Source organism: Balaenoptera acutorostrata, chromosome 4 (genome assembly GCF_949987535.1).
Source record: "Balaenoptera acutorostrata chromosome 4, mBalAcu1.1, whole genome shotgun sequence".
Classification (NCBI taxonomy): domain Eukaryota; kingdom Metazoa; phylum Chordata; class Mammalia; order Artiodactyla; family Balaenopteridae; genus Balaenoptera; species Balaenoptera acutorostrata.
The window spans coordinates 73994879-74065072 of NC_080067.1; the positions used below are offsets into that span (position 1 = coordinate 73994879).

The following is a 70194-nucleotide window of genomic DNA, read 5'->3' on the forward strand; positions in this document are numbered from 1 at the left end:
TCTCTCATGCCGCAGCTAAAGATCCCTCACACCACAATGAAGATCCCACATGCCGCAACTAAGACCCAGTGCAGCCAGATAAATAAATAAATATTTTTTTAAAAAATCAATGCAAACCAGAGTAACATGAGGAGTTCTATAGAGTCTAGAGGTAGAAATCAGTCTTCTGACCTGGTAGATTAGAATATGGAAATGTAGCCTTTTGGAGTTCACTTCAGGATAAATACAAGGGAAATATGAGGAGGCTTGTGAATGCAGTTCTTACACCTCTGAATTTCATCATTAAAGGGATGATTTATACAGATGAAAAATGCAGTGGAAAAGGTAGGACATAGCTAAGAGACAGGCTTTGCAAATTATTTCTATATATGAGTGCTTTAAAAGCTGTTTTCATGTCTAAAAAATTGGGATGATAAATAGAATATTGTCCAAAAATATGTAAAGGAATTATTGAAATATTGTTATACAGCAAAACAAGCATAACACTATAAGGAAGAAGACTTGTGTTTCCTTTTAGTATATAGGAAGCCACAAGACAACGTCACTTTCACAAAATCATGCAAAACTTTTAGCTTTTTTTGAGACCATCGGGGATTTGAGGTCAATAGATAACAAGGGTTAATAAATTTTAAATACTTGCAGTTCCTCTGAGGGGAGAGAGGGCATACAAATAGTTTCACCCTTGGTAGAACATTTGAAGTAAAGGAAGCCAACATAAAAGTGGTGAAGAACAAAAGAATCATTGAAATTTTAACAAATTTTTAAAGTAAATGTGTCACTGGCATGAGAGTTTAGAGTTCCCAGAGGCCCAAGATGTAAGTGAAATCCTCATTCATTTGCTAGGCTTATAATATACTAAAATTAAACACATACACACACACACACACACACACACACACACATACACTACCAGAGATTAGAATAAGAATAAGAAACAGTAAATGAATTTAAAGCTAGGTCAATAGAAACTATTTCAACTGAATTATAGGGAGAAAAGATATAAAAAAATCAAACCTTCCAAGAGGTGTAGGACAATATCAAATGATCTAACATACATGTAATTAGAATAACAGAAGAAAAAATAAAGAATGAAACAAAAAATATCTGAAGAGATAATGGCCATTTTTTTTCCAAAATTAATGAAAGAAAACAACCAAGAAACTCAGCAACCCTCAGGATAAATATAAAGAAAAATACAACTAAGCACATCATAAAGCACATCACAGGTGAAGAGGCTTCCAATCAGACTACACAATACTAAAGAAGAAAAGCCATCACCTCAGAATTCTACCGTGAGCTATAATAAAATTTTAAAATGAAGATAAGTTAAACACTGTCTTGGACAAAAATACTATGAGAAATGTTAAGGAAAGTTCTTCAAGCAAAAGGAAAGTAGTACTACTTGGAAATGTGAATCTAAACACACACACATACACACACACAAACACACAAAAAGAAGCATCAGCAATGGTAAATATAAGTTTAAAAAATTTTTTTAAATCACTAAAAATTATTAACTGTGTAAAACAAATATAGAAAAAAGAATTGGGTTTATAAAACGGAAAATTAAAATGTGTACGATAATACCATAAAGGATGAGAGGGATAACATGGAAGTATACTATTGAAAGATTGTTACACAATATGTGAAGTGGAAAAATATGATTTGAAGGAAGGCTGTGGCAATATAAGGATGCATACTATAAATCTATAGCAACAACTTAAAAATAAAACACAGGTATAAACTATAATCCAAAATAAAGTAGAATGAGAGGAAATAGATGAGACAAAAAATCCCAGTTTTTAAGATGGTAGTTTTAAAAATAAGTATATCAATAATTGCAGTAAATGCAAATGATCAAAACACACCAATTGCAATTTAGAGATTGTCAGACTGGGAAAAAAAATAGCAGAAACCAATTCTGTTCTGTCTATAGGAACACATTTTAAATGTAACGGTATTGATTGACTGAAAGGAAAATGATGTGGGGAAAGATATACCATGCCAAAAATAATCAAAAGAAAGCTATATAAACATATTAATATCAGACAAGGTAAACTTCAAAACAAAGAATTTTATTAGAGTTAAAAAGATAAATTACATAATGATAAAGAGATATGCACCTAATAAAGAGCTTAAGCATTCATAAAGCAAAAGCTGATAGAACTGAAAACAGAAATAGAGAAATTTCTCAATGTACTTGAAGACGTCAGCAAGTCTTCCTCAGTAATTGAAAGAACAAGTAGACAAAAATCATTAAAAATATAGATTTAAACATTATCAGCCAACTTAGCTGAGATTTATAGAACACTCCATTCAATAATAATAGAACGCACATTCTTTTCAAGCTCACATGAAACGTCACCAAAGTAAACAGCTATATTGTCAGCCATAAAATAAATCTTGACAAATTTAAAATAATTGAAATAATACAAAGTGTGTTCCCTGAGTACAAAAAAATTAAACTAGAAATCAATAACAGAAAAATATATGGAAATCACCAAATGTTTGGAAATTAAATGACAAATATCTAAATAACCAATAGTCACAATTTTAAAGAAAATTAGAAAAAAATTCCAAATCAAATAAAACCTGAAAACAGAGCATATCAAAATGTATAAAATTTAGCTAGAGCAGTGCTTAGAGGACAATTCATAGCACTAAATGCCTATATTAGAAGAAAAGAAATATCTATAATCAATAATCTAAGCATCCATGTTAAGAAAATTGAAAAAGATGAGCAAAGTAAACCCCCATCAGAAAAAAAGGAAGGAAACAAAACATAGCCAAAATTAGTGAAATAAAAGGATGAAAATCAAGAAGATCAATGAAAACAAATGCTGATTCTTTAAAAAGACAAATAAAATTGATAAAATTCTAGAATGACTGATCAAGAAAAAAAGACTGAAGAAAAAGAATACCAGAATTAAGAATAAAATAGAGGATATCACCACAGATTGTACAAATAACAAAAGCAAAAAATAGAATAATATAAATCATTTTAATTTAATAATTTAATGAAATGGACATATGATTTGAATAATGCAAACTATAAGAGTACACTCAGGAGTGTAAATGATAAAATGATTAGCCCTACACCTATTAAAGAATTTGAAATTTTAGTTAAAAACCTTCCCACAAAGACAACTAATATCACAGATGACTTCATTGGCAAATTCTACCAAACATTTCAGGAGAAAATAACACAAATTCCATACAAACTCCTCCAGGAAATAGATGAAGGTTGTTATGGACTGAATATTAGTTTTCCCCCCCCACCAAATTTATATGTTGGTATCTTAACCCCCAATGGAATAGTATTAGGAGGTGGGGGTATTTGAGAGGTGATTATAGGTCATGATAGTGGAACCCTCATGAATGGAATTAGTGCTCTTATAAAAGACACCCCAGAGACCTCTCTCATACTTTCTGTCATGTGAGGACACATTGAGAAGTTCATCATCTATGAACCAAGAAGTAGGCCCCCAGTAGACTCCAGATGGTCAGACACCTTATTCTTGGACTTCCCAGCTTCCAGAACATGAGAAATAGATGCTTGTTGTTTAAGCCTTCCAGTCTATGGTATTTTTGTTAAAACAACATGAAGGGACTAAGACAAGGGTATAATTCTTCCCAATCATTTTATGAGACCACCATAACTTTCATACCAACACCTAAAAAAATATATTTTAAGGAAGTGAAAAGCCTATATCTCCCTCATGAATAAACATCCTTAAAAAGTTTTAGCACTCCAAATCCAGCAATGTAGAAAAAGGATAATATTTTGTGATCAAATGGAGTTTATCTCAGAAAAGCAAGGTTACAATTCACTTTCAGAAAACTAATAACAGAAGGGAACTTCTGCAGCCTGATAAAGGGCAGCTATAAAAACCCTACATTATCATATTCAATGGTGAAAAATGAATGCCTTCTTCACCCCAGATCAGGAACAAGGCGGGGATGTTCGCCCTCCACTTCTATTCAATATTGCACTGGCAGAGCTGGCTGAGGCAATAAAAAATTACAAAGATATAAGAGACATATAGGTTGAAACAGAAGATACAAAACAGGTTTTCTTCCCAAACAAGAGAATTTTATATACATAGAAAATCCTGTTTAATCTATAAGAACCTACTAGAACTGATAAATACGTTTACCAAGATCACAGAATAAAAGATCAATATACAATAATCAGTTGTATTTTTGTAAACTAGGAATGTCCACTTGGAAATTGAAATTTTAGAAACTACATTTATAATAGCATCGAAAAACATCAAATAATTAGTGATACGTTTAACAAAATACATACAAGATTTGTACAGTTTTGAAATTTAAAAACATTGTAAAGAGAAATCAAAGATCTAAATGAAAGAGAAACATACTATGTTCACACATCAGAATACTTTTAAGATGTCATTTTCCCTCCAATTGATCTATAGATTCAATGAAATCCCAATAAAATCCCAGCTAGTTCTTTTGTGTACATTGATAAGCTGATCTTAAAATCTATACGGAAATGTAAAGGACCTAGAATAGCCAAAAGAATTTTGAAAACTTCTAGAAGGAAACACACAAAAAAAATCACTACAAACCTGAGTGAGGGAATGATTTCTTAGGGTACATAAAGCATGCTCCATTTTTAAAAGATGGCTAATTGTACTTCATCAAAATTATAAATGCCTGCTCTGTGAAACGAAACTGCTATGAGAATGAAATGACAAGCTACAGAATGAGGAAAAAAATTACAAAACACAAATCATAAAAATTCTTGTATCTAGAATATATAGCAGACTCTCACAACTGAATATTAAGCAAAAGTTTTAAACAGACGCTACACCAAAGAAGATATACAAAGGGGAAGTAAATATGTGAAAAGATTCTCAACATCATTAGTTTTTATGCAAATACAAATTAAACACAATAAGATACCAGTATACATTTATTAGACTGGCTAAAGTTTTGAAAATGGCAATGACTGTCCAATGCTAGCAAGGATGCTGAGTGATTGGAACTCTCATACATTTCTGGTGGAAATGCAAAACGGTAGAGCCACTTTGGAAATCAGTTTGGCTATACCCTATCAAGTTAAACATACACTTGCCACATGATCTAGGAATCCCATTTCTATGTATTTGCCCAGGTGAAATGAAAACATATATCCACTCAAAGACCGCTATATTAATGTTTATGGCAGCTTTATTCATAATCACCCAAAGCTGGAAGTAACTCAAATTTTCACCAACTGGTAAATGAATAAGCAAATTTTGGCAAACCCATCCAATAGAACACTCTCATTATTAAAAAGAAACCAAGTGCTGATACATTTAACAATATGGATAAATCTCAGTCAGAAGCATTATTCTAAGTGAAAGAAGTGAGACACCAAAGACTATATACTGTATAATTTCCCACAGCCTTCTGGAAAAGGTAAAATTATAGGGACAGAAATCAGATTGGTGGTTACCAGGACCTGGGGGTGGGGTAGAAGATTGACCATAAAGGGCAGGAGGGAAATGTGGGGTTGGGGGGTTATAGTCATGGTCTTTATCTTGATTGTAGTAGAGGCTACATACTGTCTACATTTGTCAAAACTCATCAGACTGTGCACTTTAAAAGGGTGAATTTTGTGTATGTAAATTATCCCTCAATAAACCTGACTTGAAAGAAAGCATTAGGAAGTATGGCATAATAGTGTGGGTAATAGTGGCATTTGCAGTCATGTTGATCTTTACAAAGGAACCCATTTGTATGTCTCTTAGCGCACTTTTGAGGTTAAACAATGTGCTGGGTCCTTTATCTCTCAGGGTTTGACCAGAGGTAAACACAACAGATTGTATCCAGGAAGCAAAGTGAAATCTCAGTGTTTGTTTCCTAGGTTCCCTCCCCTGTAGATCACTCTTGACTACCTGTGTCCCTTGATGAAATGTTACACTTCTGCCAGGCAACTTTCTCCACTAAGATCCCTCTGTTCTGGGTCCCTGTAATCTCACTTTTAATCCTTCAGGTTTAGGAATACCTGGCTATTAATGGGGGTTCAGTATACTGCATGATACTTTCTGGTTCCTCCACACCTGTCCACATTAAATTCTTCTCCAATTTCTCAATTTGAACATGCCACTTCTTTCTTGCCAGAATCCTGACTGATAAAGAAAACGAGATTCAGCTCCTGTTCTCATCATCAATTTTAAGCTGTGAGCACTTGGGCTATCTCTTTCACATATTTGAGCTTTAGTTTTCTCATCTGTTATATATGAATAATAATACCTCATTAGCAAGGTTATTATGAGAATTAAATAATGATATAAGTTTTCAGTAATTTTTTCTCTCTTTTTCATCTTAATCTCTTCATCTATTACTGGGTGTTTATTCTCTTTCTATTTCTTCATGTGCTTCTATTTTAGTCTATTTTAAGTAACAGAATTTCTTTATCATGTATAAATGCATAAGTCATTTACATAGGGCTTTATAATGTGCAGAAGCCCATATAAGTGGCTTAAATGTACCATGGTTATGTTCCTGGAATAAACTGTTGCTACAGAACAGTTAAGTCAAACTTTTGAATTAGGTCAACAAAATCCACAAATAGGGTGGAATCTTTGGACTGTCTAAGCAGGGACAGATCTGGAATAAATCAGCCACAGATATCACTTGTCAGCATGCTAAGGGAGGCATTTCAAATAAGGGTAGAAGGTACGTCAAGAATATTGGCTTCTAGTAGCATTATGATGAATCTGTTAAATCTATATTGAGAGTTTTCCAGCATGTGGATTCAAGTTAACATAATTGTTTTATGGCAGTAATGTCTAAACAAGGACATGATTAGGCTGTATTTTTATCTTGACTTGTGAACTATCACTGCCAACTACTCAAATTTCAAGCTTGTTGAGACATATGTTATCCCTGGAAGCCCTTCACAAAAATGAAGCATTTTACTGTCCCACCAATTCAGTGTGCTCTGGTCAGTTCTCCAGCTAGATCTAAATTAACCATGTACTAGTTCCTACACAAGCAAGTAGTATTTTAAATGCCTTTTAAAGCAAAACCAAAAAGAACAAATCTATTTCTATTTGTGCAAAAACATAATCTGATTTGGATTCTCTTTTCCAGCTTTTTAAATAGTGAGACAGAATGAAGTCGTGGGAAGAAAACTGGATATGGAATTACGATCTGTGTTAGAAATCTGGCTCTGCTGCTACTTCCTAGCTGTGTGATCTCATTAACTCACTAGACTCAATCTCTTTATCTGTCAAATGGGGATCTACTGGTGAATTAAATGAGCTAATAATCATCTGACAACATATTACCTTTAGGACTTAATAACTTATAATAACTTATTTTTTACAATTTGTGTATGTAAAGTTACAAATGTGATTAGTAGGAAATGGGAATGAAGGAAAATTTCAGACACAAGCAGGAATGTTTTGCTTAAAAGGAAATTAAAATACTGGAGAACAAGAGCAAGATAAAAATGATTACAACGACTGCATTTATAGCCCACATGTCTCAGTTCAGTATTTATAGGTTTGTTAGTGACAGCCTTCCTTCCCAGTATAGCAATGTTAATTGCAAAGTAACTGTCAGTTTCACTGACAGGGCTGCCGCACCTGACTGAGGCTGAAACTACTCACCATTTCCATACATGATCATTTAACTTAAGGGTCCAAAATATACATCAATAAATCAGTTTGCATTTCTGATTTTGTTTCCCTAAATCTTACTTTGAAATATCCTAGTGACTTTCTTTTTAATAAATCTTAGTGCATTTTATTTCCCAAATGTGATTTGTAATTATCAGAGCTGGACTAAAGCCTCAGGAAGAAGTGATGGGTCTAAGGCTGAACACAATACTAAACGGATACTTAAATTTTCCGGAGCCCATGCTCCTGTTGCTACTTAAATTCCATGGTCAAAGCAGTAGATAGAATAAATATGGAGAAGAAGAACAGGAGAGGGAAACAGAGAAAGAGAGATAGAGACTGGGAAAGACAGAGAAAAAAGGATGAGAGAGAGAGAGAGATTGAGGAGAAGCTTGGGAAAATGTTCAGTGGAAAATCTGTAGAAATGATGTAAGAGAAAGCAAAGGCAGGGATTGGAGTAAGGGGTGTATAACTGAGACTATAAAAACTCAGAGTGAAAACTCACCATCAGAGCTGAGTTTGGGAGAAACTGCACAGACAGGACTCTAAAGTGAGAATCTCCTGATTTTTCACAAGGTAAGTTAAATGTAAAAGCTGATAAAGAGTTAGGCTTTTTCCTTTTAACTTTTTAAAAAATGTTCACATACTTTTTAAATGTTTTGATTATATCTTGATTTAGCCAAAGTCAGAAATGTTTTTGGAAATATTTTCCTCTCTAAAAATGAGTAAAAAATCTAAGATATTTTTGTAATGCAAACTTAGGGTGGAGATAATTGTTTGCTCAGGCATTTTATATTTATTACATTATTTTTGCTTTTATATTCCATTTTAAAACAAAGAGAAAGGGAATTCAAGATAGTAATCCTATAAGTGTGTTAGATGTGTTAATTTTGCTTTCATCAAATATATCCAGTGTTAGGAAATTTTTAAATGTACAAAGTGGCCTAATTTTAAAAACCTAGCTAGAAAAGAAAGTTTTTCTCTTACCTGTGTTTCTATTACAATTGGAACTTAGGAAACATCCCTAAACTAATAAAATTCTGTATTCTATATTCTTCAAGCCCATATTATTGTCTGATTTTATTCTTACAAAACTCAAATAGGCAAGTATAATATGAATAACATAGCTTAGAGTAGACAGATCAATGTCTATTCTTCAGTATTTGAAGTGCTCTTGCTATTAAGCTGTTGAATTAAGAGTTAATCTGAAGCATACATTTGAGTTCTGTTAAAGAAGAAATTAAAAATTTTGTTTCAGGTTTTGATCTGTGGAAATAGTATACACTCAATAAATTCAGTTCTAGCAAAACAAAATATAGCTCCTTTGAATTACAATTATAGATATTATAGGCTTAGGAATGAGATTATTATTTATTTCTGAGTTATCTTTCTAGAAATTAGATCATTTAAACAATGATTTATGATGATTTTAGTGCTCATGTAAGCTATAGAATTGATAGCACTATATTTAATGGTCTCCCACAAACATCAGCATGTTTTGTGTCTTCTCTTTGCTTTGGTACTACTCTTCATCACTCTAAATAGAACTTTTCTAAGAAGAGCTTCCTGCAGATATGCATTCATCTCCTCTTTATAAGTGGATTGTACTGTGGCTTCATTCAATAAGTTATTTAAGGTAGTTAAGGTTATTTGCTTTCATCCTTTATTTCTCAGGATTTTAAACTGATTCCGATACAACAAATCATGGGCAGTAAAGAAGCAGATATGTTTAGTAGACTAGGTATGGGGACCTCAGGGCTATAATTTTAACTTCTTATTCAAATACTTTCAGTGATTTGAACATTAATTAATAAAATTAGATTGGTTGAGCTTGTCTCAAAATATTACCCCAACTGTGTCACTATGTAGTTGTGCAACTTCATGCAAGCTTAAGCACAGAGTAGGGCTCGACAACATTTTGTTATTATTGAAAGAGATGAAAGAACTAAAAGTGCCAGTGATACTGAATGTGAGAATGACCTGGGGAAGCTCCCATATCAGTCACTTTTCCCTATATTAGACAATGAGGACTCAGTATCACAGAATCTTGGGGCTAATCCTTAGACATCATCTAACTTAACCTCCTTGCCAATATTTCATCCACTGTGATCTCTACACACCAGACAATGTTTGCTTAGGTTCAATGGTGTTATCAGAGGAACACAAGCTTTGGAGTCAGGAAACCAGCTTTCTAATCCCAGTCCTGTCTTCAACAGCTTTTACTCAGCTTCCTAGGGGCATTTTTCTCTCCTCAGTTAAGCTAGAGTCTGTGTGAGTACAAATGATGAGTCACAAGTTCCCTCGTAGCCCTAGGCACCTCTCTACACAGGCCAACTCCCATGTGCCTAAAGATCTCTCTGACTAGAGATATTTTTAGCTGAGTCCTCCTCCTTTCTGCAAATAATTTTCAGGGTACCTCTCTGGAGCAGCGGTTAGCATCACCGGCCAGTAACTGCTGGTGCCTTGGCTGGCTTGAACTGGCTGTTGCTCAGCCTTGCCTCTTCTCCCTTACCAATGCCTCATCAGCTCTGGTCTCAGAACAGAGCACCCGCTCCCTCCAGAAACAATTCCTCTGCCATGCCTCCTCCTGCCCCCTCCTCCTCTTAATCCATTTTACATCTCCCCTTCATTTCCTCTCCCTCAGACAAGTGAATTACCTCTGAGTCTGGCTCTCTCCATCTATTGAGGATGGTAAATTCCACAGTTTCTAATGAGAGCCTCCTTCCTTTCTAAAACCCTATGTTCCTATGACACATAAGACTCTAAACATGTGAAAAATGCACCTTTAAAATATCACCTGGGCCACCACTGAGAACATGGCTGTTGACCCACTAAGTAATAGCTGTGGCTTTCCATGGACCTCTCCATGGATCTTTTCATGGACCTCTCCGTGGCTTCCCTGTGGTCCCACTTTGGTGGTTGCATTTCCTTGCAAACTCTGACTTGTCCATCCATGCTGGGGCACTGAGAGGTTTAGAAAGTGACCATTAAAATTTAGTTTTGTTAATATAATTAGAGTTTGAAGAATAATTATGTTTTAAGTATAACAGATTTCTTCCCTTTGTTTTCTTCTCATTATAATATTCTTTATAGTTGTATGCTAATATTTTCATAGAAATATTGTGGCTGAAATTAATGATAATGCATAATATACTGTAACATTAAATGTTAAGAGTGATTGCCATTTATAACTCTCTTCAGTAAAATTTCCTTCCCCCAATCAATATTACTTTCTTTATTATATTTTATTTTCTATCACCCTGCTATAATTCTATTTTATTAAATAGTATACATAAGTACAAAGCGGGGTAAAGGGTGAAGGAGGTGGTAGTATTCCACATTATCCTGATGCTAATATATGCCATGTTTAACTGCAGTTATCCAACTTTACCCTTTGAAAGCCTTTTTATACCACATAAAAATGACCTACGTATCAAATGGCTAAACAGAATGTTTATGTGCAACTCTACCAGCTTTTCCCTATCTCTAGTTTTGAAGATTCTTATTTTTCCCATTATTCATTATTCGAATTAAAGAACAAATTCCCTTACCAGAATTGTACACAATCATACACAAAGTTCTCTTGTCTTTCTAGATAACATAGTTTTATACGAAGAAACTTATAATAATTCAGGGATCTGAGCACAAATTAGTGTTTGATAAGGAGAAATCTTAAACTTTACTGGTATAATGATTAGGGAATAATGATGCATGTCTCTTTCATTAGAATGAGAATCTGTGATGTGAAACATTAATGGACATACCGGGATTTTGGCATGAATTTCATCATAGATTACTGTAGGTGTAAAACTTGGGCAAATCTCTTCCCATCTCTAAGCCTTAGTTTCCATATCAATAAAACTGTGAAGTTAGTATCTGTCCTGCATTTCTGTTTACCTACCACATAGGGCTGCTTCATTCATTCATTCATTCAACACATAATGTTGACTCTCTGCCAGGCATTATGTTGGGTGCTGAGATACAATATTGAACATGTCATAGTTCCTACCCTCAAGGAGTTTACAGTAACATTTAAATAGTTTGTTAAACATAAATACCTGGGCGTTTTAATAGTGGGATCTTACTAGTGTTATTGTAGGTTTCTGCCTTCTTAACTTTGTGCAAGAAAGATACTAGTAGTATGACTGAAAATTCCAAATAGAAAAAAAAATTGAGATATTTAACAACAAAATTTTATGATTTTGGAAGGCAGTAGTGTCTGAAAAAGAACAAAAATAGTGCCAGAGAGAATAAAATCAGTTAACTCATGTATACCAGTAAATAATCATTCTTCCTGATTTTTAGCATTCAGGGAAATTCATTTCAAAGAATTTTTTTTTTTTTTTTTTTTTTTGGCTGTGTTGGGTCTTCCTTGCTGCACGCAGTCTTTCTCTAGTTGCGGAAAGCGGGGACTACTCTTTGTTGCGGTGCGCGGGCTTCTCATCATGGTGGCTTCTCTCATTTGGAGCACGGGCTCTAGGTGCACGGGCTTCAGTAGTTGTGGCACTTGGGCTCAGTAGTCGTGGCTCGCAGGCTTAGTTGCTCCGCGGCATGTGGGATCTCCTCGGACCAGGGCTCGAACCTGTGTCCCCTGCATTGGCAGGCGGATTTTTAACCACTGCACCACTAGGGAAGCCCCCTAGGGAAAGTCTTTTTTAAATGCAGTGGTCTGCCACATTAAGAACACCTCATCCATAAACATTTGACTTTATAAGCAATTTGTTTTGGAGATGGGAAAATGTTTATACTTCTACAAATAAGTTATACTTGAAGGAGCATGAAACTGAGAGTCTGAAAGCATTACATTGTTGTTCTGGCTCTTCTTCTAACTGGCTATGTGGCTTCGGAAAATTGACTACTGCCAATGGAAGCGCAATGAGAAATGAGAAAGAATACATTCCTGACATTTTCATTTCTTAAAAAAAAAAGGAAATGTTAAATTTTTCAGTCTCAATTTACACCTTCCTTTCAAAATCATACTCAAAATATAAAGCAAATACCCATCACACAATCTACTGAAAATAGCAAATTTCATAAAGAGAATTTTAAACAAACAGCTAAACACCATGAGTATTTCTCAGATGTATTTCTGTGAGGATGATATAGATGATATGTATGCTAGTGACAGAAACTACCAGTTGTAATTCAGTTGCTCTTGGGTGAAAATCCTCAACGATTTTAAATCTAGTATCTGAGTTTATGAGGATCCAAAACTAATCCCCACTTCTGAAGTTCTAAGTGCCAAAGCCACACTTAGTTCTCTTGTTTGTGGAGCCGATTGCACCATAGGCAGTGGAATTGCAGCACCAATAAAGAAGAGACTCCAGCGTCCAAGTCTCTGCTTTCTAGCAGGAAAGTGTCTCAAGCATCTGGTTGCTTCTCTCATCAATGAAAACTAGACACAAACTTAACACCCTGTTCAAATGTCACTCATTGAAATATCAAGATTATCTGTATCATGTCAAACTGTTATGTATCCTCCTGATTGTTTAACATAAGCTTTGCTGATTGTCTCTATGAATGGCCCCAGATTCCATAGGTGGTTGTTGAGTATAAGCTTTACTTTCCTTGGAAGGACTTGTCGTCAAACACTTGCCTTCAGCTCAGAAATAATCATTTTTATACCATGCAGTTAATCTTTCCATATTATCTTATAGTTTTCAAAATGTTTTCATGCAAAATTTAGCGTCTCCATTGAAAAGTTCACCTATGATAAAATAAGAGTAAAAATGATGCAGTGTTTTTTCACAGATAAATGTATATCTTTATATGTTTTAGTAAATAATATTAAATATGAAAGTAAATGTTTTTATTGCTCTTATTTGGCAAACAAGGCAAATCCATAATGATTTGTGCTATTTGTAAATTAATTAATTTGAAATTAAACAAAATTAATTAATTAAAATGTGAGTTCATAAAATGAGTTTTATTAGACAATTTTGACCGTTTAAGCATCTTGCTCAAGGTTACCAAGCACAGCAAGGACACTTATCCCTATCCTTCAAGTCTAATTCTGAGTTTTTCCTCACCATCATAGAAATATTTTTCTGATGATGAATGTCTATTTATTGACTGAAATTTTTTATTTCTAAAATACTCATTAGTTTATCTAAAGATTTTTAGAAAAACATTATGTGAAAGATATATGTACATATGTGAAAAAATATGTGTATATGTGAAACTGGTGGTGTTTCAGATATCTGAAAATTTCTATTTTCCAAAATTCCTATTTTGTAACCAAAATAGGAACTTTTGATAATTGTGATTTTGTATCCACTAATACTAAGACTTGTGAGTACTCTGAAAATATTCAAATGTTTATTTTCCTTTGATAGACTGTTAACTACAAATGCAGAGGAATAAGGAATCAATCAAATCTTTAAATTTTTTAACATTATGTGATTTTTAAAATTTATAACTGATAATGCGTTAAATATTGTACAATGCTTTCTTTCTCTGACCCCAAAAGAGCAGATATAACTGCTGCATGCTAGGGAATCTGGATCCACCCTCAGCTCTAACAATTCTTGTTTTGAAAGTATGGGGGAATTGAGTATACTATCTTAAGCATGATGAAAAAAAGAAATCCAAGTAAACATTTGAAAGTAAATAGATATAGCGTATTTCATCCATTCTGTGCACATTTAACATCTTTGAAATTGTAATGTCTTACACTTGATAGCATGTCATAATTTAATTGGTAACATTTTTTCTTTCTTAAAATACATTTATAAAATGGGATTGCTTATCATAAATGAAATCTTAAAATCAAAGATTTGAAAGCCCTCTCTTTTCAGCTAGAAATGCTTAAAATTTAAGAGGAGCCTATTTATATGAAAACCTAGATGCAAAATCTTATGCATAGACTCAGCTGATTTGAGGGACAGCAGAAAGGTTTTCCCAGCCAAACCTACACCAACTATTATCATTACCTACATACAGAGTCTGTGCTTCCACCAGAAAAGAGCCGGATTCAGAAACGGACTTTACAAAAGCTAGAAGCAACTTTAGAGGTCAGGGAGACTAACCTCAGTTTACTCAGTCTAGAGAGGAAAGGGTTTGCCCAAAATCATACAGTGAAATAGCAGCCGAGCCAAGGCAGGGCCTGAGTCTCAGAACCCCTAGATCAGGTCTCTTTCTATCACAGAGAGCCACACAGACTTTGTGTTAACCACTGTCCCTTTTAGGCCCGCCTTTAAAATAAAAAAATGATAGTTATTCTGCTATCTACTGTCCTGGAAGCTTTCCTCTATTATCAAAAAGACCTGGGTGACCACGACTTTATGGGGTAAGGTAAAGGGTACATTGAAGAAGAACTTACTCCGTTTTACAGATTTACTGCGGGACCAAGCTGATCCACCACTTGCCTAGAAGACCACCCCCGTTTTCAGAGAGAGAAGATTTGGGGAGTGTTGTGTGCAGGTACACACGGTCATTTCCCAATGTCAGAACTAGCGACCCTTCATAACATGTCCTGTTAAATCTCACTTAAATGTCTGCAATGCCAAAGCAGAAGAAGAGGATTAAAAATAATAATTACTTTTTAAGTCCTTTATCTTTTTTTTTTTAAATTTATTTATTTATTTTTGGCTGTGTTGGGTCTTCGTTTCTGTGCAAGGGCTTTCTCTAGTTGTGGCAAGCGGGGCCAATCTTCATCGCGGTGCGCGGGCCTCTCACTATCGCGGCCTCTCCTGTTGCGGAGCACAGGCTCCAGACGCGCAGGCTCAGTAGTTGTGGCTCACGGGCCCAGTTGCTCCGCGGCACGTGGGATCCTCCCAGACCAGGGCTCGAACCCGTGCGCCCTGCATTAGCAGGCAGATTCTCAACCACTGCACCACCAGGGAAGCCCAAGTCCTTTATCTTTAATTAAGGCTTTATTTTTAATTTCTGTTGAAAATAGCGTGGATAGAGTCTATTTGGAATATTTCTAATCAAGAAATTGTCCCAGAAGTTATCAAAAATCACCCCCAAAACTCAGTCCTTTTGTGAGTTTCTAATGGTTAGATCTACTATCCCTAAGTCAGACGTTGTTGAAGAGAAATTTCCTTCGTCACCTGAGTGATTTGTTTTTCTTCAACACCAGCCCTCAAAGGCAGATAGTTTGGATCAGTGGCAACCAATCTTTTCTTTTTCCCACCGAGCCCACTTGAGAGATCATTTTTCACAGTAACAATGACTCATTGCAGCACTGATTCTCAATAATGCAAACATCTTTCTTCATTTTAACAGACTTCTCATTTAATCCTAGTTTAAATATAATTAAACCAGTTACTTTACTGCTGGACTTTCAGAGCCTAATCTTTTTATAAGGCAGATCCCATGCCCACTGTCTCTTTTGAAGCTCCTCACATTAGAGGAATGTTATTCAAAAATTACTCAATGAAAAGTATAGCTGTACTAAAAAAAATTGCAAACACCTCCACTATCATGTATTCATGCAATGAACATCCTTTGAGTGTACTTTCTGTGATCTGGAGTGTACATGGGGCTGAGTAGATTTTTAGTCATGGGCTATATTTATCCACTATCAACCAAATAGGAAAACGGAGCTGAACCTGGTCTTTTCCTTCCCTCCCTGTAATTTCCTCTGTTTCTAATTTTGTAGCAATCAAGTTTCAACTAGTTAATCAAATGTCTTTTGTGTGGCAGGTGCCAGGGTGTTTGTTTTCATTAGTGTACCAAATGCCATATTTAGGAACTTGGCCTTTTGGTTAACTGGCTGCAAGCATGGCTTTAAACCATTAAATGTGTGTATTTAAACTCAGCATTTATTTTTATATCTCCCTATCCAAATAATCAGGATGTGGTTATCTGTAAGATGATACATTATGACTTTTTTCCTATATACACCCAAGCACAAAAATATATGCCTCAGACATAATCATCAATATTACAAACACTCATCATCCTGTGCCTTTTATAAGATTGCAGAGATGAAGAGAAACCTGGTTAGTAAAATGTGCATAAAAATAGTTGAAGGAAATCCACATGGGAAAGCTCATAAAATTGAGCAATTTCACACTTTGTAACCTTTTTTAGCATGATAAAAAAAAGTGGAAGAAAAACATCACAACTGTAGTTTATCTTTGATTGAATGAAAGAGCTATTTTAAAAAAAGATATGCCAGAAATATGAGCTCATTGTAAAAATACACTTATGTTTTTGATATATCTTCCCTTTTGCTGAGGAAAGTCAGAGACAGCAGCAAAATCAGAAGGAAGAATGATTCAATGGCTGATTTCCTAAAGAAATAAGTAAGGCAGTATTTGGTTGGTATTTTTACCAGATAACTTTTACATTCATGCTTGTTATTTTTCTCCTGTCTCAATTTAGAGAAATAATCATGATTAGCTGTTTTTAGATACTTATCAAAAAACTCAAATATTAAATATAAGTTTGTCAGAAAGAGAACACAGAATTTACTGCTCCCTTCCAGAAACTGTGGAATACAGAGAAGCAGCTAGTGACCAACACTGTATGACTAGATTGCAAAGTAGAGTAATTGATGACATAATGAAGAACTAGTTTAGACTGCATTACATGAAAATTAAGATTATATTTGATAAATAAATGTTATAGACAATGCTAAAATATTTTATCTCCATTTTAAGTGCTAATACACATTTAATACAGATGTTACTCTGTCTAGGTCTTATTTGTCTGTATTCTAGCAGATACATTTATTACTAAAATCCACACTGAGGTTTCACAGTAACAATATTTTAAGGAAGTGTCATAAAGAAAATCTTGGATCACACCAAAGAGAATGTAGTTATTAAAGAAATATTTAGTAATATCTCATAAATGTTCTTTCACTTACAAATTATAAATACTATATGGGATAAAGAGGTTATACATGAATTAATCCAATCCTCTCAAAAAGTTCTTCTGAGGTCAGAATTGCTCCTCATTTCACAAATATGGAAAATAAAGCTCAAGTAGGTTAAATGACACACACTCAAGGTCACACTATTACTAAAGCAAATATTAGTCAAATCCAGTTCTTCAGATCGATCCTAGGATCCCTTTCTTTTTGCTCCCTGTAGGTTTCCAAATGATTTTTTTAAGGAAACAGAAGTTTACTGAAACTTCTCATTCATGAAGGATGGCCTGGGGGACTTCCCAATATCATGTGCTAAGTGGCGAAGTCAAGCCCGTTCTGTTGGTAGCTCACATCGCGTGAGCTTCTCCCAGCAGGGCAAGGCCTTCTGCTTTAACCAGTGGCAAGAGTGGCATCCAGCAGGCCTGATCTCGGTTGTAGATAAGCTTTAATTGGATTTATAGTTCTTTTTTAATGTAAAAATTCAAAAATGACACACCTTTGTGTGACAGAATTAACAAATGTAATCTTTTAACATGTTTGTTTTACTATGTATATAGAGAGAGATAAAAACTGAGTCCCTTATGTTTTCTCCATAATCTCATATACTCCCCACCCTCCCCAGAAGCGATCATAGTCATGAATCAAGTTCCATTGGTTTATATTTTAATTATATGTATAGATTTCAAAATATATGAAATTGCTTTACGTATTTCCAATTTAGGTAAATGGTAGCATAGCATATGTATTGTTCTAGAACATCTAATCTCCCCTCAAATGTGTTTTTTTAAATCCTTGCATATAATTACACATAACATTCAGGTCATTTGTTTTGAACAGTAGATAACACCTATATTTAATTTATTTGCGTAAAGTCCATAGTATGAATTTACCTCATTTGATCAATCCATTTCCTCTTGAGGAGGGTACTTGAGTTGATTCGTTTTTTTACCACTATATAAAATGAAGCTATGAACTTTCAGATACGTGTCTCCTTATAAACTTTGGCCCAGTTTTACTTAATTGTGAGTCTGTTAAAATTTTAAAATTTTATTTATCAGAGTTATTTAAATGTTCCAAATGCTAATCTTTCTTTTTTATATCTGTTGAAAAGATATTCCGTTTTTAATTTGGTTTTTATTGTAATTTGTTTATTGTATTTATCATGTAGAATTTTTCAATTTTGATATAGTGTAATTCGTTAATTTTTTCCATGAGATCTACCTTTTGAATCTTGCTCAAGAAATCCTTACATATCACAAGACATAAAGATAGTCTCCTATTGGAACTGTGGTGTTTCTGAAATTTTGAATTGAATTGCGCTTAGACACGGCACATTCTCTCTTGCTCACCACAAATGCCACCAGGCCTTAGTCTCTCATACCTAGTCAATTTAACACATTTCCCCTTAGGTACATGAGGTTGTAGTCTGTGGATTAGAGAGTCAAAGAATAAAGTTACACAAACTAGATTTTTCAGACTTGGGTTAGAGTTAAATTATGATTATAGCTGTACAACCCCCATCTCGGTTTCCATGGAAATGAAGCCTTGATAGAATTCATTCTGGGAGATTGACAGCTTCTATTAAGTATCATATAAGTTTTGCAGAGGTGTACTCCAACACATAGAAGCTGAATAATTTGGTTTATTACCTGCCTATAACAAACTTTATAGACATTTTTGTTTTCTATCTTGCCAGACTAATCAATGTTAACCCTGATGTGTATGACCCTTAGATGCTGGACTGGAGATTGGCAAGTGCACATTTTATCCTGGCTGCGATGTTGATGGTCTGGAGCTCAGGAAAAGTGCTGTCAGTGGATGTCACAACAGAGGTAATGGAAACTAGCTTAAGGGACCATACTTCTTTTATGAACATAAGCCAGTTTTACTAATGTCAGAAGCAGGTGTTGCTGACAAGTAGGGAGAAGGTTTGATAACACAAAAATCAAGTAAATAGGCATTTCTTTCTATGCCTTGTCCTCACCGTGGATTCAGAGAAAACCAGGTATCTAAATGTTAAAAAAAAAAAAAAAGCTGTAAGTAACAACAAAGATTTGTACTCCATAAACCAAAAACTATAGGAGAAAATTCATTATAATTTCAGCCATATTTATAATTGAATCAATTACATGAAAATGAAGTGCTTTTATGTGAAATTTGAAGTTGTTTACATGTCAAGATTTGAGTAGTTGGGCCAAAATTTTATCAGTCTACAGATGTTTTCTTGCTGCGAAGACTAAACTACAAAGGAAAAGAAATGTGAGGACATCGCCACACAGAGAGAAGTTAATTTGGCTCATTTGATCTTAATAGAAACATACATTCTTTGTGCTTCTTAAATAACATAAAGTGAGAATCTGAAATGTGTTTTACTGAAGGACAAGTTTTATACAAGTTTTGTGAATTTTTCCTGATGATTAAGAATATCTTTAAAAAGAAACAAAAATCTATATTGTATATATGTCATTTGGAAGAATGAACACATAGTTTTTGGAAGAAGCTCTGAGAGATAATAAAAGATCTCCTAAATTTGCCCTTTGAAGGTTTGCCTCCTGATCTTAAGAGTTTCTTTCTCATGATTATAACATCCTTCCCCTCTTTAGTTTCTATGCTGCCAAGCTTATGTAGGGAAGTAACAGAAGTTGAGGTTTTTTTTAGAAGTTGTGGACTTTGAACTATGAGTTACAAAGAGCTATAGAGATTTTTAATATTTTTATATGATGAAAGTAGTGTTTGGGGATAATTAACTTCATGGCAGTATTCAGGACAGAATAGAAAAAAGAGAGAGAGAGAGGAGATAAATAAATTATATGGTGATTGAGAGTGTGCATTAAGCAGTGAAGAGGACCTGATATAAATCTCTCCTCATGGGAGTCAGAAAGAGCAGGGCAAGAGGAGTTTTCCAGAAAGAATTGACCAGACTTAGAGCAGATTTCACTGGTTTAGGAAAGAAGGAGCTCAATGACTTTAGGTCTCAAGAGCTTTGAGGTGGACTATAAGTATTGCAAAAGAGAATTGTGTGAGTCAATGATGAAAAGGCTTGGAAAGTACTACTGTTTCATTTTATTGGGAAAAAAATGAAGGGAATAGAAAGAGAATAAGAGAAGTAACTCAAAAATAAAGACAGGAAGTGAAGAAAAAGAGTCTTTCCCAGACCAAGAATCTGGCAAGAATGTGACTAAAGGAGGAAAGGGAAGAGATCCCTGTAGTTAACCCTTCTTCCCACAGGGGAATAGTCTCAGACTCTTGGGAAAGAAGTAGCATCCCCTGCAAAACAAAATGACTCCAGATTGCTAGCAGGAGAGTTTTCTGAAATGCTGTGATTGCGCCTGAGAAAGGAAGACAGACTTCACAAACTGGAAGCTTATACTTTTATGATTTGGATGACATGCCAAGTGGCAATATATGTAAATAAACAAATAAACAAGAAATCTGACATGGGACAATAAAGTCCTTGGGATAGCTCTGACTCATCATAGACACTCATTAATATTTGTTAGTAAATCTCATGGGTGGAGATGCTAAGCTCCTTCAGGGCACAGACTGGATTTTACTCATTTTTGTATCTCTTGGATCTAACGCAGGACCTGCACAGTGGATGTTTAGTGGCTTGAATCAGCAAGGAATGGATGAGTGGTGACAAGAAAATAACATGAGGTTTAGATTTTTTTCAGAATTCATTCAATAAATATTCAGCAGAAATTTATTGAGTACTAACTATGAGCAAAATACTGGCATAGGCATTGAATACAGCAGACAAAAGACTAAGTAGACATAGTCTTTGCCCTCAAGTTACTCACAATCTACTAGGCAATACAAATATATTGTAGCTAATCTAATACAAGGGAAAATGTAATGATTGCAGTGATGAAAGAAGTATAGATAAAGTGCTTTTGGAGTAATAAGGAAGGATGCAGTTGTTACCGGGAAAGAATCTGAAAGAATAATCAGTTATACTAAATTTTAGAGGCAGGCCTCCTTTAGAGGAGTTTACCCTTTTTTTTTTTCTTTGTGTGTATGTGTATGTGTGTGTGTGTGTGTTTTGTTTCCTTTTCATTTCTTTTGGATAAACCTCATCTCTATGTGTTTTTGTCCCCAAAAGTCTTTCTCTCTGGATCATAACTCATGAGAAATCAAGGTTCATGACAGGCATGTCAGCTAAAAATAGCAAAAGCCAAATGCAGATGATTGTATGTATTTTCTTCTTGTTAATGAATGGAATCACCTTTCCTGCCCTATAGGCCTTTGATTCTAGAGTCTTAGATGTTCAGTCACCACCTACAGTCAAGGAAGAGAAATCAGCCACTGATCTGGCAGCAAAACTCTTACTTCTTGATGAACTTGTGTCTCTGGAGAATGATGTGATTGAAACAAAGAAGAAAAGAAGCTTCTCTGGTTTTGGTTCTCCCCTGGACAGACTCTCAGCTGGCTCTGTAGATCATAAAGGTAAACAGAGGTAAGTGAACTCTTAGAGAAGGAACATTTTCATTTTCTAATTCTTCCGCTCTGGGTTCAGAAACAGAGAAGTCCACATTAAAAAAATACAATGAAAACCTTGTAGGTAAACAGATTTAAAAGTATCTTAGCTAATTTCTGAGTTTAATGGCATCATTTTAGAAATAATGTTTAGGGAGCAAAATAACTGCTACAGTATGCAATAATATTTTTGTCAAAATGTTTTCTGGGGCTTCCCTGGTGGCGCAGTGGTTGAGAATCTGCCTGCTAATGCAGGGAACACGGGTTCGAGCCCTGGTCTGGGAGGATCCCACATGCTGCGGAGCAGCTGGGCCCGTGAGCCACAATTACTGAGCCTGCGTGTCTGGAGCCTGTGCTCCGCAACAAGAGAGGCCGCGATAGTGAGAGGCCCGCGCACAGCGATGAAGAGTGGCCCCCACTTGCCACAACTAGTGAAAGCCCTCGTACAGAAACGAAGACCCAACATAGCCATAAACTAAAAATAAATAAATAAATAAAAATTAAGAAAAAAAAATGTTTTCTGAAGAAGATTCTGTTGCATGTAAATACAAAGTAGCTATTATAAGACATAACAGCATTTGGGAAGCAAGGGGAAACGTGTGTCCTATGAGATAAATGTTCTGGTCAGTTGCATTTTCTATTTAATAAAGGTAACCACAGTACCATTTTATTTTTACCCTTGTTACACAGCATTCCAAATGATGTGAATAAGTCCCCTCTCCTATACCAAGAAGGCAGTGAAGAGCTCTCAGGACCTGGAGTCAGGACACATGAGTTTAAGTCAAATTTCTAAGCATTTCTAGCCATGTGACTTGTATAACAATCTTATTCTCTGTGATCCTCAGCTTATTTATCTGGAAAATGGGGATAATTACTTACCTCTATAAAAATCAAATGAGTACTTTGTAAACTGTTAACTGTTATAACAGAATTAGAGTAATTAAATCTCTGTTTAATCATTGAGTTTCAGTACTTTAAAGCAGTCATTCCAAACTTAATTCATTTTCTACCCCCTCAGTATCTGTTCCTTATGCTGTACATTTCACAGCAGCAAGTGACACAAGAGATCACCCAATTCCCCAAAGTCTGGAATTTGGGGAATTTACTAGGATCCCTTTTGCTCACCAGGATTCCATTTGCTTACTTTAAACATTCCATTATTCACTAAATTCTCTAAATCCTACTTGTTTTATATGTTTAATATCTCCAGAATATCCTTTTACATTAAGGCTTTCCTAATTCTGGCCTAAATTATCTTTTTGAAATGTTTTCTTTCTCCAGTCTTTCCCCATCTCCACTTCCACCACCATCCTCACCCCTTTACTGGTGAATGCATCCTTTACTCTGCTACCAGGGGGATCATCTAACACAAAAATCTTTTCATGAAAAGTTCCCATTACTTACAAGATAAAAGCAAACTCCTTAAGGAAATTCTATGAAAATTTTCATAATCTGATACCTCTTTTCTTCCTGCACTCATTTCCACATCCTTTAGTCCAGTTTCACTTGGTTACTTGGAGTTCTAGGACACATCACTTTTGTTCCTGGTCTGTGACTTTGTTTTTGCTCGATGATTCTCATCAATACAGGATGCAATTTGCTAGGCTTCTGAAAGATTCTCAAGGTTACACTAGGAAACAAAATCATCACTTTGGGACTATAATTTATCCAACATGTACTTGAAAAAAATACCACACATGTATTTTGAAATTCAGGTCGTATTCTAATTAAACAAATACAAGTTAGTTCCACTCATGTTCTAGGCACTGTGTTGGGCTACGGTGGAAAAAAGAAGGAAAATATAGTCTTTGTCCCTCAAAGAGATCACATACCAATAAGAAACATAGAAATATTTATAACAAATTATAACACAAAGCAAGAAGAGAGGCAATTTTTAAAGAAGGTTATAGAAAGCCAAAGGTTAAGTGGAGAAAATATTGTGCCTTCTAATAAATAGTATTTCTTTGATTCCTGGATCTTGCAATACAGTCTACAAAATAATTTGAAAGTCAACATGTAAACATTTATGTAAATATTTATATATGAATTTATAATAGCATACATAGCATATAAACCAAATATTTATTACATAAATCTTATAAATATATATAATCTACATTGAGATTCCAACATAACAATTTCTTTAGGAAGTGTCATAGATACTATATTAGGAGATATAATCTATCTAACAGCTTGGCTTGGAAGAAAAGGAAATTGGCAAGCACTTAGTCATTTGAACAGATTTTCACATATAAAGGCTAAAAATAAACTATTATAAGTGTGTAAAAAATTATGGAATATTGTTCTCATGAGTACTTCCTGAGGAAGCTACTGGATGAAATTCTTCAAACAATCAAAATGACTGGAGAAGTAACATCATAAGAATTGGTGTGAACATAACTTTAGAATTAAAGTGTGATGATGGTTACAAAAAAAAAAAAAAAAAGAGTGCCATGTGTTATAGTTATGCAGTCTGACAATATAGATACAGCAAAGTATCAAGCAATTCAGGGACAGTAGAGGGAGCATATGAAATTTAGAATGAGTTTTTGATTGCTTCATGGCTATTAACTGAGAATAAAAGGATATTACAACAAATAGTTGCTTGCAGACATGGAGAAGAAGGAAAACGTGGAATTTTCTCTTTATAGAATTTGTACAGCTAAAGCAATGAAGAAACAATAGAATTAGTAGATGTAGAAATTCTCCTTTATAGAATTATTCCAGCTAATAAATGAAGAAGGAGTGGTAGTATTAGAATGTCTCTATTTTGCAAACCCTAATGAAATGATGGCTTTAGACAATGATTGTCAGTTTCTGCTAGCATCACAAGAGGAAAAACAGCGAGTCATTATATGCTCCCTGATGGAAGAACTCAACACTACCCATATAACAGAATTGAAAAAAAAAAAAAAGTCTTGCCTCTACTTCTACCTGCCAATTTCCAGGAAATATAGAAGACAAATAAATGACTTCAGAAACATTATAGGGAAGCAAACAGCAATTCAGACTGTAGAAAACAGCAGAATAAATAACCTAGTTTCTTCAATAAATAATTTACAAAGATTTGAAGAAAAACAAGAGATGGAGGAGGGAAGGGATCCAAAAGATCAAAGTAGATTTAAGGGACTTATTAACTAGTCACAATTTTGGGGGGTTCTAATTCAAGCAATGGTCTGTTTAAAAATTAACATGTGTAAGAGACAACTGTGAATGTGCACTGTGGCTACTTAATGACTTTAACTAATTATTGTCTCCTTTAAATATGAAAATGGTACTGTGGTTACATTAAAAATTAGATTTATTGTTATTTAAATATTTAGTTGTAAGTATTTGTCTGGGATTTGCTTCAAAATAATACAGGAGTGGGAATGGAATAAATGAAACAAGACCTACCATAATCAGTAATTGTTGACTTAGAATGATGCATACATGGGAGTCTAATATACTATTCTATTTTCGCCTGTGTTTGAAATGTTTCATAACAAATTAAAGAAATTAAATTAAACAATAAGATAAACAAGAGATTAGACCTGGCAGAAGAGTAAATACATTCACCATACAATAACGCTAAGAAAATGACTCAGAATATATCACAAAGGTATGGAGAACAGAATGAGAAATTATAACATACAATTTAATCTAATTAGAGTTTAATGGTGATAAGTAGAAGAGAATCACTACTTAAAGAAATTATGGGCATTTTTTCAATAATTTTCCAAAAATGGTGAAAAAAGATGATTTGCCGAATTCCGTAATAACAGCAAATTTTGACCCAAATAACTAGTACTATTTTTGAAAGGTTAATTGGATTAAGAAAAATTATTCTGTTAAAAGGAAGTCAGGTAAGAGATGGCTTAAAGGCCTGAACATTCAGGGCATGTTCTTGGGATGACTAAATAGCATGGTGTAGGTTCAGTATCAACCTACAACCTAAGAAGCAGGGTTAGAAATAGAATTGAGAAGGAGAGTTGGGACCAAACAGGGATGCTGTATTCAGCAGTCATTCATGTTGTTGCCCTCTGGACTGTGCAGTACAAAACCTATATAATCTTAGTAAGTGTCTCTGGAACCAGATTGTGATGGTCCCATTGAGTGTTGTATGAAGAAAGGATATTAGTAATTAATGATCTTCAGAGGTCAAAACTGGTCAATTTTCTTTTGCCTTTTTCTCTACCTTTCCCTTCACCTCCAACTACTTCCAGAAGGTTGGAAGTGTTAAGGACAGCTAATGCATTTGCACAGAAGTTTACGCATGAGCTTGAAAAATTGAGGATTTCCCCTAAGCAAGACTCTATATTTTATTTCATGACTACAGTTAGAATACAGAGACTCTGCTCCTTTGTACTCTATGGCTTAACAACAAAGGTGACCTCCTATATCAGGATTGTTTTATTTAGCATTTATTTAGAATGACATATACAAATTAATAGTTTTCTTTTTTACATATAATTTATTTATGTCTTTTATACTTTTATTTTTGATAGTGGATGTTTTACCCCCTTTTTTTTTTTAAAGAAAGGGCAGTGTTTATAAATTTATTTATTTATTTATTTATTTTGACTGTGTTGGGTCTTCGTTTCTGTGCGAGGGCTTTCTCCAGTTGCGGCGAGTGGGGGCCATTCTTCATCGCGGTGCGCGGGCCTCTCACTGCCTCTCCCGTTGCGAAGCACAGGCTCCAGACGCACAGGCTCAGTAGTTGTGGCTCACGGGCCTAGCCGCTCCGCGGCATGTGGGATCTTCCCAGACCGGGGCACGAACCCGTGTCCCCTGCATTGGCAGGCGGATTCTTAACCACTGTGCCACCAGGGAAGCCCTGTTTTACCCCCTTTGAATTAGATTCCAAGGACACTTCCTGTGAGATTTTTCCTTCAGGATTCATTTTTTATTCAGGAATTCCTGTTCTTGGTCTTAAAGCAAACATTAAATTTGTCTATTAGAGATTTGGAAAACAATGGGAGATAAGTAATAGATATTGCATAATATATTTCTATACACATTCTTGAGTTTTAATTGAAAAATAATTTTAGATTTCTTTCGAAGTATAATGCTAACTCAAACAACATTAAATGTTAAATTTTTCTATCATCTGTTGCAAAGATATTTGAGAATCATTTAAATGTATACGGTAAAGTCACAGGACTAAAATGAATATTTTCCTACATTTAGTAGCAAGAATATACAGTTTAGAGTTTTGCAACTATTAAAAGATTTCTAAAAATTATAGTAATTTTGCTTGGGAGAGCTGTACATAATGTTATTTGCTGTTCTTTGATTACATTGTATGAGATAAGACCTTTGGTCCTTTAGTCCAGATAGCTTTACTACTTCTTTACTTGCTTTTGAATTATTCACAAGGCCAGGATTATCTTGTTACCTTACTATGCATGAATGTATACAAAACACTTTCTTTGTTGCTTACAAACATTTGTGATGTTCATGTATATGCCATCAATTTTTCTCCTTCTCAGGGCATGCATTTTTTATTTTCTCATACTCACCGAGAGAAGGTTATAGGTCTGAGATCCATTTTCCATACTGTAGCCCAAAGATTTCACCCATCACTAAATCTAGGAATTCATAAGCTCTTTCTGTGTCATGGGCCACTGTGGACCCCTTCTCAGAATATTGTTTTTAAATGGACAAACATCATGAGTTCAAAGGTTACTAATATATAGAAACAGAATTATCATAATACTTAAAATGAATTTGTAATATGACAACATATATGCCTCTTTATTAATGCATAAAATAAGATCTAAAAGACATGTCTAAATAACAATAAATTCAAGTAGTGCTGAACATAAAAACAATTTCAAAGTATCTGTAATGACGAAAATGTGATCCGAATGTATCTGTGATTTCTACTGTGACAAGGGTTTACTTACTACTGACACCACTGTGATTTGTTCTCTACATTCATAACTGAAACAAATGCTATATTTCAATTAGAGGATAATGAGACTAAAGGTGTAACACTTCCCATCCATGTTTATGGATCCTTGAATTACATGACCCCAGATTTTAAAACTCTGTCTCACGCATATGAAATGCATTATTTTATTTTCAATTACTATAAAATATTCAGAAAAGAAAAATTTTAAACTCTGCTTTTGAAAAGGTCCATAAGAGATGGAAATGTGAAGAATGAATGAACAGCTAGGGAAAAAGAAAAAAGAAAACAAACAAACATAAAAAATACCAGGGCAAGGTCCATGTCAGATCATCATAAAATGAAGCAAAGAACCATCTGTTGTTTCCTATTTTATATCATATTTAACGTTTTTTTCACCTGAATATGACACTAGCTTCATTTTCAATTGGATGTGCAAGTTACTTTAATTCTCAGGGCAGGGTTATCTCAACTATGCTTTGAAGTTCAAAATATTTCTTCATTTGGTTCACTTGTTTAAAGCCTGAAGTTAATGGTCATTCAGCTTATGAAAAATAAAAGGAAGCAGCTATGACCATATCCCTAGCAAAATCGTATCTACTATTTGAATGACACTTTAGTATTAGAAGGTATTGGAATTTTTCTAAAGGGTGGTTTCTCTCACTGCTTCACACAACACTGAGAATGCCTTGTAAAATATTAACAAAAATAACAATACTTTATATCTGAATTGAATTAGGATAATCATTTTTACAACTGTTATTGTTTTAATTCTCCCATTAATATTCTGAGGTCAGCAAAGCAAGTAATATCATTGTGTCAGTCGGGGTTCCTGCAGGAAACAGGCAGGAAACAGGAAACATTTGAAATAGGAAAATTTGAGAAGGATTTAGACACAGGAAGACTATTTACAAAAGGCTGGGTAGAAGCAAATCATAATGGATGGCACAACAGCCCAGGACCCTGGTCTGAAGAGTCAGATGCCTTGGGAGAAGTCGTGACTTTCAGTTAGGAGGAAGTGATCTTGCAAGGAAGCAGCGAGGGGAAAATTATCCTGACTTCACTTCCTCTCCCCTTCCAGTCTCTCCTGCCAAGGCTGCCCATTAGGCCTGTCCCAAACCAAAGCCAGGGAGCACAGGCACTTTTCTGGGATCCAGAGAGGTTAGTTTCCTTGACTGAAAGTAGGGTGAGAAAAGTCAGAGAGTGTATCTGGAGAACAGATGGAAGACACCCAGTACAGTTATATACATTCTATAGATTCAGGTCAGTAAACACTTTGCTCTCTAACACTGTTATTATAACCACTTAATTGAAAGAGAAGACTCCATAGAACATAATTAGAAAAGCAACTTTATCCCTCACCCACATGCATTCAAACCCATTCAGTAGGAGTTGTTTCCTATCTCTTGGGTAAAAACACAGGCAGGTACTATGACCCTACAGGTCACACTGAAATAATAAAAATTTGTCTCATCACTTTTATTAGAAAAACAATCATATTTCAGTAATTAAAATAATAAAAATAATATGTTTTAGCCCAAACTATGAATGTTATTAAAGTTTCTCCTTTTCAAGCTGGAAAGCTGCACTGGGAAGAGGTTTGTGGTCAGTTTGTCCTCACCCCTTCCCCTACCACACTGGGCTGCCTTATGTTTCCTCCAGTTTTGGGGATGTAGGTGCAGAGAAGTAAAGAAAAAAATCAACATTGACTGTTGCTATCGTGACTTGACTTTTGTGCTCTCTGGCCTCAGTAAACGCTCAAAGATGACTCCTCACCATGGGCCGTTTTGTGGGGTCACTGCATAACCCCCATAGGGAACATTGACATAAATACCTTGCCTCCAGCAATGCTTCTCTTTCAGCAGGTCAGTTTTGCTCTTCACCTTCATCCTACCTGCTCAGTTTCTTCATTTGACACCACCAGCAGCATCCTGCTGAGGCCGCCTCACCCATAACCCCTGGCCAAAAGCCCTTCAGGGAAGTTTCCTTTTATAATTAACCTAGGCCAACTCTACCCACATGCTCACTCTACATCTGTTCCGCAGAAAACCCACATCCTTGACTCTGGTCACTGAAAGTAAAGTTGTTGCTTATATAACCATTTCTTTACTCTGACATCAAGCCAATTCTTACAGCATCCTGCCCTTTAGATTTCATAGTCTGTTCTGTGAGGTCTACCCTGCTTCAATGGGTATATGCAAACTTTTCCTGAAGCCCTTTCTCTATATGAAAGAAGAGGGAAATGTCACCATTCTCCAGAAACTTGCTCCAGAGAAATTCTCCTTCTTTACCTATTCAATATCAATCTTTTTATTGGATTAAGGTTGAGGAAATTAGTTTGTAACAACCTCCTTTACAAATAGTGCATAACTTTAGCACCTTACTTTGGAATGCAAGAGAAAGTACCACAGTTTGTTTTTTTTTTTTCCCCCTTCAACTTTTCTAGGCCACAGCCAAAACTGAGATAGAAAGAACCCAATTTTAACATTCTGATACACTGGGGGTTTTTTTATTCCTAACACCCTAAGAAGATATTAGCCCCATTTTATTAGTATATTTTCACAGATATAAAATGATTTCCTTGGCATAATGTAGCTACAACATCAAGTTGTTGAACTCCAAGTCCAATGACTTTCCACTGAAATAAGCTGCTTATGATAAAGAAATTAAAGTTATATGTGAATAAGGCACTTGTCCAAGGCCAGGAAAAGTGAGATTCGCTTAGAATGCATGCATTAAATAAATCATTTTGAAAAACTGTACCAACGGTATATGTGTTTCTATCCAAAGCCAGACATAAGGTTCAGACTAAAGTTGAGAATAGCAATTCCAACTTCAATTTGTCAGATATGATTGCGCTTCTTGATGACCATGCCAAAGATTAAAGGTTAAAATCCTAACATTTCACCTTTCTACTTCATTGTGAAGCAATGTCGCAGGCTGAGGCCAACCTAGGTATCTCATGATTTTTGCTACTTTTTTCCAGCACGTGATTGTTAATACCCAAAGGAGGTAGTTCAAAATGGGCTCCATTTCATAGTGAAGAACACAGAGAAAGGATTCAGAATGTGGTGCCCTATTTCCATGTTTCCTTCCTCATATTTAAAAGCCTGTCTGTACTATAGGAAATGCCCTTGAGCATTTATCTTGGGTCATTTTTCCCAATAATTGTTCTTTACTGCTTGCCTCTTACACCCCAGCTCAACTCCATGGAAAGAGAGAGTTCCTTTACCTTTTCTCTCTACCCTAACTCATATATGAAGGCTTAAAACTTTCTCCTAAAAGGGATAATACTTGATTCCATATATGGGCTTTGAAATGTACATTACCTACTCCCCCAAAAAGAAAATTCTAGAAGACATTTTTGTGTAAATTCATTTGCTGGATAGAAGTTTTGAGTGTCATCAGACCCTCAAAGAGGCTCATGAGCCAAGCAAATGAAAATCCTTTCTGCCTAATCCTACAGCTCTACAGTAGTTTCCAAATCAAGCATTCCTGGGTTACTTTACAGTGGACCCTTTAAATCTCATTTTTTGATTCCAGTGCTCCTGGTTTGTTTCTGAATGCTTGTTCATATGGCCCTTTCCTTGGGATAATACTTCAGAAGCTGACATTATGCCTAGTCAGCACCATCATCATACGTTTAATAGAATCTATTTAACATTGAATTACCACTTTTGAGACAGAACTCCAAAAGTCATAAGTCAACTGTGTGCTAATGAAGTAGCAGTTTCTTTCATCATTCTAAACATATCCCATTTATTTAGTCATATTTCTCAGCCTCGTGTTTCCATGTAGAGAAACTCCAGTTAAGGAAAGACTGGCCCCAAACCCCACCACTTTATTCACTCCTTCTCAAAGGAGAAGTAATCACGTACTTGATAGGTCAGTTTGCGAGGAGTAGTTGAGCATGTTTAGCTCATCCCTTTTCTTTCTGTTTTTATTTGATAATTATGACTAATTGTGTAAATCCGTCTAATCCTCAGAGGAGATGTAGGAAAGTCATTTCAATGTAAATTAAAGTCTTATTCTACATTCAGCTTGATCAAAATGACATTTTGATTTCTCTGCATTGATCATTCATATCTTATTTCTGTATTGCTTCTGAAGGTGGACTCAGAAAAAAAAGGCATTACGTACTGGCCCCTAAAAACTACATCATCACTCAGACTTAATGTGGTCCTTCATCAGAACATTCTGGAATTTGAATTTGAAAGCCTAATTGTCTCTTTTAAATTTAAACATGACTGTGGACTTTAATGATTTCTCTTTTCATTCTTTACAGGGCTTTGCTGAGTCTCCTTCAATTTACTCTGTCTCATATATTAGTTTTTCCAAGCTCATATATTTATATCTAGCTTCCTATAGTCATTTATTAATTCTGTAATTTTAAATTGTGGTAACCAATATTGCAGGACTTAGGGGTCACCATTTGTTTTATTGTTTTCATATGCCCCATAAGTTCTTCCTGGAACCCCCAGACTTGGCTGTGATCTCTTCTCTTGTGGAATTCCAAAGCACTTTGAATCTTACCATATTAGATCTCTATTGTTATGCAAACAAGTTACCCAAAACGTAGCAGCTTAAGACAATAGTAAACATTTATGTTCTCACTCAGTTTCTGTGCATAAAAAATCTAGGAAAAGTTTGCATGGATGATTCTGGTTCAGGGTCTCTCCCAAGGTTACGGTTAAGAAGTTGGCCAGGGCTGCAGTCATCTGAAGGCTACATGGGGCCTGGGGATATCCATTTCCAAAACGGCCCACTCGTAATGCTGATGACAGGAAGTCTCAGTCCCTCACTAGCTGTTGCCAGAAGGCCTTAGTTCATTGCCATGTAAACCTCTCTATAGGGCTGTGCGATGAACTTAGGAAATGGCAATTGACTTCCCCTAGAGTGGGTGATCCAACAAAGCAAGGCAGAAGCTGCAATATTTTTCATTACTTAGCTTTAGAAGTCATTTCCACAATATGCTATTGGTTACAGAGGTCAGCCCTGTTCAATATGGAAGGAGACTGCATTATAGTAGAATTATTGGGGTTTATCTTGGAGCCTGGCTACTATACTCACCTAAGCTTTAAAGTATACTTATTTAATTCTGTGTTTTACTCATCTAAATTACTGAACTATTTAAATGAACAGTCTCTGTTAGCCATTACTATACTTTCCCTTTTTGCTGTTACTCAGTGTTGGTAGAGCTGCACGCCCTTCTTGAAAGGGGCCAAGCATTTTATTGTCCCTTTAAGATGTAACAGCAAATCAGACTATTGTTTTTAGGGAACACCCTCCACACTCTGATTCCTAAGTTTCTTTCCTTGGAACTCAAAACAGTAAGCAGGATCAATAAAAATTGTTGTGTATCCTACAATTGGGGGAAAAAATGTTTAAGTTCACATGAAACAACTATTAAAATTAACGAAGTATCTGTTCACAAAATAAGCCTTAAAATTTTTAAAGGCTTGGTTATCATACAGAACATATTCTCAGACCATGACATAATTAAATAAGTAACAAAAGGATACCTTAAAAAAGAAGGTACAGTTCTCAACTCATTTCATGAGAATAGCATTATCTGGACACCAAAACCATGTGTGGAGAGAACAAGAAAAGAAAATTACAGGACAACTTCATTAATAATTATAGACACAAATTCCTACCAAAAAAATCAACAAAACAATTCCAAAAATATATCAAAAAGATAATACACCAATATCATGTTGGGTTTATCACGAAAATACAGTACAGTGTTGATTTGCTTTAGAAAGTCAAATAATAGAACTAATAAATTGAAGAAATAAAGCCATATCATCTCAAAAGATGCAGAAATAGCATTCAATAAAATTAAACATCTATTCATGATCTAAATCACCAGTGGACTAATAACAGAAGGGACTTTTTTAACCAAATAAGGGACTCCTATTAAAAAATCCTACAACATATATTCTTAAATGATAAGCAACAGCAAATCCAATAAATTATTGAAGGTCTTTATGGAGAAAATTATAAAAATATATGAAGGGCTTCCCTGGTGGTGCAGTGGTTGAGAATCTGCCTGCCAATGCAGGGGACACGGGTTCGAGCCCTGGTCTGGGAAGACCCCACATGCCGCGGAGCAACTAGGCCCGTGAGCCACAATTACTGAGCCTGCGCGTCTGGAGCCTGTGCTCCGCAACAAGAGAGGCCGTGATACTGAGAGGCCCGCACGGCGATGAAGAGTGACCCCCGCTTGCTGCAACTGGAGAAAGCCCTCGCACAGAAACGAAGACCCAACACAGCCATAAATAAATAAATAAATAAAAAGTTGAACCTTCTTTAAAAAAAAAAAAAAAAAAAGAACTATACCCTTTAAAAAAAAAAAATAAAAAAAATAAAAAAAAATATATGAAAAGGCATTAAAGATAAACTAAATAACTGATCTTGGATAGTAAGATGTAATATTATGAAGATTTCAGTTTTCTCCAACTTGATTTATACCTTAGATTCAATACAATTCCAGGTAAAACTGCAAAAGGATTTCCCATGAAACTTGACAATGTGAATCTAAAATTTATGAATAGTTAGGTGTGAATATAGAAAAAAAAAGGAGAAATATGACCCTTATGTCACTCCATAAATAACAAATAATTTTAAAAGGTTTAAAAATATAAATGTGAAAGGCAAAACTGCAAGAGGTTTTAGGGCAACATAGGATAATATTTTTGTAACATTAGAGGTGATTTAATGAACAAAATGTAAAAATATTGATAAATTTCAAAACAAAATTAAAGATTTTCATAAAAGACACAATAAAGAAGATTAACCACAAATGGGAAAGGATATTTGCTCATAACTGACAAGGTCTAATATTCAGAGTATAAGAAATTCTCCTACAAATCAATATTTAAAAGAAAAACAAACCAATAGAAAAACAGGCAGCAGACTTAAGTACTTCCAAAAGAAGAAATCCAAGTGGCCAATAAGCAAAGGGAAAGGTGAGCAACTTCATTAGTATTCACGGAAAGCAAACTAAGAACACAATGAGATACAACAACAAATGCACTAGATTGGCAAAATTAAAAGTCCACAATGGGAGGGTTGACATAGATTTGAAACAATAGGAACTGTCATGCACTGCTCTTGGGTGTGTAAGTTGGTACAACAACTTTGGAAAACAGTCTGGAACTATGTAATAAAATTAAGTATAGGCATAACTAGCAATTCTACTTCTAAAAATATACTGTAGAGAAATCCTTAAATGTGCATTACAAATGTGTAAGAAAATTTCTAGCTGAACAGTACATAACAATAATGAAAAAAAAAGAAAAAGAAATACCTCAAATTCCCATCCATGGTAAAATGTATTAATAAGCTGTTGTATATTCATTATTCATAAAATGAAATACCATATGACACTGAACATAAAAGAACTACATCTACCCATGACAACATGGACAAATCTCAAAACACAATATTTGCTGAAAGAAGTCAAGAAGTATTCACACATTTCTTTCAAATAAAATTCTAGAGCCATCTAAATTAACCAAGAGACTTTTGAACAAAACATATAGATTATAAAGAAAATAAAGGGAGATATTAGATCAAAATTCGTCCTACAGATTACTTCTGGGACAAAGTCATGGGAGGGATTCAACTTGGGAGGAAGAAGTACTGGTAATACTAAAGTACTGGTAATATTTTATTTCTTAACTTTGTGCTACCAATAGGGATGTTTATTTTATTTTTTTAAACTCAACATAGGTGAATTTATAGACTCTTTGGTATGTATGAAGTGATTCTAAATAAAAAGTGTAAATATAAGTTTTCTAACAGTTGTTTTAGAATGGTGAACATCTTTAGAAATTGAATTATCGAAGAATATAAATTTTAAAGAAAATCCTATTTGGCTCAGGAAGTCTGTATTTTAGTCTGAAGTTTAAAATTATATTTAAAATAATCCATCCTCCTTATATTACTTTAATAGATATTCTGTATCCTTAAACTACTTTCAGAATATTTTAGAATGGAAAAGGTGGATTGTTTTAAATGGATATATAATATAAGCCATGTCATACTGTTATTTTGTCACAAGAGGGACTAGATACTCAGAAAGTACAGTTTTCCCTTTTGGTCTTAAAAATATTTTTCTATGTTAACATTTATGTTTTATACACTGTGTATTACTGTCAGTGTATGTGTTGTAGATTGTAGTATGGTTATATATTTCATATCAGCAAAAATGTTAAGAGAAATACTAGTTTACCATTTTACTTCTGAATAGATAGAAACTGTGTAGAAATTATTTAACTTATTAAGGTATTGTTGTTTTTTGGTAAGTAGAAGAAATAAATAGAATCCAAGTCAACATCCCCTGGTTGCTAATACTTTTTGGATCGAATCTGGAGGAAAGAAGGGAAGGAAAGAGTAGGGAAGAAGGAAGGAGAAAAAGAGTTTATTTGTGCTTTTTACCATACTACAACTCCCTCTAGTTTACTTGAGCAGGAAAAGTAGATTAACCATAGTAAAGAAAGAAAAAAATGTTATTTTCATTTATTTCATCTTGAGTTTTGAAAATATACATTGGTAGTATGGACCAATAAATGTTCTGTTCTAATTTATAATGATGCATGAAACCATCATACTTCTTCTTTAAAAAAGTAAAAGTATTATTTTTTGTGACACTATCCATTCCACAGAAGCTTTGGGAGGTCAGTTCACATGTGAGGCACTACTCTTTTCCCAGGTGCCATTTCCTTCCTCTTCTCATCGGTCCTTTGAACACCTGGAAGGGGCTGGTTTCTCACTTCTTCTTCTGTTTGTCTGGGACTTTCCCTGAGCATTTTCCTCCATCTCAGGATGGCTTCTATCTTACCCCTTCCCTGGAGTTATAACGGGGAGTTATCCATGAAGGAATTTAAGGGCTCAAGGAATAAAAATCACATCAGTTTAATGTTTTTATGTATTAACCATTTATACTCAGACATCAGCCCTAAATCATACAGACAAATGTATTCAGTTTTTTTTTTATTTCTATGGTAATAAATTACCACAAACTTCTGGACTTAAGCCAACACAAATTATATTATCTTACAACTGTGTAGGTCAGAAGTCCAGGATATCCTCACCAAATACCATTCTAGACCAGCGGTCCCCAACAGTTTTGGCACCAGGGACCAGTTTCATGGAAGACAATTTTCCCACAGTGGAGATGGTTCAGGCAGTAATGCGAGCGATGGGGAGGAGGGTTCAGGCAGTAATGCGAGCGATGGGGAGCGATGGGGAACAGCAGGCGAAGCTTCGCTAGCTGGCCTGCCCCTCACCTCCTGCCGTGCGGCCCAGTTCCTAACAGGTCCCGGACGGATACCGGTCCACGGCCTGGGGGTTGGGGACCCCTGTTCTAGACATCTTTGACATGATTGATGGCTAGCTAGTGGGTGGCCCCTAAAATTCCTTCTGTACGCTGCTATGGGCTTTCTCTTTCACCTAGTCTACCAGCAGGATACAGAGGAAGTCAAGAGATTAGCAGGCTGTGCTCCTTCTTGGAGGCTCTAGGGGAGAATTCATTTCCTGCTCATTTTAAGATGTTGGCAGAATTCGGCTCCTTTTGGTTGTAGGATGTAGGTCCTCGTTTTCTTTTAAGGATGTCTAGAGGCCACAGCGTTGCTTGATTTGTGACTTTCTCCTCCATCTTCCAGACTAGCAATGGTGGGTTAGGTTCTTCTCCGATTGCAGCTCTCTGACCCACTTTTCTTCAGGCATCGTCCACTTTTAAGGACTCCTCTGACTACACTGAGCCCACCCAGATAATCTAGGATAATCTTCTCATCTCAAGGTTTTTATTAATCCCATCTGCAAAGTCCCTTTTGCTATGTAAGGTAAATGATTTACAGATTCTATGGATTATGACACGGACATCCTTTATGATGGCAGAGGAGTAGTGACCATTATTTTGACCACAAGGAAAATAACTGCTTAAGTGAGGAGTCTGTAAATCTACTTACGTGAATAAAAATTATTTTAAAATATCATGAAGACATTTTTCTTTTTTTTCCAGCAGTCATTATTTATAATTACATCAGAAGACCTAAAGCACAACTGATAATGCAAAGTTTCCTATGACTCTTGACCATTCACTCTATGCTAATTTTATAGCCCAATATGTTTCCCAATTGAATGTCAAGTTGAAAAATATGTAGTCAATTTATTATCATGAAATCTAGAAGTGCAAACAATAGGCACCACTTAGGAGGGTGTGATTTTCAGAAACTTGAAGAATGGAGGCAGAGGTATGGATAGGTGAAGAATAAGCATTAAGTATTTTTTTTCCCCAGATTTTCCCGTATTGGTCATACTGTTGTCTAAGAGACAGTCCTATAAGATCATATATACAATGCTATCTACATTGACTAGCAAAACGAAGGGCCAACCCAAGAAGGAAGATAGATGTGAATCAGCAGAAAAGAAGGCTGAATTAGATTAAAAAGAAAAAAGAATAATAATAACATGTGTCTATTCCTACCAATATCATTTGAGGGTAAGCTCCCCATCAGGGTCACTTCCTATTTTTATCATCCTTGTATACACAGCACTAAGCACAGTACCTGGCATATTGAACGCATTAAATAAATATTAATTATCTTCAAATTAATTGTTTTAATTAGAATTAAACAATATTTATAAAATTTTCTATGTGCAAGATACAGTAATAAAAGTCCCTCATGTTTCCATTGTTCTCTATACTTTTCAGAGCTTTTTAAATGAATTATTTACCTAATAATGATATGAGGAACATTGATAAGACCTGGTAGTTAAGGCAAAAACTTGGCATCAAGAAAAATGAGAGAACTTTGTCCTCTACTATTCGTATAATATTAAATCCTTGTCATGTAACTGGCTCGTTTGTGGGTTCGAAAAGTTGTTAGGTGTTTGCAGATGCCTGCTCCCTTGGTTTGGGTAAAAACTCAGGGCTTGTGAACAGTAAAAATATTTTTAGAAAAAAGTTACCTAGATAAATAGGCATCACACCCATCTGCTGTAGCCCGTGTGACACTATTTAAGCAGGCAGTGACATGCTGAAGAGCAGACAATAGGTTTTAACCTGGAGGTCCCAGTGCTTAGTGCAGCTTCTCAGATAAAATACTAAGTGAATATAGGAGAAAATAAGAAACCTGCAGCGTTATGGTAGCAGAGGCATTTGAGCGCCTACTGTGACCCAGGCCCTGAGCCACACTCTAGAAGTTTTCATTTAATCCTCACCCAGCATTAGAGGTTGTGGGATCTTAGTTCCCGGACCAGGGATCGAACCCGGGCCCTCGGCAGTGAGAGCACAGAGTCCTAACCATGGACTGCCAGGGCATTCCTTCAAACGACAGTACAATCTTAAGCAAAGGTAATGCCGTTTCTCCAGTGCTTCAATCAGCCTGGGAGGCGTCTGCTCATCACTGATATCCAAAATTTCACAGGATGGCAAAGGTGGAAAACTCTGCAAAACCACTTCTGAAACCAGCGGTTCTGTACTGAGTTATTAAAAATAATAAAAAGTTACACAGGAGAGAAAGAGTTATTCAAACAAGTTTAATACTGTGATAAGAGCCCCAGTCCAGTTAACATTGTACCTTGTTGGGCTGTCATAATACTTCCTTAAAAACGTGTTATAAAGAAGGAAAAATGAAAAAAAGTTATAGTATATAATAAATGTCACTTACAAAAAAAAATCCTTGTCAATCTGACAGTACTTAATTATAGGTTTTTGAAAACAAAGACTATTTCTGACTTATTGATCCCAAGACAGCTACAAAAGGAATCATACATAGTAGGTACATAGTAAATGATAATAGGGAAAAAAAAACGTAGATTTTTTTTGTAGTTTTTATTCATTTTTAGTGTTAACATTATGTAGTATAATACTGACAATATAATGCAAGTAATTAGAACAAAAGAAGCTATTGGAAATGCTCTGAAACAAACCTTTTTTAACTCTTTAAGCTGTTGAATATTGATGAAGTTGTCTTGTGAGGTAATTAGTTTATCACTGAGATTTTCCAGTGATGAGCTCTATCATTGCTGGTCAAAAAATGAAGCAGAAATTCTTACATTTGGTGCGAGAATTAACTTTAAGACTCTTTCCTATTCCAAAACTATTTGACTGCTGGTAATGTTCTATTTCTTGATCTGGGTAGCTATTGTGCTTATGATCTGTATATGTCTCATGTTGTTCACTTAGAAAATACTTATCCTCTTTTCTGTGTGTATATTATGTCAATAAAAGGCCTAACAAATCTGTAAGTCAACTCCCTTCAGCTGTGAGATAAGTCACTTATTTACATAGCCTTCTTAGCTTCTCCAGCTAGCAGGGCTGTCACCATGCTCAGGGGCTGCCATTTAAACTCTTTTTTAATTGACTCTGAACTAATCAGCAACTTAATTTGATCCGTAAAGATCATGATGCAGTTTTAAGATCTCAGGACTCCCTTGGTGGGGCTCTGGCCCGCCCCACTGAGATGGCACCTGATGACCTTTCATGAAAGGAATATGGCTTTTGCCATGCTCTCAGACGAGCTAGCAGTTATTATTCTGTTGCCACCAAAAAGAAAAAAAAAGAACACCCAAAACTAATGGAACAAAAACCCCCAAACCTCTGTGGCTCGGGGTAAGTGCTCGGGGTAGATTTCTATCTTCATTAGGAAGACTGAAAACGTCTTTTAATTCCAAGGCCAGTGTATACTATGCATTCACAACTCTGGGACCTCTTCTGTTAGGATTTTGACTTGATAGCACTAAGTGATGGCAATAACAAATCAAATTAAAATGTTTCTTTTTTTTAAATTAATTAATTTATTTATTTATTTATTTATGGCTGTGTTGGGTCTTCGTTTCTGTGCGAGGGCTTTCTCTAATTGCGGCAAGCGGGGGCCACTCTTCATCGCGGTGCGCGGGCCTCTCACTATCGCGGCCTCTCTTGTTGCAGAGCACAGGCTCCAGACGCACAGGCTCAGTAATTGTGGCTCACGGGCCTAGTTGCTCCGCGGCATGTGGGATCCTCCCAGACCAGGGCTCGAACCCGTGTCCCCTGCATTGGCAGGCAGACTCTCAACCACTGCGCCACCAGGGAAGCCCCCAGAATGTTTCTTTTTAAAGAGATAATTTATAGAACATACAAACTGTAAGGCCTCCTGTAAGATTTTTTTAAATTTATTTTAATAATGAAGTATTTTTTTCCCAAACAATATTTGAGTACATATAACAAGCATAGACCATCACATACAAAGCTTCTAGGTAAAATCTGAGTGAAGACCTGAGAGGCACACTTACCCCACATTCAGTCTTGGCATCAGCATCCTTTCCTCTCCCTCCTTTCCCAGGAGAACCATTCCAAGGGAGAGGTTGGGGAAAACCGCTGACCTAGTGCAATCTTCCTCAATTAACAGAGGAATACACCCAAATCTGAAGAGGGGGAAAGGGACTTACCCAAACTAAACACTCAGCAGATTGTTATGTTGATAAGACCTGGCTTTTCATCTGGGCTATTTGATTTTGGATAAGTTATTTAATTTCTCTAAGCCTCAGTATCCTATGATGTAAAATGGAGGTAGTCAAACTTACTTCAACAGATGTTGAATAGATAAGAGATAGTGTCTGATGCATAGTGGGTGCTGATGAATAAGAACTATCACAGTTATTCCAACTCCAGAAGAAAGTCCCCAGATCTGCATGAAATAAAAGAGCAAAACTAATGATTGATAACTTGGACTTTAGCTTAAAAATGTTCTTTATCGCTTGTTTCAGGAAAGTAGTAAATCATCCAAAAAGGCGATTTGGTATCCCCATGGATCGGATTGGTAGAAACCGGCTTTCAAATTCCAGAGGCTAATTGATTCCAATCGTGAGTACAATTTGAAGAAATATAATACCTGCAGGCTTTGATTAACATTTCACAATGGGCTAACTGATCCATCTTGGTTTGTAAATCCCCCTTTTGATTCCTTAGCTTATAAATTCGCTTTTTCAAACATTTCTGTACTTGATTAGTATATAGATGCTAAATAATTTAAATGACATTTAAAAAAACCATTCCTAGACCTACTTCACCCTAAAATAAAAGATTTAGTTATTCTCACAGACTTCTATGTAATTATTGAATATTAATATGCAAAGACTAAAATTCTAATAAACAATAAATCACTTTCATAAATATAGATAAATGTGTAGCAATCCCTCTACTATGAAGAAGACACATTCTAGTGACACACACAATGTTGTTGCTAATAACTACATTACCAGAATTATCATCATGAACACAGGAGAGAGAATGGTGTCGCAGAAAGGGTATTAGCCAAGGAATCAGGACATATAATCCAAATCCTGGTTCTGTCATTCATTATCTCATTTCCATCAAGATACCTTATTTCTCTACAGCTTGTACATTTAGATAGTAACATGAGGGTATTGTAGAGATTAAATTAGATTCTTGTACTAGTCCCAGAATGTATCGGACACACAATACGTGCAAGTGATAACAGCTTATATTACAGTTCTGAAAATTAACTCTGTGCTGAGTCCTATACTAGTGCTATACATGCATTGTTTAATTTACTCATCAGGTTCCATAAAGTAAGTACTGTTACTATCCCAACATCTTGAGAAACAGTACAGTGTAAGGGGTAAAAGTGCCAGGTAGAGAGCTCAGGCTTTTTGGGTCAAATCCCAGGTCATTTATCTGTTAGCTGTGGCAACTTGCTTAAAGTCTAAAAACCTCTTTCATAAAATGAGGATAATAATAATTTCTACCACATTGCATTGTCCTGAGGATAAATGAACTGATATACATTAAGCACTTAGAATTGTGCCTGACATGTGTTAAGCACTCAATAATTATTATTATTATACAAATAAGTGGAAAGCTTAGATATATTAATTAACCCACAATGCCACATAGCTAGTAATTGATACAAGTATAATTCAATTCCAGAAAGTTTAAATTGTTAGCTTATACTTTAAACAATATATTTAATCACACATATTATATGTTTTAAACACTGAATATTTGTTGCATATAAAATCTAGGCAATGTATTTTCTCCCAATAGGGCTTACAGAGGGTGCATTCTTCCTCGCAAATAGATAAGACAACCCAGAACTGCTTTGACAATTTCAGGCTACAGAAAGAAAACTCTGCTTTCTGCTTTTCTCAAGATAATCCTCAGACCAATGATGCCCCCAAAAGAATCACATTAGCCTTGATCCTCTTTTAATTTGTCATGTCATTTTTTTCTCCTCATCAAATACTCTCAGCCACAATGAAAAGTCAATATTTTACCTGGACTTTCTCATTCTCAGAATGACTTATTTAAAATAAATATTCTTCTCTGTGGAGTCGTTGATCAATGAAGTTAAGAAGTTACTGAATGTCCATAAATAACGGGAGGACTTACTGAATACAGCCAATATCACTGCCTTTTGAGCAGCACCATCTTCAAAACTCAGACTGGACTGTCTTTATATCTAGAGATATACCAAGTATGGTCACTCTTGGGGCTGTTAACAATCACCACATTATATCTGAGTAGTAACTAACTGCTATCAAAAATCAAGTAACTCCTTGAAATTAGGGCCACAATCCTGTAGTTTCTTGAAGTATTGAGAACGTTATGACACTGAGGTTAAAATAATTAAGTTCAGTTGGTTTCCACATGTATCACCTTTGCAACCCTTGATTATCACCCATTTTAGTATTTCTGAATTCATCCAAAACAGGTTATGATAAAAATAATCAGACAAGAAACTCATTTTTCCTATAAATTTTTATATGAAGTTGTAGACCATAAAAACTCCAGAGAGCTACTAAACTACGAAAAGGCCGTTGAATTAACATAATGTTTTCTGAATCACTGTTGAGTGAAATCCAAATTAGTATATTATGTCCTTCACTTAACAGACTTTACAGAGTATCATGACAATCACTGTCCTTATTATTATAACCTCAAGAGAGTAATATCACAAAAAAAATGTTTAGAAAAGAACTTAACATCACATATTTTCTCTTCCTTTTTTCAATCATTGTGTGTTCACCTGCTCAACCATCGTTTCTATTCCTTACTTCCTGCTACTATCACCAAGATTTCTCAGACACTTTTTGACTTCCTCATGTGAAGTTTCATGTTTTATATTTATGAATAGTAAAAGCCGTCAAAATATATTTCTGATTTCCATTCAACTTTTCAAAATTACTTTTGCTATGTTATTTCTTATTGTCACAATATTCCCTTGAATTAAACAGGAGATATAATATGTGAATCATTTAATAGATAACTTGAGTCATTAAATAGTGTTCACATAATCACGCAGCTGAATCTTTTGAGATTCAAGAACATAAAGTCTCATTTAACCTAAATCTTTTTTTTTTTTTAAACGAATGAGAACACGGGCTTTGAGAGGAAATTGATTTGCCCAAAATTTTACAGACTTTTGGACAAAGCAAGGTACAGGACCCAGTCTCTGGACTTCTAAGCCAACATTCTCTTCATAACCCATAAGACCTGTGTGCTAAATTGTTACTGTTAACTTCACTGATTAACCGTTTCTTAAGGAAACAGAAACAGTATCTCAGACTTTATGAAAATCTTTGTTTCACTTCTGTGGGAGTCGACGTACACTCATTTGGAGCAATTTTATTTGTGGGTTTTCACCTTCTGGATTTCAATATAAGTCTTCACACTAAAAATGAAACTGGTAGTAATCATGGAAGTTTTTCTTGGTTTGAAATCAAGTCTAGATACAGCTGCCGTGTGTTACTTAGTTTCCAGAACAAATGCTAATCTCTTCCCTGATAGGCATTTTGGAAAGGAAGATAATCTGATTTTTACCCAATGTCATCCTCAGATCATTAATGTATTGGACCCAAGTTTTGAGTTTTTAATAGGCTTCAGTTCTAAGCAACTTGAATTAAGAGTGGTAAAGTTTCATAACTTCTCTAGATGCAATTAGCAAGTTCTAGGTCTCTGCCGTTGAAATCAGGATGCCCACTTGATGAAATGTGATAGAAATATGACCATTAATTGTGCTACCCTGGCTGCCAAATGCCTTAAGACTTTTAATAATGTGAGGCAAATGTTGCTGTATTATACTGACAATTTTTATTTTAGAACAATATTGACACACTATCATACAGATAAATTAACGTAACTCTCAAATAACAGAAATATTGTGTTTAAATACCAGTATATAGTTGGACCCTTTAAAAAGAGCAAAACGTACAATAATTATCACATGTTAATATAACAATAGAAGTAGTAATCAGATTTTCTTTATCTTTCACTTGTCATGGCAACATCCTTTGAACCAAGACTGAAAACTCAAAATAAATAGAGGTACCGGAAGAATGGAAGTGTGGTTTCAGCATAAGCACCTAGCTGTTACATTAAAAATATCCTTTTTTAATAAATTTTGATCTGAAATTATCATTTTGCATTATTGTCTCTGCAATAAAAATATGGTGCATAAGTAAAAGCTATAATGAAACCTCATGTAATTAGAGTTTTAGCTCTTCTCCACTGAAGTTGATGAATTTCCCCTTATCTACAGAGTTCACATTAGCTTTAACATTTTCAACTTTCATTTTTGCAGACACAACTTCCTTGGGTGAAATGTCACAGAAATATGGAAGATGCTTCAGTGAAGTTCTTCACACTCCTTAATGATTAAACTTCTAAGGAACCTTCTATAATCCTTTCCAGAGCTTTAACTTCAGTTCATCCCATCACAGTATTGTTGTAACTTCAATTAAATTGTGCAGATAATTTCAATGTATGGATATATTTTAAATATATATTTTAGTTATTCATGAACGGTTAGTTGGCCCCAAACCTTACTTTTCTAAGAAACACAATACAGTGAAACGCTTTCTATGTGCATTTACCATTTACATATATTATTGAAGAATAATAACTGAAGACTGATTTCTTTCAGTAAAATTTAGGTACAATCCATTTGTTCATCATTGGGGAACAAGGAAAGACAATGCTGTATAGTTTCTCTTGAAGTTTTACTTCTCTCGTATCCTTTGTCTGTGAGGCTCTTGAGTAATGATTATGAAACTAGGCTTCTCTTATATTCAAATGTCAATCCGGTTCAACCAAATAAAACACAGTCCCAGTTCCAGAAACAAGAGAAAAATGTCTCTGAGCAGAAAAAAAACAGCAGTAATTAAGCCCATAAACTTTATTCTCTCAATGAACTGAGAAATACTGCAGGTCAGAGCACATTGACTTAGAACTAGGAAATGAAGGATATTACTCATTTGCCAAGTTTGGCTATCTCATGTCCCCTAACAACTTTCCATTTCTCTAAATTACAACTTATAGTTAATTAAGAGTAGTGGTGGCTGATTATGAGAACAACTACACACAGAAGTAACAGATGAAAGTATGGGGAAGTCAAAGAATCACCAAGTAGGAAACCACCAAAGCACTTGGGGCCAGTTAAGTTCACCTAATTTTAGCACAGTATATTTTAGCACATTACAATAAACAGTCTTTTTGTTGTTAATCACTCATCTAAGAATCCATTTAATTTGTTTCATACACTGTGTTTAATAAAGCATTGAAGAATATATGAGAATGATTTCTTTAAAAAGATTCAAATTATTTTTAATTGGCCTATGAAAGCATAAGTTTTGGTATTCTGGAAAGCTCAGCTCTCAGCAAAACTGTGTTGTTCTTGTAATTTAGACGCATAAGCCCATTGTGCATTGGATTTGCTTTCAAAACATAAATATAACTTATTCCTTGGACCAGAGATTTAGCATAAGTCAGCAGAAATTTAAAAACCCTCTGAAAACACTTCTTTAAACCCTAGTAATCACTGTCAAACAGACCTGATATGTGGGAAGAAAAAAGTTCAGTCAGCAGAGCAAAGGTTTATTTTAGCCTAAAAAGGAAGACTGTGGTGAGAAGGTATAGTCATATTAGAAGAAGAGGAGAGAAATGGGTTGTTGTTGATTTTAACTAAAAATGAATTAACGTACGATCCAAATAACAAAATAAACTCAGACATAGAGATGAACATATGCACTTAGAATACAAAGTGGTATTTTGTATATGACTTCTCCTTGAGGGGGGAAATTTTCTAACTGCTGAAAAACTTTAAGTTTAGGAAAAAACTGAAAATGAATGATTCTTTTAATTGTAATAGAGGAGCCTTAGCAAAGAGAACTGAATTTTGAGAAATCTCACCGATTCTTCAATTTCTGTTCATAAACTTACATCAGAAAGTTAGTGGTACATGGACAGATATCCTGCAGGACTCACTATTTGAAAGAATTATTTAAGTTATAATTGCTCTTGCCCACCTTTCCCAACTTTCTGATGAATTATAGAAATATGTCTAATTCCTTAGAAGCTCTTTCTTTCCTTTTTCTCCCCTTTGGGTATTTGTCAGCTGCTAATCCAACTGGGTGCTGTTGCTTCACGCTTTGACAAAAGGTATTAAAACCTACTTTAACCTAAACATTTCTCATGATGAAGATTTAAAGTTGGATTAGACAAATTGATTTCCTATCTTCTTTAATTTTTAAATTCAAAATTATGCTTATGGCCTCCATTTTAACTAAAGTAAGAAGTCACAGTGTATCGATTTATACTCTATTCTAATGTGTAATGCATTTGTCTCATAGTATATACACGACTTACATGAAGAAAAAAAGAAAAGTGTTTTCTCCACTTATAATTATTTTATTTCATATTTTAATTTTTACCACTACTTTATACAGAGTAGAAAATGACTCAGCGGTATTCTAGTTTAAAATAAGGCATCCTTGTAACATAGCAGGAAATTTAAGACACAATTTCTGTTAAGAACATGACGAGTCATCTCATCTATTTGTATAACGCATTGTATATTACTAAATCCAGCTATATTTCATTGAAAGTCACCAGCTTAAAGGGACTTTTCATTTAGTTTCAAAGAAATAGATTACTTTTTATTTTTCTTTGTTCCTGTAAAAAGCTTCATAGAGCAAACTGTGAATATGGGTTTCTGAGTTCTGGCATTAATTATATAACCAGTTTTTCATGGGGGATATTAATTCCTGGCTACACACACACAAAAAAATATCTAGTAAATTCTACCTTTAATCTACCTTTAATTTTTTTTTAATCTATCTTTAGGGAATTAAACTTCTTAAAGCAAATTATAAAAAGAAACAAATTATAAAAAGATGACTTTCTCTAAAAGGAAGAAGTATCAAAACCTTTTTTGAATGACATTACCCCTAAAGTTTACAAATGCGTAAATATTGTTCAACTGCTCCAAAGTTAATAAATGTGAGATGATGAAAACAGGAGTTTTGTTTTTCTTTATGATAATATCATGTTTGTGTTCACAGCAGGTGTAAATACGTGGGAACCTTCAGGCATTACTGAGCAACTAATATTTATGTACATTTAAGTGGCTCCTAACAAGTGTATTTAAAGCACTGCAGGCATGTTACTCAACTTGGTCAGTTTCATGTATTTTTAAATTTTTTTTTAGTTTAAGCAATATTGTTCATTCTAGCTCATGAGATAGTCTTATCTTTAAGCACCACACAATTAACATCATGTAGATAAGCTGCATTTCCCCTGTTCTGTGCCGTAAGGGAATGCCGGTAGGCTCATCTGGCCAGCTAGTCATTGATATTCTTTAATTATAAACTTACTTCGACTATGTTTCTGTGCCACAACAGGTGGCAAACAAAAATGAAATTGGATTCCCAGCCTTGAATTGATTAAATAAGTTTGCTCAGACGAGATGTAAGCGAGAGCAGTTTGATGTGAAGACGTGGGGGAAAAAAATGAAGGAAAATCCAATGAGTTTTTGTTCTGTTTTACCTGACGTTTTTTGTACACTGAGTCTAGTCTCTCACAGATGTGCTGAGAGCCTCAAATAATTTCTGATATTGTGGAGGAGGCAGAGATGAGAATTAAGGGACCCAAAAGCAAATTGTTCTGTGTGAAAATTTTCTTAATATCTGTCTCTGAAACATCTAATACTTCTTTCTCCTAGAGTTCGATAAACAATAGATTTCTGCTTCCTAGTAATGTATTCATTTGGTTGTAGTAGTCTCAGTGACAATTGTCCTAATGAACAGAAAAGAGATAGTAGCCAGCATAATCACAAAAAAAAGAGAGAGGGCAATGATGCACATTTTCCATAAATTGAGACAATATAATATAATTTTCCAAGACATTTTCTAAAATATTTTAAATAAATTTAATAAAATATAATTTCTCATATAAACTGAGACAATATAATTTACTTTAATTTTCCAAGACACTGTCTAAAATATTTTAATTGATAGCTCAACAGCCTAGTCATCTCTGGACAAAACTATGTTTAGACAACGAATTTATGAAAAGCATACAATAGATACAGCACTCCCAACTTCAGGTCTACAAAGCCATTTTGATAGTCCCATGCCATTCAAAAGTGTGACTGATTTGTCATCATTATTCACAACATAAGTTTTAAGCATGTAATATGCTGGATAAATTCTGCCACCGTTTCTTTATGCTTGAGATAGCTACAGTCTTTAAGCAGTAAAGTGTGTAGATTTATAACTTTGTCTAATGTTCTTATCTTTTTTGGCATCCAGAGGAAAAACTTTAGACACAGTATTTCCAAAAGCAAGCTAAAAAAGAAACAAAACAAAATCTTTATTAGGAAGATTTTTGATTAAATGGTACATACATTTGAATAAAATAGTTTATGTATGCCTGAGTATGAGAGAAAGTTTTCTAAAACGAATGTTCAAATGGTAGTTATTAGCCTCATGTGGATCTTTAAATTAATTAAAATTAAATAAAATGTGAAAATGCAGCTTCTCTATCACACTAGCCAACTTTCAAGTGCTCAGTAATGCCTAGTGGCCTGTAACTGCCGTAATGGGAAGTGCAAGTTAGAGAATGGTCACATCATCAAAAAAAGTTCTATTGGACAGCACTGTTCTACATTATAATGCATATAATGCAGTTCAGAGAATACAGTAAGATGCACCCTTCTATTTAAGAGTTGGGGTAAGTTAAGTCCCAAAGAGGAAGTCACATAAGTAAAATCAGTGATAAATATGCTTCTATTTACTGGAGAAAAAAGAAGGAAGAAAATTTAAAGCTTACTTTGCAGACCACCAAATGATATTTAAATAATTTGATCATCGCATTGAGTCTTCACATTCTGATCATAAAGTGATGTTTCAGAAAAATCAAACCAATTTGAACAGCATTTTAATCTTCAAATGAGTGAATGAGTCATTTTAAATCTTCTGTGGGTTGTTCCCAATCAATTGTCCAACTTACGTTAGCTTCATCTAATTAATTACAAATTTCTCTAATTTCCTTCAATCTAAATGGTTTATAAAATGAAGACCTTGGGGAGATGGGTCTTCGATTCACTATTGATTAATAGGATGCACAATAAAAATGAGTTGAAAAACTCAGTAAAGTTAAGACACTCTTTGCCATAAATGATAAAAGTCTATCTTCCTGCCTAGGTTTCTCTCCCTACCTCCACTCATTCTGTAAACTGTGACCCTAGAGCTCATCAGCGCAAACACATAGAGTGTTATGATAACACTCAGAGTCTACTTTTCATTCCTAAAAGAGCCAGCGTTTTCTTTAAACAAAACCACATTCAAATCCTATGCAAGCAGAAGTTTATTTTCAGACAGTAAACTGAAGAACTTGGCCCTCTAATCCAATCTTCTTTTTATAGTATTTTGGAAAGTCCCTTTCTGTCCCTTTGGATATCTTTGAATATCTCAGTCTGGAAGGAAAAAGAAATCTACACATATCCCAGATTTATACCACAAGAGCAGCTCAATTAAGTATGCGCTGGAACATAGTTTGGAAATTTTCTGGACCAGTTGAAGGGAACTTTCATGAATGGTATCCCCAGTAGAGCCAACTCCTCAATGTTTATTTATCATTTATGTGAAGGAAAACCCTGGCCAGCATTTGGGTGTCTCTTGATGTCTATCTGGTTCACTCTTGTAATCCCTGTTTTTAGCATGATGCTAGGTGCTGGACAGTTATATTTTTAATGAATGGAAGAATTTAGCAGCTGTCAGTCAACTATATATTAAATAATTAAACAAATTACAATAATTCACAGTAAGTGTAAGATACTCTTGCTTTAAGCTGAATCTCTGAGTCCATTTTACCATCATACATTGCTATTTATGGTGGACTATTTCTAGTTATGCCAATAAACACCACACTTCAGATATGATGTGGGTTGTCTTTGTCACCTAACCTGGGCATCTAATTCATATGTTTATCACCACAAATATTTACTTTGTTCCTACTACATACACATATGTTTTAATATCTCCTTGCTTAAAAACAAACACAAAGCTTCCTTGACCCCCTCAAGCTACTCTAATATCCCAATTTTTACTACCCTTTAGACAAAGTTCCTCAAAAGAGTTGTCTGTTGTTAGTCATTCCTGTTGTTTTGTCATATTCTCTTTAACCATAAGTCCACCAGATAATTCTTGTCAAAACCATTAAAACCCTTCCCATTGCTGTTCAGATGGAAAATCCCAGTTCTCATTTTACTGGACCTATCATAGCTTTAGAACAGCTGAACTGTGTCTTCCTGGAAACAGTTTTTTTATCTGACTTCCGAGGCATTCTTTTCTTTGTCGCCTTTTTCCTTGGTAGCTGCTCCTCCTCAGCCTCCTTTGCTAATTCTCTCTCATCGCCCAGTCTGTAACCTTGGTGTGGCCTGGGACTTGGCCTTGGATATCTTCTGTTTTATATCTGTCTAGAGTGATTCCCTAGACAGTCTCATCACAATACCAAGCAATATTGATATGCAGATAACTGTCAAATTTAGATCTCCAATCTGGGCTACTTCCCTAAACTCAAATTTATATACTCAGTGGTTTACTTAAATCATTACTGGGAAGATTTTGTTATACATGTCATAACAAGCTCAAAATATCTATGGTAGAGGTAGGATTCTCCAACTGTTCCTTGCATTTCTCGACATTCCCCAGGGGCTTCCCCAACCCCGCTAAGTTAGCTTGAGATCATGTGCCTAATTTTGGCAGGTAAGGGTGCATTTACCTCCATGTTTTTCCTATCCTGCTACAAGGACACACGGTGCAGGGACAAAGTGAAGGAAAATAACCAAGGTACCTAAGGCTTCATGTAAACACAAAATAAATCTTAAATCAAGTTACACCACTGAGATTGTAAGGTTATTTTGTTGATGTGCTTTGCCTAATTTATCCCAAAATACACTTTGAAAACTTGAAGGAGGGCGGTACTCTAAGAAGAACTTAAGTTATGGCACAGTCTCAGCAGTTGATTAATGGCAGACAAGGAAATTGATATCATAGGCTGGAAACAGGAAGAGCCATTTTACAGAGTAACATAGTATGTGGTAAAACTGACATCTGCAACAGTTCAGGTTCAGATTGTGTTCCTCTTGAATTTCTAGAAGAAAAACTAGGAAAACAGAATATTGGCAGTATTTTTAGGTTGCTGTTGGTTACACTTAGCCAGGTATTGCAAGAAATAGTGAGCTTAAGAAGAAAATGGTGTCTTTGCAAATAAATAAAAAGAAATAGAGATAGTTCAGAAATACAAGATCTTGAAATATTGCAAGAGCTGTTTCTGGATCCCAAAACTATAAAATGGGATTTAAAGTGACTCTGAGTGATGCCAGGTAAATATCAATTGGAATAAGGAGCTCAGGGCACAAATCAGATTATATGTATAGCCTTCAAAGTATGTTCCAGATGTCTTCAAGGCAACTCAGTTGTGGATGAGAATGCAAAAGAGTTAAAATTGTTTAAAAAAGATTGTGTGTAGCAAATAGCTGAGAAGCTTTCTAAATTGTTACAAGAACACCATTGGCAAAGAAACCATAAACCCTAGAATAAAAATAGTCTTTGACACTTTAAGACCAAATAAACCTTGGGCCTCCAACTTTGTGAGAGTAGGAGGAGACCTGAGAAAACTTTGCAATCCTCAAGAAGGGAATATTCCCCCAAGAAGCCCATATGATGTGTCCAGGGATGAAAATGAAAAAGCCAAAAAAGCAAAAACCTCAGAAAGGGTGAAGCCAGGGGAAATAACACAGTGGACAAAGCACTCCACCTACACACTAGCAGGTCCTAATCAAGAACCATTCTCCATCTCCAGGGTAAGAAACTTTTATAATATTTGCCCAGTGGGATTTCAGAATTGCTGGAGGCCAGCATTCTTGATGTTGTGTGTCTCTTGCTCTTTTCCTTTGTGAATAAGATTATTGATTGTGATTATCCAGTCCCTGTTCCTCTGCCAATTATTGAATTTTGTCCTTTTAGCTGATAGGTCTGTGAATGAAGAGGAGCCACATTGTATTTGACAAAGATTAGTATCTCCTGGAGGGCTTATTCTTTGTTCTGGGTGCAGCAGTGAAAGGAGTTTGGAGTTGTCTCTAATGGGAGATGGTTGAGTATAGCCTATGTGGTTAAGAAAAGATCAAAGGATTGACTGTGGTTGAGGCAGTACTCCCCAAGTACTATACGTGCTTTCTAACATTTATTAGCCTGTCTTGCCAATATTTTGGTGGCAGCCCAAGTGATTAATTCTAGGCAATGGACTTCAGTAGAAGTGATGCATGTCACCAAACTGAGTTCTGAACTGAGGCAGTTGAGAGCTGGGATGCATCCTCTATCATTTCCTGTGTCTTGGTAATCTTGGAGGTAGTCAAGCTACAGCAATAATCTAGATGATATAGCCACAAAATAGAAGAGGGTTGTACTATGTGCATTGAACTTTATGATTGGATTTTATTATATTAGGTCTCTGAGATTTAGATGATAATTGGTAACACATCACAGCCTAGGCTATACTGACTATGGAAAGGTCCAGCAAATCTCTATTTCAACTCTTTTCTACCACCAAACTTACCTCGCTTATTAGGATGGGAAGAAGATAGACCACTTATAGCATAAGACATCTCAGCATCCTTTGCCTCCATGAGCTGCTCTTTCAGTTTTTCCAGCTGTTAAAAATCAAATATGAAAAGTATTAATCTTTAATAACAGCAATTTTGTTTTCTATTGAAGAAGAAGAAAGATAGACAAAGAAAAGGAGAAGGAAAGATGGAAGAAAGGAAGGAGGAAAAAGGAACATAAAAGGAAATAAAAGTAATAAATGAAAATAAACAAAAAGAATTAAATAGAAAAATAAAAGGAAACTTGCATTTAGAAACTGTCTGGGAAAGGTCCATGACTTAACAGGTGATCAGGAACAAACAGGTTTACGGTTAAGGAAGTCAAGTCTGAGTGTTCATTAATGGGGAGCCTGTAAACACATCCCGTGTAGCTGGTCTTGATATTAAGTCACCTATAATGACCAGTCCTTTTCAAGGAGTTCCAAAGGGTTATGTGAATGTTTGTATTTCCTGAAATATTTGTCCCTTCTAGCAGTAAGTGAGAAGTATTTTGAGGCCCTAGGGTTTCCACCCAGAGTGTAAGCCATCTTAATTTTTTGCAAGCTCACTGATTGCCTAAACCCTAAAGACCTAACTCTATCAAAATAGAAGTCAGTCTGAGCTACTGCATGCGTCTGTGTCCTAGATACTAAGAATTGATGGGGCATAATTCTCTCTCACAAACAGCCATACAGTTTGTATAATAGTGGATTTGCATGCAGTTGTGTTTGAGAGAGTTAAGAAATTATCTAATCCAATGATTTTCCAATTTTCTTCATAGCAAGGAGTCAGGGGATAAGGTTGCTAAGGGGCTTTCTGTACCGAGGCCAAATGCAGGTCAAGAAAGCAGCACTTCAGGCCCCTCCCTCGCCAAACTAGCTGTTTCAAACAGAGAAGCTCCACTTTTATATATTTCATTTACTGAGACCACATACAATTTTGTTTGGAAAAAAAAATTTCCACTTTAAAAAATAATAATAACTTTTGAAAACCACCAATCTAGTTATAGCCTCCTATTTTACAGATGAGGAGATTTAGGTCCAGAGAATTTTAATTCTTCCATGGTTTCATAGGTAATTGGAGAGCTGGGTCTAGAATCCAGATTTCTAGACATTTTATCCCATGATCACTTCAGTTATGGCTTTGTTCTGTTTTCTTTATTTTTTAGTAGAATTTGATTATTTTTTCCTAGCGAATTACTTCACTCTTCCTCTAGCAGGAATAAAGGTTTTATAATAGAGTATTAATAATTTTAACAACTATTATGTCAAAAGAAAGTGTCTTTTGGTTATTATTAAAATTGAAATTTTAAGTACTTCACATTCTCACCTGGTTAAGTTCTTCCAATTTGTTAGCCAGCTCTATATCTGCAAGACACATTTATCATATGAAAAATGTACATTGCAAGTAATATTTAATTCATTTCAGGTCATACATTCAAGGAAGACAAAGGCCTTTTTTGTATGATTTGAGATCACCTACCTGTCCCTAATATAAAGGCCCAAGCATTTTTTCAATGCCTGTAATATTGAAATATAATCAGTAATGTAATGAGCAAATACCTAATTTCTATCAATAAGCACAGAGTTTTTTTTAAATAAACCATAGTTCTAACAAGGACTATTATTTAGAAATAAGCTATTTTACTGACATGGGGAAATTCTCATGAAATGATATTAAGTAAAAAAAGCAGGACACAAATCTTATCTATATAATTCAATCAAGAAGGAAATTTCCAGAAATGTTAATATCAACTCCCTCTGGGCTTTACAATTTGAGTATAGCTTTTTTTTTTTTATAATTGTGTTCATTTTCTTCAATGAAAATATCTTATTAATTTTAAAATCCTGTATTTTTAAAGTATTTATTAAGGTATTGTTTTAACTGGTACACTGTCCCATGAACAGACAATTTTTTTTATAAGAACAGATGTTTTCTGAGAGGGTACCACATTATCATATTGTCACATTGTCTCTCAGGTTAGACTTGCTAAGTTTCTGACAATATTTGTCATTTCTTGGAGACCAGTCTGATGCATAATTGTAAATCAGATTCTCCTGTTCTTCAAAGAAAAAAAATTCTCAGTTGGTATAGCCTAAATTTCCCAATGGTTTCTACTCCAACCATTTCCCAAATTGAAAGAATTTGATTGCAAAAAAAGTGCTAACTTAACTGCCACAAAACCACAGTTAACTTGTGAAATTTCTAGTGGAAACCTGTTTTGAAACATTTAGTGATACTCTTGAAGCATTTAGTAAAAAATAATATTAACCGTACCAGTGGGAGTTGCTTAGGTGAGAGGAAAATACGACTAAAGATAACTATTGAGTAACTAGATAGTTACTGATCTCATTAGGACTCTCAAACTGAACCAAATAAGATTTTAATAGTTTTTAATAACACCATTGCTTTTAGCGTGAATACGAAATAAGAAAGACATTTAAGCCTTCAATGCAGCATTAAAATTAGAAATTATTATTTTATTTAATATACATTAACATGTAGAAAGAACAGGTCAGAAGATGGAGTAAATAAAGTTTGACTTTATTCTTAACTCACCAATGTTGGAAGGTCTTTGGAAATCAAAATTTTTATTCAGTAGAGCCAGCAATAGTTCTTCACGATCTGTATCTTCTTTATCTGGAAACAATTCATTTCCTGTAATAATTACCTCAATGTAGTGAAACCTCCATTTTCAATCTGTGTCACTGAACATGTTTCTGATTAAATAGGCTTTACAGGTAACTATAATCACTATCAATCACTATATACACTATCAATGTGTATACTCACCAATAAAATGTGTATAGAGAGAGATGTGTAATCCAAAAAGATGGGCTGTTTTAAAAATCGTTGAATGTATGTGAACACTCAAAGAGAGATTGTGAGAGAGAGAAGGAGGCAGAGATAGAGAATGTACCTGGAAGGTTACAGACTAAATTTTACCTGTAATTATTTCTGGGTTAGTAGAATTGCAGGTAAATTTTACTTTCTGTTTTTTCATCTGCGTTTTTTAAAAATTTTCTACTATTGCGTTTAACATAAGAAATATGAACTAAAAGTTGTTTTTAAAAGAAAAAATAACATTTGATTTTGAGATTTTATTTGATACACATTAAAATATGAGCCTTTTTGTGTTCTGGGAATTGCCTTTGAATCATCCAAGGCAACCCTGTGGAAGAGGTAAGACAGTGCCTACTTCTTCCATATTGATATCTTTCCATCTTTGTCCATTTACCTCCCAGCCTACTCATTGGTCAGATGCCCAGCTATCTCAGCACTCTAAAAACAGAAAAATCACCCAATTTTCATAAATACTTTAATTCTGGAGTAGAAGTCAGGACAATAGACTTTATTCAAGCTATAAAAAATGAAGAGTCAACAAGATTTTAATGCAAACAAAATAATAATTAGTGTGTTATAAACAAAATGAACTTCGTGAGGTGGCCTAAAAAATCAAACCTTTATGATACAATTTCTATAGGATCATCTTCCCTCTGTCTCCTCATAATAACTGATACTGTGTGGACAAAAGGTAGATTAGTGAGTTTAAAATTTAGGAGTGGGAATATTGTGGTTTCAGTTAGAGAAATGGCTCATAATTTAGCTAGATTCTTCCTTTAAATTATTTCTCTTTCCCTGTGTCTACAAAATGTCAATTAATGAACTCAAGAAACTAAGTGGCTAATTAAAGGAATGAAAGCTTTGCTGAGAAAGAAAATAAATGACTTGGGGTAGGTGGCAGCATCAAAATTTTCTACATTGACCAAAAACACTTATTGTTGCTCAATTTCCTCAATTTCAAAGTTCCTCAATTTCCATTACTTCACAGACATAGAAATTATTTGTGAAATTCTGGGTTTTTTTTTTTTTCTTTGAGTAGTTAAAATAATAGACTATCAATGGAATTTTTGCTTAACATCAATTAAACAAGGACCCTCAGAGATAATTTAGTTTAAGAGAAATACATGACTATGCAATAGTGTAGTAATTTTTTATTATAGCTGTTCATTAAAATGTTAAATTACAATCTTTAAAATGCTTTAATTGAAAAAAATAAGGATCATTGTGTAGCCAGGTGATAATGATTATTTGTTTCAGAAAGAGAACTGTGATAAAAGAAACAGATTCATTGCCTTCAATTTAGGGAATTTATAAGACTAGGAGAAAGGTAACTAGAAAAGTGACGATCTGAAGCTTTTGTTTGCTTAATTTACAGCCCACTTCTCTGCATATTTAAGTGGAACATTTTTTAAAAAGACACTTAATATATTTACCATTCTTTACCAGTTTGGTTTCTAGTAATTACACCTGCATGACTGTCCTCAAAAATTCTTGTCACTAACTTTTAAGAAAACCACCTTTTGTAAGAATCTCTGAGGAAAAAGTTTTTTCAAGAAATTAAAATTTTTTTATTTCTAAAGTTAAGTAAGATATTGCCTAAGAAAAATAGCAAATAAGTCTTATTTCTTGTTTTTATTTTTAGTATTAAAACACTACTTTAAAAGAAAAAAAAGAAAAAAAAATGCATGTACTTTTCATCTTTCTTTGAACTAAAAGTTAGTATTGATAAAGGAGATGTTTGAACAAAAAAATACCCAAGTGCAGATACCACTTTAGCACAAATGATGGCAAAGTTACTCAGACATGAGAGAGTGATTACTTTTGCAAAGACACAGGAAAAAACTGATTGATTACTACTTGAGATACTGAAGCTTAAAAGACTTAGTTGTCTCCTTGCTTGTCATCTGAATGTGAAGATTTTTAAGGGATATGGACAAGAAACTTTACCAGAAAGAAACCTGGAAACCCCTCAAATGATAATATACTAAAAAAATTAAATTGACATAGCCTTTCTGGTCACGATATTCACTCCTCCACCTTTTGTGGTAGGCAGTTTGCCCAGTTTCAGGCTTATCCACTGAGGCAGGCTTTCGTATGGCCCCAAGCAAATGAAAGCTGGCAGATTGTGCTATTGGTCTTGCATGGCGTCTAACACAGAGAGAAAGATGGCGACCCCTTGGTGTTCTGTCAGCAGACAAATGCTTATTTGAAAACAATGTGTTAAAAGACTAAAGTAAGTCAAACATTTACTTGCTTTGAAAAATGTGTACATGGAGAGAAGCTCACTCTAATCATCGACAATTTAGATTAGAAAATAATCTTCCCAATAACTAATCTTCTCCATTTATATATAATGAAACTGAGATCAAAGGGAGTCCAGGAAAGAAACCTTTCCTGTATGTTGCCAATGAAATATACATATGAATATGTGCTATTCTGGGATCAGAGTTGTTATCTAATTATAACCTAGCAAAATGTTTGAGTTGGATTTTTCTGTATTTCATATACACATGATATCAGAAGTTACAGTTACCACTAACATCCTAATTTTGCAAAGTCCTTTATGAATGGCGAGATGTTTCCCTCCTCACACATATACACTGTGTTAAGAACACTGAAAATCCCACTATTTCACAGGAAAAACAATGAAGTCCTACCAAGTACCGTGATTTTGACTGGCCAAAGACAAAATGTGAGTGCCATGGATAAAATCCAGAATCTTTCATTCCCAGGCTTGTATTTAGGTCTCAGGCCTGTATTTGTTTTTCAAAGGGAAAAATCTCTATAAATAAATAACAAGGGTTTCTGCAATTTTATTTCCACTGTCAAAAGAACTACTCTAATTTTCATTGACTTTTAAAACCACATTTGAGGCAAAATGGTCTAGTAAAGTTGAATTAGATCTGAAAGGGGAAACTTAATCCCTTTTCTCAACCCAGTGTCGTGTAAACATAATTTATTACATTCTGTCTTGGTTCCCTCAAGTAAGACAAAAGTAAAAGGCTATCTCCCTCTTCCTGACAAGGAGATCAGTTAGATGATAGATCACCTCAGAGTTTCAAACTGGAAGAGATATTAAAGACGAATATTTTTAAGTTACTATTTTTAAAATGTAAAGAAATATATAAAAGTTTCAATGAGGTTAAGTTGTTTGCCTAATAAATCAGCATTTAATCTACCTCCACTGATTCCCAGATTAAAAGCTATTTCCACTACAGAACGCACTGAAAATTTTAAAGAAAGATCAAGTTACCATATTACAAGAGCAGAAACTTATTTTCTCTAACTTTATCATGGCATATGTTTGTAGACTTCATAAATTAAATTATTTCATTTAACATAAGTACCCTAAGTACGTTAGAAATCTGATAAATACATTCAATGCGTAATGTGGCTGTTACCATCGTCCTCCTGAAAGTACTATGTAAATTTCCCCATGCATTACTCTCCCCAAATCTCTTCACACACAAGTTTCTATCTTGATGTGTTCTACTAGGAACCACTCTCCTTTCATAAGTAACTTATTAATAATCTCATTGGATGAAAATCTCATTTTTCTTTCCTCAAGATGTATTTTTGAAATATGCATAGCACTGTATCACTATTTACACATTCCCATCTTTGGTCATAGAATAGAAATAAGAAAGAGATGCCCCTGGCTTAGAAAAAAAAAAAAATGTAGCTGAAATTAATTTAGTACAGTGTCAGTTGAAATTAATTTACTTGAGAAGAACAGCAGATTACATGTAATTTAAAACAGCAACTACTGAAGGGCTGTTTGATGATTAAATCATACTGATGTTTAAAACATTATTGCCATAGTGGTAGAAAAATCAAAGCAACGCAAACAGGAAGATAAGGATTATTTACCCACGTGTAGGATTTTAGATTCGTATGTACATACCTTGGATAAAATATGGCAGCCCATGCACCGATTCTAAAAAGATCATTACAGATAAAGTTAGGAGTCCAAAACAAAGAGTGGTTGAGAGGATCTTATTCATGTTAAAAATCTTCTTCTGTGCTAGCAGAAAAACTGACTATCCAGGTCAAGACGAATATTTCAATGGTTCTGGAATGCTGCAGAGATCACGTTTAAAAGGTGGCAAATGTGCTTCAACTACAAATGCTCTGGACAAAGAGAAAAAAACCTTATAAAATGTGATGCACCCTGTCAACATGATTCACTTACTTGGAGAAGTGACAGGTTTGCTACTCAGTCAATGACAAGAAGAACCCAATCAATATATCTCATACTCGCCCATTTCACTAAAAGCATGCATTCCTATGCATGCACACGCACTCAAACACATGCACAGCATAAAGCAAAGACTGGGACTAGAGACCTGTGGGTTAGCTTTACATAAAAATGAAATGGGAACAATGCCCTTCATTTGGGTAATTTAGAGCCAGATGTGCTCTTCCAGATGGTAATGTTATTTGCAAGCACCACTTCATTTTTAACCAACCAAATAGATTTGAGCTGGGAAGAGCTCAAATTTGAAATGAATCATAATGGGAACATTAACATCTCACTCTGTTGGAGAAGGATGGTTTCATTTTGCTGCAAGCAGCACTTTTAAAAATTAAGGCTGGGCTTCCCTGGTGGCGCAGTGGTTGAGAATCTGCCTGCTAATGCAGGGGACACGGGTTCGAGCCCTGGTCTGGGAAGATCCCACATGCCACGGAGCAGCTGGGCCCGTGAGCCACAATTGCTGAGCCTGCGCGTCTGGAGCCTGTGCCCCGCAACGGGAGGGGCCGCGATGGAGAAAGGCCCGCGCACCGCGATGAAGAGCGGTCCCCGCACCGCGATGAAGAGTGGCCCCCGCTTGCCGCAACTGGAGAAAGCCCTCGCACGAACCGAAGACCCAATACAGACAAAAATAAATAAATTAATTAATTAAAAAGAAAATCCTTAAAAAAAAAAAAAAAAAAAAATTAAGGCTGAATCTAATTCAAAGTTGGCAAATGTCCCGTCAATTACTCTCTCTAATACTTGCTTTAATTGTGTTGGTTTTCTTTTTAAGTCAGTCTTTCAGTATATCTATAGTTCCAATTTTATGGCTCTGAAGATGCAATAATGACCAATGGCCTTGTCGTTTACTCCTTCTCCCAAGAGACTTAAGGTGTATTTGCTCTAAAACTGACTGGGTTCGACGTGCGTGAACTGCAGCACATGATGATGTTAAGGAGGTGCAGTAACCAAACTTTTCACCCACTGCTTTAATAAATTTTCTGAATAAAGTCTAAACTACTTAGTTTGATAGGCAGGACTGTTTTTTCTTCACAGACTCATTTTCCACTACATGTCTTTGTGCAGAGCTATATTAGGCTTCTAATTCCTGAACATATCCTGCACTTTCTACACTCCAGAGCTTTGCTGATATATTTCTGTATGCCTGGACTCTTCATCCCACCACCATTTTACCTTCTCAGTCCTCAAGCCTCTGATCAAATGCCACCAGCTCTGTTTAGTCTTCTGGATCTCTCTCTCTTTTTTCCCCTTATGTCCATAACATTTTTTTAAATTTTTATAGAAATATAGTTGATTTACAATGTTGTGTTAGTTTCAGGTGTACAGCAAAGTGATTCAGTTATACATATATATTAATTTTTAGATTCTTTTCCATTATAGGTTATTACAAGAGTATAGTTCCCCCTGCTACATATTTTTTTTTAACCTCCTTTGGACTGCTGCAACACTTTGTTGATAAATCTATCTCAACTCAAATATCCATTCTTTTTATTACAGTTATGTGTTTGCGTGTCTGCTTCCACTATTAAATTGTCAATACTTTGAGAGCAGTTATTGTTATAGTCATTTCTATTCTTATTTGCAAGTATCAGAGTGACTTAAAGGAAAAATAAGTGAAAACATAGTTGCTGTGTGAATAAATAATAACTGAAACGTGTGGTAATTTAAAGGCAAAATGGGATAATGCTCTCCAATGTTATAGCTAGTTATAAAGCTAAATAAGTGAAAAGAATAGTTGAGACCCTTTAAACGTCTGTTTTTTCTTGAGCCTAAAAAGTTAAGAATAAACATTGTCTTTGAAACCTGATTTTAAAAGTTTATCATGTTTCTGTCATTCAAGTATACCTTGATGTTATCTATCATAGTTTATTCAGTAAGTTATTTAGATTAGGTTTTTGAACTATTTTCTAAAAATTATATCAATATGGAAAATGGTATATCAGTATCACTTGATGAACAAAGAATATACAAATGTGATGAAAAATAGTTACAAGTTAAATAGTAAAGAAAAAAGAAAAATCATATATAAAATATATAGATAATAAATCTGATAAATTTTATATAAAATATACTGATAAATTTAATAATCCAAAATGAAAAAAGACCTGAGAATAAATTATTCAATGAAATGAGAAAGTTAAACATGAGCAAGCCAATATTAAAGACACGTTTAGCTCATGGTTCCTTAATTTTTTAAAAAAATATTTTTAAATGTAAATAAGATTGTTCTGATTTTCTTTAATTTTGTTATATAGAACAAGGAACCCCATTTCTTATGGGGTTTGCCTTCTTAAAAGAGGCAAAATAATTGGCTTGCCTTCTCTGATAGGGTTGGGTACTGGTGACTTGTTTCTAAACAAACTTATACGTATGACTTTTGTTCCACAAACGTTTGTTTCAGGAAATCTGATACAATTGTCTGAATCTTTTCTTCTGTTATATCTTAGTTGATTTGGCAAGGTGATGAAAAATAAGTTCCTTTTTCATGATCATCCATTCACTTTGGAAAAAAGCTTACAAAGCCCTTTCATTAAATCATTCATCCCTCTCTCCCTAATAATCAAATTATTCTACTAAATTCTTCTCATGAGTGTATAGCCAAATTAATTGTTCAAAGAAAAACAAATTTTCACTATTGATTGTATTGAACAGGTAAATGAAGTCAGCATATTTGTTCCTGGAGCCTTTAGCATGCACAGTAACATAGCAAGGTTATTGCTGCCATTCATTGAGCAATCATCCCATGTTAGGCCCTGTCCTAAGCACTTCACATACAGTATCTTATTTAATTCCCACCACAGTCCTTCAATAATTATGTAATTGTCATATTTCACTTTTTCCAGCAAAGGGAGAAAGTTGTGGAGCCAAAAGTGAAACCTAGACCTACCCAACTGCAAAGCCACACTCTTAACCCAAGTTGTCTCTTGCCCACAAGTGGGGAAAAACAGAGATGAAAAGTGATTGTGCCAGTAACAGAGACCCCAATTTTAAGAAACTTATGACACTTTCACTTTGCATTTTCAAGAGCAATTTTTTCATCACTTAAACTGTATTTCAATTATAGCATATACATAACATTTCTATTTTGTCAGCAAAGACATTGTCAAGTTATAATTTACAGAAAGCTTTAAGATTTACATACACTTTATCTATTTCTCATAATGAGCGACAGGAAGAGTCAGGGTCCATATGGTGACTCAAACACATTTGAATAATTACTTTCTGACCCTATTAAACTCTTGGGCTCTCTTTCCAGTAAGTAGAAAAATTGAACAATTTCATTTTGACCTCTCTGACCCTGTTAGTTCTTGGTAAAATTCCCGACATATAGTTAAATGAGTGAATGAAAACAGCAGGCAGAAGGAAGAAGGCAAAAGCAGAGGCTCTGGCATTCTGACAAGTGAGTACATGGATTTTTTTTAAGAGTTCATAATGGGCTTTATTTGTCAAAATTAAATAGAAATGTCTATTCAAATACCTTGACAATTTTTTTAAATTAAGTTATTTGTCTTTTTATTCTTAAATTGTAAGACTTCTTCATATTTTGGATACTAGTTCCTTATCAGATATATACTTTGCAAACATATTTTGTATTCTGTCGATTGTCTTTCCACTTTGTTGATAGTGTCCTTTGAAGCACAAAAGTTTTTATTTGGATAAAGTCCAACTTATCTATATTTTCTTTTATCGTTTTGTGTTTTGAGTATGGTATCTAAGAAACCATTGCCTGATCAAAAGTCATGGAGACTTATGACTATGGGTTCTTTTAGAGTTTTATAATTCTAGCTCTAAAATGTAGGCACTTGACCCATTTTGCATTAAGTTTTGCATATGATGTGAGGAAAATGTCCAGACTTATTCTTTTGCATGTGGACATCTAGTTGTCCCAGCACCATTTGTTGAAATTTCCCCATTGAATGGTCTCATCATTTTGTCTAAACCAATTGACAATAGATATGTGGTTTTATTTCTGGATTCTTAATCCTATTTCATTATTCAATTTGTCTATCCTTATATTTATACTACATTGTCTTGACTAACGTAGCTTTGTAGTAAGATTTGAAATCCAGAAGTGTGAGACTTCCAACTTTTTTCTTTTTTTCCTGGATCACTTGTATTTCTATATAAATTTTTGGATTAACTTGCCTATTTCTGTGAAAAAAGGCAACTGGGTTTCTGATAGGAACTGCCTTGAATTTGTAGATCAGTTTAGGAAATATTGCTGTCAAGTCTTTCAATCCATAAACAAAGAATATCTTTTGAACTATTTAGGTCTTTAATTACTTTCTAAGTTGTTTTGTAGCTTTCAGTGAACAAGTCTTACACTAATTTTATTCAATTTATTTCTATGTAGTTTATCTTTTTGTTGCTATAGTAAATGGAATTATTTTCTTAACTTAATATTTGCATTGTTCATTGCCAAAGTATAAAATACAATTGAGTTTGTATAATGATCTTGTTTCTTGCAAACTTGCTGACCTCATTTATTAGCTCTAACATTTTTGTTTGCTTGTTTGTCTGTTTTGCAGATTCCTGCAGATTTTCTATTTAGAAGACCGTGTCATCCACAAATACAATTTTACTCTTTCCTTTCTAATCTAGGTGCCTTTATTCATTTTTCTTACCAATTGTTTTGGCTATAACCTTCAATACAATGTTGAATAGAAATGGTGAGAGTAGATCTATTTATGTTGCTCCTGATCTTAGGTGGAAAAGTTTTCAATCTTTCACCTTTAAGTATGATCTTAGTTCTGGACTTTTTGTAGATGCCCTTTACCAGGTTGAAGAAAGTCCCTCAACTCTTAGTTTGTTGAGTGTTTTTATTGTAACAGAGTGTTGGATTTTGTCAAATGTTTTTTCTCACCTATTGAGATGATCATGTGGTTTTATTCTTTATTCTATTACTGTGGTGTATTACACTGATTGATTTTTGTATGTCCAATGAAACTTGTATTCCTGGGGTAAATTCCATTTGTTCATAGTGTTTGATTCCTTTGAATATGTTACTAGATTCAGTTTGCTAGTAGTTTATTGAGGTTTTTACACCTATATTTATAAGGGATATTGTTCTGTAATTTTCTTTTCTTGCTATGTCATTGTCCACCTTTAGTATCAAGATGACACTGGCATCATAGAACTGATTGGGAAGTGTTCTTTTATCTTTCACTTTTTTAAGACTTTCTGGAGGGAGGAGTCAAGATGGCAGAATAGGAGGAGGCAAATTTGCCTCTCCTCACAAGTACATCAAGAATACATCTACAAATGGAACAGTTCTCACAGAGGACCTGCTGAACACTAGTGGAAGATCTCAGACACCTAAAAGTACAAGAAAAATTCCCACACAACTGGGTGGGATGAAAGAAAGAAAAAAAAAGAAAAGAGGAAATAGGAAGGGACCAGCACCCCTGGTGGGGAAGTGAAGGTGAGGAGAGGTCCCCACACTCAGAAAAGCCCATTCACAGCAGGGAATTCAGCTGGGACAGCAAAGGACCTTCAGGGGATTGGAGGGGAACACTGCAACCGGTCTGTGGAAGGCAGGACAAAGTAAGAACTGCGCATATGGTCCATGCCACAGCCCTGCACACCCCCCAGCCTAAGTCATGTGTCTCCTGGTGCGGAGGGGTGCTGGGTGCTGGAAAGTAGTATTTGGAGAGTGGACCCAGGGAGGGGACAGCTGTTGGCTGTGGAGAGACAGCCTGAAGGGACAGGAGTAAGGAGCTCCACAACCAAGAAAGTTTTTGGAAGAAGCCGGGGCCACTATCGAAGCAAGGTGCCATTGTTGAGTGGCATGTAAGGGGTGGGGCCGCTATTGCAACCCCCTCCTCCACCCATTAGCCCCACGGGCATGGGGAGGGGCACCCATCTGAGCAGCCTCACCCACCCCTCAAGCCAAGGCCTCCTCTGACTGCACAGGCTCTGGCAGGCTTGCACGCACCGCCCATGCCAAAGCCTCCTCCAGAATCAGACCTGGGCACCCCAGTCTGAGACGGGAAGCCACCAGTGCTGTCAGGGGCTGAGTGCTAAAGTGTGGGGTTATGAGAGCAGATCCAAGGAGAGGACCACTGTTGGCTGTGCAGAGACAACCTGAGGGGATGGGAGTGAGGGGCTCCACAGCTGGGAATGCTCCTAGAGGAAACGTGGTCTGACTTGGAAGCGAGGTGCCATTGTTGAGTGGTGTGCAAGGGGCAGGGCCGCCACTGTGACCCCCTTCCTGACCTACCAGCCCCTGCCTTCGTGGGCACTGAGAGGCACTCCCAATGGAGTGAGTGCTCCCCAGTATGTTGCAACTTCCTGCCAGTCTGTCGCAGGCATTTCACACACACCCCAGTTGTGCCCACCTTATCCCTCCCCAGCCTGAGTGAGTACGTGCCCCAATCAGCTGCTGCTTTTGACACCTCTTGCCTGGGTGGGGAACAGAGGCCTGAGGGTGGTGCACATGCAGAGGTGGGGCCAAAGCCAAAGCTGAGCCCCAGGGGCTGTGCAACTAAGGAAGAGGAACTGAAATCTCTCTCTGCAGCTGCACAAGCCATGGATTAAATCCCCATGATCTGCTTGGTAAACCCTGTGTCTGTGGAATACTTGAATAGACAACAAGTGCTCCCACAACTGACACTGGTCTAGCTTTAGCAGCTGTGGATTTTGGGGACAAGTACACATGGGAGTTGGGTGAGGTTAGAGTCTGCACTGCCCCCACAGTGCTCATAACATTTCCAGAGACCTAGAGGTACTGAAGGGCCACCAGTGGATGCGAGGTTTAGCTGTGGCTCATTGTGGGTGCAAGGATATTGACAGCAGAGGCCTCAGGAAAATATTATTATTACTATTATTATTTTGTTTTGTTTTGTTTCATTTTGTTCTGTTGTTGGTTTGGGGTTTTTTTTTATTTTTAAATTTTTATTTATTTTTTTTTTATTTTAAAAAATTTTTATTAGATTTTTATTTTTCTATTTTTACTTTACTTTTTTGTTGTTTTGTGTTTTGTTCTTGTTTTTGTTTTTGGTCTTTGTTTTGTTTTTTGGGTTTTTTTGGTCATTTTCTGTGTTTGTTTTATGTTTTCTTTATTTTAGTTTGCTTCTTGTTTTTGTTTTGTTTTTGATTTTGTTAATTTTGTTTTTATTGCTTGTTTTGGTTTTGGGGTTCCTCTGTTTGTTTGGCTGTTCTCTTGTTTTTTGTTTTCTTTGGGTTTTTTGTTGTTTTTGTTGTTGTTTGATTTTGCTGTTACCATAGGTCTTGGGTTTTGTTTACCTGTTTGTTTTCTTTCTTTTTTTTTTTTCTTTTCTTTTTGGCCACACCATGCAGCTTTCCAGGTCTTGGTTCCCTGGCCAGAGGTTGGGCCTGAGCCTCCAGGGTAAGAGCACTGAGTCCAAGATGCTGGAACTCCAGAGAATTCTCAGCCCCAGGGAATATTAATGGGTGTGCGCTCTACCAGAGGTCTCCTTCTCAACACCAAGACCCGGCTCCACCCAACTGCCTACAGGTTCCAGTGCTGGACACCTCATGCCAAACAACCAGCAAGACAGGAACACAGCCCCACCCATCAGCAGACAGGCTGCCTAAAGTCATACTAAGCTCACAGACACCCCAAAACACACCACCTGATGTGACCCTGCCCTTCAGAGGGACAAGACTCAGCTCCCCCCATCCCAGAGTTCAGGCACCAGTTCCTCCCACCAGCAAGTCTACACCAGCCCCTGGACCAACCCCACCCACAAGAGGGCAGACACCAGAAGCAAGAGGAACTGCAACCCTGCAGCCTGCAGAAAGGAGACCACAAAAACAGTAAATTAGGCAAAATAAGATGACAGAGAAATATGTTGCAGACAAAGGAGCAAGGTAAAAATCCACAAGACCAAATAAATGAAGAGGAAATAAGCCATCTACCTGAAAAAGAATTCAGAGTAATGATAGTAAAGATGATCCAAGATCTCTGAAATAGAAAGGAGGCATGGATTGAGAAGACACAAGAAATGTTTAACAAGGACCTAGAAGAACTAAAGAAAAACAGTGATGAATAACACAATAACTGAAAAGAAAAATACACTAGAAGGAATCAATAGCAGAATAGTTGAGGCAGAAGAATGGATTAGTGATCTGAAAGATAGAATGGTGGAAATAACTGCCATAGAGCAGAATAAAGAAAAAAGAAAGAAAAAAAATGAGGACAGTCTCAGAGACCTCTGGGACAACTAAACACACCAACATTCGAATTATAGGGGTCCCAGAAGAAGAATAAGAGAAGGAGAAGGCATCTGAGAAAATATTTGAAGAGATTATAGTTGAAATCTTCTCTAACATGGGAAAGGAGATAGTCACCCAAGTCCAGGAAGCACAGAGAGTCGAATACAGGATAAACCAAGGAGAAACACACCAAGACACACATTAATCAAACTAACAAAAATTAAATACAAAGAAAAAATATTAAGAGCAGCAAGGGAAAACAACAAGGGAAACCCTATAAGGTTATCAGCTAATTTTTCAGAAGAAACTCTGTAGGTCAGAAGGGAGTGGCAAGATATATTTAAGTGATAAAAGGGAAAAACATACAACCAAGATGACTCTACCTGGCAAGGATTTCATTCAGATTGGATGGAAAAATCAAAAGTTTTACAGACAAGGAAAAGCTAAGAGAATTAAGCACCAACAAACCAGCTTTACAGCAAATGCTAAAGGAACTTTTCTAGGTGGGAAACACAAGAGAAGAAAAAGACCTACAAAAACAAACCCAAAACAATTAAGAAAATGGTAATAGGAACATACATATTGATAATTAATTAAATGTAAATGTATTAAATGCTCCAACCAAAATAGACTGGCTGAATGGATACAAAAACAAGACCTGTATATATGCTGTTTACAAGAGACCCACTTCAGACCTAAGGACACAAAGAGACTGAAAGTGAGGGGGTGGAAAAAGCTATTCCATGCAAATGGAAAACAAAAGAAAGCTGGGGTAGCAATACTCATATCGGACAAAATAGACTTTAAAATAAAGACCATTACAAGAGACAAGAAAGGACATGACATAATGATCAAGGGATCAATCCAAGAAGAAGATATAACAAGAGTAAATATTTATGCACCCAACATAGGAGCACCTCAATACATAAGGGAAATGCTAGCAGCCATAAGGGAGAAATCAACAATAAAACAATAATAGCAGGGGACATTAACACCCCACTTACACTAAAGGACAGGTTATCCAGACAGAAAATTAATAAGGAAACACAAGCCTTAAATGACATATTAGACCAGATAGTCTTAATTGAAATTTATAAGACATACCATCTGAAAGCAGCAGAATACACTTTCTTCTCAAGTGCACACAGAAC

The 70194-nt window shown here is 35.3% G+C and overlaps 2 protein-coding genes across 4 annotated transcripts; one reads left to right on the plus strand and one right to left on the minus strand.

Annotated features, from left to right (window-relative positions):
- Positions 1-8105: 8105 nt before the first annotated feature.
- On the plus strand, positions 8106-48137 carry OSTN (osteocrin). 3 transcript variants are annotated; one of them, XM_007195202.2, is made up of 5 exons: positions 8106-8213; positions 19194-19292; positions 21702-21916; positions 41591-41687; positions 45427-48137. In XM_007195202.2, the coding sequence occupies exons 2-4, from the start codon at positions 19194-19196 to the stop codon at positions 41673-41675; spliced, it is 399 nt and encodes a 132-aa protein (XP_007195264.1). In that variant the 5' UTR covers positions 8106-8213; the 3' UTR covers positions 41676-41687; positions 45427-48137. The 3 variants fall into 3 exon arrangements, with proteins under 3 accessions (XP_007195264.1, XP_007195262.1, XP_007195263.1); XM_007195200.1 differs by lacking the exons at positions 41591-41687; positions 45427-48137 and adding an exon at positions 22627-22783; XM_007195201.2 differs by lacking the exons at positions 8106-8213; positions 41591-41687; positions 45427-48137 and adding exons at positions 14978-15059; positions 22627-22788.
- A 1305-nt stretch (positions 48138-49442) lies between these two features.
- UTS2B (urotensin 2B) lies at positions 49443-60614 on the minus strand. Its single transcript, XM_007195199.2, has 5 exons — positions 60515-60614; positions 56326-56424; positions 55096-55133; positions 53742-53835; positions 49443-49468 (listed from the first exon to the last, which is right to left on the minus strand). The coding sequence occupies exons 1-5, from the start codon at positions 60612-60614 to the stop codon at positions 49443-49445; spliced, it is 357 nt and encodes a 118-aa protein (XP_007195261.2).
- Between the last annotated feature and the right edge of the window lie 9580 nt (positions 60615-70194).

Coding starts and splice junctions, on each gene's coding strand:
- UTS2B (XM_007195199.2), bottom strand. CDS start 60,614: ATGAATAAGATCCTCTCAACCACTCTTTGTTTTGGACTCCTAACTTTA. Junction 56,425..60,514: donor GCTGCCATATTTTATCCAAG/GTATGTACATAC, acceptor TAATTATTACAG/GAAATGAATTGTTTCCAGAT. Junction 55,134..56,325: donor CCAAAGACCTTCCAACATTG/GTGAGTTAAGAA, acceptor TGTGTCTTGCAG/ATATAGAGCTGGCTAACAAA.
- OSTN (XM_007195200.1), top strand. CDS start 19,194: ATGCTGGACTGGAGATTGGCAAGTGCACATTTTATCCTGGCTGCGATG. Junction 19,293..21,701: donor CAGTGGATGTCACAACAGAG/GTAATGGAAACT, acceptor CCTGCCCTATAG/GCCTTTGATTCTAGAGTCTT. Junction 21,917..22,626: donor GATCATAAAGGTAAACAGAG/GTAAGTGAACTC, acceptor CTTGTTACACAG/CATTCCAAATGATGTGAATA.